This window comes from Heloderma suspectum, chromosome W (assembly GCF_057233095.1).
Source record: "Heloderma suspectum isolate Gila_16-S chromosome W, 16-S_ref, whole genome shotgun sequence".
Lineage (NCBI taxonomy): Eukaryota > Metazoa > Chordata > Lepidosauria > Squamata > Helodermatidae > Heloderma > Heloderma suspectum.
This window is the reverse complement of record NC_139475.1, coordinates 57,329,169-57,399,766: the sequence shown is the minus strand read 5'-3', so window position 1 is coordinate 57,399,766 and position 70,598 is coordinate 57,329,169. Positions and strand designations below refer to the sequence as shown.

Genomic DNA, 70,598 nt, shown 5'->3' with positions numbered 1-70,598 from the left:
CTTAAGATAGGTCTTGACTTCCTTCCACCTAAATCCCTCTTCCAAAAGAGAAAGAATGGCACTATGTGGATGTTACAAGAGCCCACAGTTTCCTCAGTGTTCTAGAAAGTCTAAATCTTGTTCATATCTGGTGGACAATCTTCTTTGAATTCTGGGGGTTCTATGGCTACTTGGATAGGAGGATTTAGTCTGACTTATCTGTTCCAGAGTCATTTCCCATTGAAAGGCACTACAGTTCATTCCTTGAAAAGTTCTGCACCTTCCACAGAATATAGGAACTTGCTTTCAGTTGAATTAGCGTATAGGACGGATATCTGCAGACCTGTCCATAGAGTAGTCACTATTGCATTTGCCTTCTCTGATGCAATCTTTGGCCAATGTGTATTCCAAAAGGTTGTGCCTAGTGTATGAGAGAATATCATCCCACCCTGCGGTTGTACTGCTTTTCTACATCCTAAATGTATAGACTGCCCCACCCCAGAACCACTGGAGAAAGGAAAATTTGAACTTACTGTAAATTTCCATTCTCAGGGGTTATGTGGTGGGAAATGTTCCCACCCATTAAAAAAGAGAGAGAACGAATATGGACATGAGAATCGGAGGCAGAAGCATGAGCCAGTAGCCTCTGGTTTGGTCTTTTTGGATGTCTCAATCATCAGCATCCAATTTAGATATTCAGAGTCCAGTGAGATCTCTTAAAGTTTCACATTCTTTAGTGTGTGCCAGTTAGTGCCCTTAAACTGTTGAATGGTTTTCTTGTGTTTTTATATATTCTGTACTTTTCACTTGTTGGGGATAAGGGGTTTTCTTCCAAGCTCTGAACTTGGTCTGGGAGCTGTGGTGGCACTGGTGGGAAGGCCTCTCCCCTTGGTGTAATTTCTTGCCAGAGCCCTGCCAGTCAGGACTCTCAGTCAGGAGGCGGCACTTCCCAAATGTATAGACTGCCCCACCCTGGAACCCTTGAGAATGGAAATGTAAGTGTCCCATTCTTACCTAGCTCTGAACAGGCTGTTCTGCTGACAGATACACAGGCTTGGTGAGCTTCAGGATGGTAAAGAAGCTGATGATCCCACAACATCAGAGCCTATTCACACACTTTTTACAATATTACTTCATTGCTAATAATGATCTACCATTCAATAAATTTGGGCCTAAACACATATCTTTCAGGTTAGATAAGATTTCAAATCATGTATTATCTAGAAAACAACTCCTAACTCAAAACTTGCTACTTAAACCTAAGTGTATAAACTTTTCTAGACATCTGTATATCTGGTTGTATAGTGTCTATACATTATATAGTATCTTTTTGCCCATTTGCTATTTGATATGTAAAAACGCTAAATACTCTTCACATGGATTATAAAATGCTACTATTTTATTACTCAAACACCCTAAACATTAAGTTTTAAAACTCTTCACCCCTCAAATAACCCTTTGAGCTTGAACAATAGACTTTAACTCAGCATTCTATTTTTAGATATTATCCAGACCAACTTGACAATTAGTTTTTGATATCAGTTACTTGGAATTCCTTGTGACTCTACTTGTTTTGCATCATTGTGTGTCTGCTCTCTAATACAATCATATCTTTACTTATTCTTTATTATGTGTCATTAAGCATTAAGCTCTCCAGTTGATGTTTTATAACAAGACATATCACTTTGAGAGAGATGGGTTAACAATTTCTCAATAGGGTTCCCAGCAATTCTAATAAAGCTATTCTTTTAATTTACTGTCCATACAATGTATGAAGAAATTTGCTAATTTTGGTATGTTCTTATCAAAAGTGGACTGAACAAAATGCTAACACATTTGCAGCAGCCAAAATCAGTAGCTACAGCTACTCCCAGCATGGAGAGGACCATGGTGTACCTTCCTGCCATGTAGTTGTTAAAGATGAGGGGGCCATCAGAAAAAAAGAGAGGTGTCATTTCATCAACACAAATATGGTTAAATTCATAGGGATTCAAAGGCAGAATATTAAGACCGAAGTACTCAAAGCCTGGATGAACTGACCTGTCAGTTTCTGTCCAGTTTAGGAAGAAATTTGTGACTTCTGGTAAGGTCTTATCCAAAAAGGAACCGAATGACATTGTCACCCACCCCTAGTGTCAGGAGGGTGTGTGTTGTGTGTGGAGGGGGGCAGGTTTGGAGGGAGCACGGGGGATGGAAGGTGATGGCCTACTCATGTGATGGCTGTTCTTTATAATTGCTCCACACCCCTCATCTTGGCAGACGATTGTAAGTACGGCAGGTCACCCCGTCTCTCGTGTTTCTCTCTCTCTCTCTCCCTCCCTCTCTCTCTCTCTCTCTTCCTGTTCATGCGCCTTGTGTCTAGTACCCCCCACCCCACCTCCAGTAACTCGAGCTGTTTTTTCTGTTGTTCTGTGGTGGCGGCCTACCTTCAACCCTGTGCCTTCTCTTCCTGCTCCCCCCCCCCAATGCCTTTGCCTCTTCTTGTTCTGCGACACCCCCATGCCCATGTTGCTGAGCTGCTTCATGCCAGCTATAACATCTTGGTGGAAAGTCTGCTCCCCTGTCAGATTTCTATTCCTGGGTTGCTTCCTGGGGGGCAGGGCTGGGATGGTTCAAGGGGGGTGGGCTGACTTCAGAGGAAGTGCATTCTCTGAGTTCAGTTTCCCTCTCTCTTGCAATCCTTTCAATCATGAAGGAGCCATTTCCTTGTGACAGAAATGATCCTTGGGGAAAGGTTGGGCTTGGAGGGTCTGGAAGGCACCAGGTTGAGGAACTTTGCTTTGGGACCCCCAGCTACTTCCATTCTGAGGCATGACCATCTGAGGGCTCGTATTGACAGTGTGCAGGATGTGTGTCCTCTGAGGCCGGTTTCCCACCATTTGAGACCCTAACCACCCACATTCCCAGGCCTGACTAGCCAAGAGCTCACATCTGCACCATTCCTTCTGCTTCCAGAGATGTTCTGTAGTGACAATATGGCTACTGCACATGCAGAAGCCCAGGTCCTTTGCCAATTTGGGGGTGGGGGGAGGAGAAGTAGGGACCCGTACCATTTTTCTTCAGGGGTAGGGGCTTTCTATCGTCGCCACCCATTTAGGCATGGTGGATGTTTGCTCAGAGATACTAACGTAGGAACTCATAACACTTCTTAGTATTTATAGAGAGCTTTAGAGCAGAGGGAGGCAACCTTTTTGGCTGTGGGCACACCTGGCAATTTGAGAAACAATTCTGGGCACCACCACAAAATGGCTGCCATGGGAGGGGTGACAAAGAACAAGTAACCTGCCCCAAAGACTGAATACAAGGCAGAGGTGAGGTCTGAACCCCAACACTAAACAACTCCTTTGAACCCACAGTTTTCAGCACCAACACAAACCTATTTCAAAGCAACCCCAGCTGCCAGTAAGAAAATGTGTAATTTTTTTAAAAGGGGGTAGGGGTAGGGCACCTTGGTGGGTGCCAAGAAAGGTGTGGGTCCCAACTCTCCTTTAGAGTGTCAAAAGTACTTACTTCATGTACATTCTCTTACAATCTTTACGCAGTCCTGCAAGGTAGGCCTCTGTTATTATCAGCTTCTTTATTGTAGAGTGTGGGTTGGCCAAAGGCTACCTGGTGAGGTCATGGCAAAGGAGAAATTTGAACCTGGGACCATGACATTCTGATTCTGGTTGAATCTCTGGGCATCTCTACACCAGCCTAAAATCCTGCATTTAAAACGGGGCTTTCTGCTTCTGTTTTAAATGCAGGATCACTACAACTCCCTTTTTCACGTGCTTCCTTCTCCTCCACCCCCTTCCCCCTCCTTCTCCCCATATCTGAGTCTTCCATTCTCTTTCATTGATCTTGCGCCTCTTCTTGCTGCTTTTACTCTTTTCACAGAGGAAACTCAAGCGGAACACAGCGGGGTAATTTCATAGTTTGCTATCTGTGATCTATTTAAAAATGGAACAGAGGGCATTTAGTGCAGGAGATGCCCTGGAGGGTCACGGCATCATGTAAAGAGCCCACAAACTTCCATGAAGGAACAATCTAAATTGCAGGATAAAAGCTCAGTGTGAAGGAGCCCTCTGAGAGGCACTCTACTAACAACTCAGGAGGTGATGAACTCTCCTTCACTGGAGGTTCTTAAGCCATTTGTCAGGGATGCTATAGCTGGAAGATTCCTTTACTGAGCAGTGGGTTGGAATATATGACCTCCATATTCCAACTCTATGATTCTATGATTAAACACATCGAGGATCTCATTTTTAAAAAAACTGCAAGTTTCCGTCCTTTACTTTATTATCATAAACTGAGCTATTTGGTAGCTGCGAACAGCTGGGGGCTAACAGGGCTAGCCCAAGACAATTTTCTGCCTGAGGCAGAACAGCAAATAGTGCCTCCCCCAAGTCAATGTGCATAGTACCCAAAGCTGGCCAAGTTATTTTGATACCAACCTGAGACAGAAAATCCCATAAGTGCCTGTTCCTGGGAGTAAAAATACCATAATGATTAACCATTTGCTGCCCTTTCACACCATCCAAAATCAACAGCCTGAGGTGACCACTTCACTTTGCCAAATGGTAGGGTACCTTCCCAGTTACAAATCTGTGGTACTGGAAAAGGGTTGTACCCTAGGGAGATAAGTCATTTCTAAGTCTGTTTCTCAGCTTGCTTCCCTGCCTGTCTGCATGTGGGGGGAGGGAGGCACCAAGGGTGTGTGTGTTAGCATCAGAACTGTAAGGGCAGGGATGGAGGGATGGGGGTGCAGCAATAAGATGCAGTATCTGGTAGAGTGAACATGAACAGATCTCTGACAATTCTAATTTTTCAGAAAGGATGAGGGAACTTTGTTTAGAAATGGCAGGATGGAATCTGGCATTCTGGGCTTCCAGTTTTAGCTGACAAAGTTGTTAAAATGTGTACATTAGGGTTACCCCTAAGGATTTCCTCATTCTCCTCTTTTATCATGCCAAAATTTAAACCCATGCTCTGTTTCACTCCGAAATTCTGGGTTAGCTAGGATAATTTCCAAAATTAATTCCAGCACTGAAGCCTGTGCTTCTTACTTTGGATTCTACAGTTTGCCGTTAAGTTTTTTGCCTCTGTGTTTCTGATGTCTGTGCACATCGCTGCACATAGCACTGCAAAAACAAACAGTAGTCTTGGGGGAGGGGGATGTCTCCACCAGTCCAGCGGTTTACTTGGAGCCGGCTGCACGCTGAAGTTGTTGGGGATAGATGACGCCGTGGCCATCCAGCAGCCACCCTGGAGTTTATCAGGGAAAAGACGGATGTCCTGAGATGGCTTAGGCCATGTTTCCACAACAACAGAAGGAGAAGTGAATGGAGGAGTACTGGATTTTTTTTAAAAAGGAATGGGCTTTGCTGTGAGCAGGGCTACCTGAGTAGGTTCTCCACAGCAGTAAAAATCACTTCGCAGAACATACTTCTGGGTGGGGGTGGAGGGTGGAGTGGACATCATCTGAATGGCGGGGGCTGCTCAACCAATAGGAGAGGTTCCCCCCCTCCTTTCCCAAAAGTCCAGATGCACCTGCATTTCAGGAGCAAGCCTCATTGAGCATAATGTGAGTTACTTCTGAGTAGACACACATATGCTTATGCTGGGAAAGGGTGTGTGTGGAGGACATAAAGAGGGAAACCAGCCCCCATTGTAACCCACAAGATCTCTATAATGAAGAGTGGAAGTAGTTACTTCCTAAGGCAATAAACCAAACAAAGGAGAATTGGAGCCTCGAGATGTCACTCTGCTGCACTTAGGGAATTGGGCTTTAAACTGTGCCATGACAATTGAGGGGTATCTCTGTAAGTTCTGATGTGGGCATTCAGAGGGCAAGCCTCATTCAGCACAAGGGGAGTTGCTTCTGAGGAGACACTAATTGGTTTGTTCAGGGGTGGGAAATACATAGGACACACCCCTTGACGGGGGCGACGGTGAAAAGCACCCCCCTGGGCAGGGCTAGCCTACCCGAGGTCAATGCGGGCACTGGAGCACACAGCAACCGTACCGGGGAGAACCCGACTCGTGGGAAAGAATCGGACTTCAAGCCGTCTCAGGACATCCGTTTTTTCCCTGATAAGCTCCGGGGCGGCTGCTGGATGGCCACGGCGTCATCTATCCCCGATGACCTCAGCGTGCAGCCGGCTCTGAGTAAATCGCTGGTGGAGACACCCCCCTTAAAGTCCAATTCATGACAGATAAAAGGAAGTCCTTCTTCACACAGCGCAGAGTTAAACTATGGAATTTGCTACCATGGGATGTAGTGATGGCCAGCAGTTTGGATGGCTTTAAAAGGGGACTGGATAAATTCCTGGAGGAGAAGGCTATCCATGGCTACTAGTCCTGATGGCTCTGTGCCACCTCCAGTACCAGAGGCAGTGAGCCTGTGTACACCAGCTGCTGGGGAACATGGGTGGGAGGGTGCTGTTGTGCTCATGACCTGCTTGTGGGTCCCTGGTCGACAGCTGGTTGGCCACTGTGTGAACAGAATGCTGGACGAGATGGGCCCTGGGTCTGATCCAGCCATAGGGCTCTTCGGTTAACACCAAAAGTAGATGCAACGGATTAACAGCCTCGTGTAGAAAAGCCCATTGTTTTGGGGTGTGCCCTCCCATCCTTAATGGGAATTGGATTCCTCTCCTATACAGACACAGGTTCCAGAAGGAGGGAGGAATCTAAGGCAGCTTTATCCAATGTGGGTCCCTCCAGATATTTAGGACTATTACAGTTCCCAGCAGCCTCATCCAGCATTGCCAATAGTCAGCAATGGTGGGAGTTTTAGGCTGGGGGGACGCAGATTGGAGAAGTATGATTTACATTTAAGGAGACCTAGGAGCCAGCATTCACGTGTTCTTCTTTCCCCACTTGAGAAGAAAACAATAGTTAGGTTTCTGCTTTCTGGTTCTTTCATTCAGAGGATTTAGGAGTGTAAGGGGGTACATCCAAGGGGTGTTTTTGTTGGAAGGGGATCTGGTGTTTCCTGGGTGTTGTGTATTCCACAATGTTGCAATCACACTGTGTGAACGAAGAAGGAACTGGAACTGGATGCAGAATTCATCATCTGAGGAATTTTGCTCTTGTTTCTTTAAAACACAAGTGTCTCTAGTGCTCAAGTATGCAAAGAAAGGGTCAAACATTCTTGAATGGGAACTTTTGGACAAAGTTGAGGAGGATATTTCATGTCACGCAAGGGCTAAAACTGCCTTCTCTCCTTTTACATTTTGGGAGGTGGGTGGGACAAAGTTTGGAGGTCTTCCCTGGTGTTTGTGCCACTCTGAGGCTGGCAACCATATTATGCTTTCCCTAGAATGCATCTTGGAAGAACACTAAGTTGTGATGTCCCAGGGCCATTCTGGGCAACCTAAAATTAGTAAAATAGCAGCCTACTGACCAGGAGGAATGTTGATGAGTTTCGAGTCTCTCCCCTACCCCAAGGTAGTCAAAACTCCCCCTTCTGTTGCCAGCGAATGGTGTCATGTAATTATGGGGCATTCCATACCAGTACAAGTGAAAGTGTATCTATAGTGGCCAGGGAACTTCTGAACTAGTGATGAGGTGCTAATAACAACTAAATATTTGAAATATGCAGTCTGGAGTGAGGCCAGCCAACTCTGTAGAATGTAAGTAATACTGTATTTAGGGCTTGTTATTAGCAACTCTGGGATCATAAGTTGTTCTTCATTTGATCTCTCACCACTCAGTTGGTGATTTGCAGCTAGATGTGTGAACTCCTCCAGTAGGAACAGGTTTCCTTTGAGGTGCTAAGAAGCCTCTTCTCTGTCTTATGCACATGCACACATTGTCACTTCTACCACTGACCACTTGATGTTACAGTTTTAAAGAGCTGAGCATGTATGTGTGAAGGGGCTATAGTATTGAAAGAGAAGGTGTCAGAATGTTCAGGATCATCTGTAAAAGTGGTTTGGAAGCAATAGGGTTCAGAACTTTATCTCATAAAATATCATTAGCCTTGTGGAATTCAGTGCCACAGAGTGTGGTGATGGCCACTAAGCTTGGATGGCTTGGGGAGTGGAAAACAAGAAGGATTAGGCAAAATCATGGAGGAAAAAGGGCTATTAATGCCAGTGTTTGATACCCAGAAAAAGGAGAGCTTCCATTTCAGAGGCAGTAGACCTCTGAGTACAATGTGGGGGAAGCCATGGAAATGAACTGGCTACTGCCACATGCAAGGGGCACGCTAGAGATGGCTTACACCAATTTCCCATTGCTTGTGGGCTTCTCAGAAGCCTCTGGCTGGCCCACTGTTTGAGCCAGAATTCTGGAATAGATGGACCTACTTTGGTCTGATTCAGCATGGTTTTTCTTGTGTTCTTCTGGTACCAAAAATGGAGCCTCCATGTTCAGAGGCAGTCTACATTTAACCACCAGACACAGGGACAAACAACAGAAGAGTGGCCCTCCAGAGGTATTTGACTGACCACTATTGGAAATAGGGTGCAGGTCTAAAATCAGGGTGGGAAAAATGCAGCCCACCAGATGTTGTTGGACTCCCAACTCCTACCATCCCTATCCATTGGCCATGCTGGTTGGGGCTGATAGGAGTTAGATCCCAGCAGCATCTGGAGGTCTGCAGGTTTCCCCACCCCTAACCTTATATGGACCTCTGGTAAGATCACCATGATTTTTTAATGTTTTGAATTTTACAGTCATGTATTTCCCAATCCCTAAAGCTGGCATGAAGAGGCCACAGGGTAGCAAGGCTAAGAAGAAGGAGACTCTCACTTATTTTTTCAAAATAATCCAGCACAGCAATTCTTATGTCTCCTGAAGACATAAGACCAATGCTTATTTTCTAAAGTAAGAAATGTCGGCTCCTTAGCCTTTCTGGAAGTCATGATCTTTGACCTGGAAGTGCTTTCCTTTCATTCTAGATTGGGGTGGGGTCAGAAGTGAGCTGAAGAGAAATAAGCTTTTCACATGGTTTAAAGTACCCCCTCAAATATCTGCTAGCCTTGAACCCCGTAAGGAGCTGTCCAGGTGGTGAATACGAAGGCCAAAAGTGCAAGCCTGGGTCAGCTAATCATGCAGGGTGCAAACTAGAGATGACTTCCACCATTTTCTTCTGTTTATGGGCTTCTCAGAAGCATTTGGCTGGACACTGAGACAGAAGTCTGGAATTACTGGGCCCACCTAGGTCTGATACAGCAGGGTTTTTCTGGTGTTCTTGTGCCTCCATCTTGAGAGTCTTGAACATAGCTCTTCTACAGGATCATGAGATTCAGACCAAATACCTTTTAATTTACAATGGGAAGTCGAGGGGTTCTTTTTTCACTTGAGTACAAACTATGAAATGATGTAAAGGATGCTTTGTCTGGGATTCTGCATCTCTCTAGTTTTCCTTCAAATGTACCAGACAGATGAACAGTCCCAAACAACTGTAAGCTTTCTTTCTATCTGTCTACAATTTGGAAATGAGATCAGAAAATTCAGAACTGCCAAACCCAAATCTGTGGATGGCATGAACTACATAGAATCGTTTTGCCAGACCCTCACTGAGAAGCTTTGATTACCAGCAGAACTCCCACATGTGGCAAAGCAGACACTTCATACAATGAAAACATTGCATGTCAAGCCTCCCCCAATTGGTGGTCACCTGAACTTCATGCCACAAGGATGTCTCAGGTTCAATATGAAAATACTCCTTCCTTTTTAGTATTTCTTTATTTCTTTCCTCCCTTTCTTCCTTTCCATTCCTCCTTTTGCACTCCAGGGCACACAGATGATCTTCAGTGCAGCCAAGGAATTGGGGCAGCTTTCAAAACTCAAGGTAAGAGATATAGCATGGGAGCCTCAGCATTTGGGGTGTGGGTAGCAGGGACCTTGGAGAAGGGTGAGTGCCGATGGGCTCATGGAAGACATGTCTGTATCACTGGCATGGGCAGTTGAAAGATGACAATAGGAAACAGCTATATTAGAGGTTGCTCCAGCTGGTCCAGGGACTACAGAAGCAGGCAAGCTCCCAGAGAGTGAGTGAACAGAGCGAGCAGCCAGGGGGAGCAAACAGGAGTTGGCCAGGGGAGTTGCAGTGGCAGAAGAGACAAAGGAGACAAAGGCGACAGAGGCTAAGAGGTAAGTGGGCTGCAGGAAGCCCAGGGCGCTGCCCTTTATCCTTCTGATTGGCTGTGAGCTCACCAGGTGCTTCTGAGAGCTCCAACTGAATTGGAGGGGTGTGGCCTGAGTACTCCCAGCAGCTGACTGGGCGGGAAGCTTCAGTCTGTTTCCCGCCTCCCAGCTGAGCACAGCAGAGCAGAGCAGAGCAGAGCAGAGCAGAGCAGAGCAAGCTGCTCCAGCTGGTCCAGGGACTACAGAAGCAAGCAAGCTCCCAGAGAGCGAGCGAACAGAGCGAGCGCACAGGGGGAGCAAACAGGAGTTGGCCAGGGGAGTTCGGCAGGGGAGGCCAAGGGGGAGGCCCCTAACATTTTTTTTATTTTTATTTTTTATTTTTTTAACTAACTTTTCCCCATTTATTTGTCTTGTAACACACACTTTCACACCAGTGGGACTCTGCTCTTAACCTCTACTGAGTAGAGGAGCAGGCACAGGCTAGTCTAGAACAATCACAAAGCTAGACACAAAAAGGGAAAGAGGCTACGGAAGGACAGGACTCTCCAGTGGTGGTGACCTGCAAGGTGTGTGCAAGGTTTGTTTTCTTGCCTGAGAACAACATGGCCTACACCTGCAACAAGTGCAAGTTGATCACGCTGCTGGAAGAGAAAGGAAGAGGACTGGAGCGGCGACTGTCGACCCTCCGGGGAATAAGAGAACATGAAGAGTTCTTGGACAGAACGGGGGAACTACAGCAGCAAAGGGAAGACCAGAAGCTTGAAGAGCAACAGCAAGCTGAGGCAGTGGGAAATGCTGAGGTGAAGAAAAATGGAGTAGAGGATACTCCTTGGAAAAGGGTGACAGTTAGGAGAAGAAGAACTAGACGCCACTCTGCACCCGTGGAAGCAGTGGAGCTGTGGAACCGATTCCAGGTACTTGCGGAGGAGACTGGAGGACAGCCTGCAGAGGAAGAATCACAGGGGAACCTGCATGAGAGTGAGCAAGAGGCTGAAGGTCAGTCAAACAGAGGCGATGAAACCCAGGCCTACAACAACAAGAAGAGAAGAGTGGTAGTAGTGGGAGACTCCTTGCTGCGTGGGATCGAGACCCAAGTATGTCGCAAAAACCCGTGGACTCGTCAGGTATGTTGTCTCCCGGGAGGATGGATTAGAGACGTGGCTGAAAGGTTGCCTGCACTCATAAAGCCCACTGACAGGTATCCCTTTCTTCTCATCCATGTGGGAACAAATGATACCGCCAAGCGGAGCTACGAAGAGATCACGTCAGACTTTGAAGCTTTGGGAAGGAAACTCAAGAACTTTGGGGCCCAGATAGTTTTCTCATCCATCCTTCCAGTAGTTAGAAGAGGGATAGAAAGGGAACGAAAAATACTCCAGGTGAATGACTGGCTACGAAGGTGGTGCCGACGAGAGAGATTTGGATTCTGGGACCACGGGCTATACTTCCTGGAAGATGGGCTGTTGGCTAGGGACGGGTTGCACCTCACAAAGGCTGGGAAGAATGTGTTTGGCCACAGCATGAAGAACTTCATCAGAAGGGCTTTAAACTGAACCCTACAGGGAAGGGAGATGTAAAGTTGGGGGTAACAATGGACGTAGGCGCATGCACTGCAACGGAGAGAACAGCTCTGATAGCACCCAATAATACTCGTCAGACACATGTAGGAAGAAAGCCAGACTATGAAGCACATGGTCTTCGATGTCTATATACTAATGCCCAGAGTATGGGAAACAGACAGAACAAACTTGAACTCTTAATACAAGAGGGAAATTGTGACCTGATAGGTATAACTGAGACTTGGTGGGATGACTCTCATGACTGGAATACAGCAATTGAAGGATATAACTTGTTCAAAAAAAACAGGAGGAACAGAAAGGGAGGTGGGGTTGCACTGTATGTGAAAAATACGTATCTCTGCACAGAAATACAGGAGGAGGAGCTTGGTAGCCCCATCGAGAGCATCTGGATCAAAATAAATGGAGCAAAGAAGAAAAGGAACCTGGTGGTCGGAGTCTAGTACCGGCCACCCAATCAAGGAGAAGATGAGGATGAAACTTTTGAAAAGCAAATAGCCAATGTTTTAAGGAAGCATGATGTAGTAGTAATGGGGGACTTCAATTTCCCCGATATTTGTTGGGAGACAAATTCTGCAAAACATGGCCCCTCCAGGAAATTCCTGACTTGTGTGGCGGATAACTTCCTCCTACAGAAAGTAAAGGAAGGAACTAGAGGATCGGCTATCCTTGACTTGATCCTAACCAACAGAGATGACTTACTTAGTGGAGAAAGTAGCAGTCACAGGAACTCTGGGGGAAAGCGACCATGTTGTACTTGAGTTCTTGGTTCTAAGGGAAGCAAAAGCTGAGTGTAGTCAAACGCGTACCCTGGATTTTAGGAAAGCTGATTTTAATAAACTCAGAACAATGATCAGGAAGGTCCCATGGCAAGCGAGGCTAACGAGAAAAGGAGTCCAAGATGGGTGGGAGCTTTTAAAAAAGGAAATTCTCAAGGCACAATCACAAACAATTCCAACAAGAAGAAAAGGTGGAAGACAACAGAAGAAGCCAATGTGGCTTCACAAAAAGCTTAGGGATGACCTGAAAACAAAAAAGGACACATATAGGAGGTGGAAAGAAGGCCAAATAACAAAGGAAGAGTACAGGCAGATAGCACAGAATTGCAGGGATGGCGTCAGGAAGGTTAAAGCTGAGAATGAGCTGAGGTTAGCAAGGGATGCTAAAAGCAACAAAAAGGCTTCCTTCAGCTACGTGCATAGTAAAAGGCAGAGGAAAGAAATGGTGGTTCAGCTATTAAATAAGGATGGCAAAACGATAACAGATGACAAAGGAAAGGCAGAGGTGCTCAATTCCTACTTTGGCTCAGTCTTCTCCCAAAAGAGGGTCTATGACCCCCCTGGCAAAGGCGAAGTCCAGGCTGAAGGGGCAGGATTGCAGCTTGAGATCGATAGGCATATGGTCAAGGAACACCAAATTACTTGGAATGAGTTCAAATCTCCAGGGCCAGATGAACTGCATCCTAGAGTAATAAAGGAACTGGCAGAAGAACTCTCAGAACTGCTGTCTATTCTCTTTGAGAAATCATGGAGGACGGGGGAAGTGCCGGATGACTGGGGGAGGGCTAACGTTGTCCCTCTCTTCAAAAAGGGTAAAAAGGAGGAACCTGGGAACTACAGACCAGTCAGTCTGACATCAATCCCTGGGAAAATTCTGGGGCAGATGATAAAGCAATCCATCTGGAAGCACCTTGAAAACAATGCCGTGATTACTCGAAGCCAACATGGATTTGTCAAAAACAAGTCCTGCCAGATGAATCTGATCTCATTTCTTGATCAGGTAACCTCCCTTGTAGACCGTGGGAATGCTGTAGACATCATATACCTCGACTTCAGCAAAGCTTTCGACAAAGTGCCCCATGATCTCCTGATGAGCAAACTAGCTCAAAGTGGGCTAGATGAAACATCGATCCGGTGGATCCACAGTTGGCTACAGAATGGGACTCAAAGAGTGCTTATCAATGGGACCTTCTCAAACTGGGGAGAGGTAACGAGTGGGGTACTGCAGGGCTCAGTCCTGGGCCCAGTGCTCTTCCACATTGTTATTAATGACTTGGAGGAGGAGGTGCAGGGAATGCTGATCCAATTTGCAGATGACACAAAATTGGGCGGGAGAGCTAATACCCTGGAAGACAGAAACAAAATTCAAAATGATCTGGATAGACTGGAGCATTAGGCAGAAAACAACAGTATGACATTTAATGGGGAGAACTGCCAAGTTCTGCACCTAGGAAAAAGAAACCAAATGCACAGTTACAAGATGGGCGATACGTGGCTCAACAACACGACAAGCGAGAAGGATCTTGGAATTGTTGTCAATCACAAGCTGAACATGAGCCAACAATGTGATGTGGCTGCAAAAAGGGCCAATCCTGTTTTGGGCTGCATTCATAGAAGCATAGCTTCCAAATCCCGGGAAGTACTAGTTTCCCTCTACTCAGCACTGGTTAGGCCTCATCTGGAGTACTGTGTCCAGTTCTGGGCACCACACTTTAAGAAGGATGCAGACAAGCTGGAGAGGGTTCAGAGGAGGGCAACAAAGATGATCAGGGGACTGGAAACAAAGTCCTGTGAAGAGAGACTGAAAGAAGTGGGCATGTTCAGCCTTGAGAAGAGGAGACTGAGGGGAGATATGATAGCACTCTTCAAGTACTTGAAAGGTTGTCACAGAGAAGAAGGCCAGGATCTCTTCTTGATCATGCCAGAGTGCAGGACACGGAATAATGGGCTCAAGTTACAGGAAGCCAGATTCCGGCTGAATATCAGGAAAAACTTCCTGACTGTAAGAGCAATACGACAATGGAACCAATTACCTGGGGAGGTGGTGGGCTCTCCCACACTGGAGGCCTTCAAGACGAGGCTGGACAGCCATCTGTCAGGGATGATCTGACTTGGATTCCTGCATTGAGCAGGGGGTTGGACTCGATGGCCTTGTAGGCCCCTTCCAACCCTACTATTCTATGATTCTATGATTCTATGACACGGGCCTCACGGTGCTGCGCATCCTCTCGCAGTGGAATAACGATGAGATGGCCAAGGAGTTTGTCAAGCTAAAGTCGGACACACGCTCAGTGGAGGAGGGAAGCAGCAGCTAAGGCCCTTCTGTCCTGTCTCCCTCCCACGATCTGCTAGAATTGCCGTCCCTTCCCATCCTAGTACTTCCCCTCTTTTATACAGCCATGTCAAAGCCATAGAGTTTTCAAATTTGTCCTTTCTCTGCCCCCCCCACCCCATTCCTCACCCCTTACTTTGGAAGCTTTGCTCCCACTGCCAAGGAACACCCACATGCCCTTCCAAACACATTCACATTGCCAAATCCCCCCCATATAAGCCACCATGGGGCAGGTGTCTTTGGAAGGAAAGGATATGCTTCTAGAAGTCCTGACAATGGTCAAAGATGGTACCATCCATTTGTTGTTGTTCAGTCGTTCAGTCGTGTCCGACTCTTCGTGACCCCATGGACCATAGCATGCCAGGCCTTCCTGTCCTGCGTTCTCTCCCGGAGCGTGCTCAAGTTCATATTCATTGCATCCGTGATGCTATCTAGCCATCTCATCCTCTGCTGTCCCCTTCTCCTTTTGCCTTCAGTCTTTCCCAGCATCAGGGTCTTTTCCAGGGAGTTTTCTCTTCGCATTAGGTGGCCAAAATATTGGAGCTTCAGCTTCAGCATCTGTCCTTCCAATGAGCACTCAGGGTTGATTTCCTTTAGGATGGACTGATTTGACCTCCTTGCAGTCCAGGGGACTCGTAAGAGTCTTCTCTAGCACCACAGATCGAAAGCATCGATTCTTCGGCGCTCAGCCTTCCTTATAGTCCAGCTCTCACAGCCATACATTACTACTGGGAAAACCATAGCTTTGATTAGACGGACCTTTGTCGGCAAGGTGATGTCTCTGCTTCTTACTATGCTGTCTAGGTTTGCCATAGCTTTCCTCCCAAGGAGCAAGCGTCTTTTAATTTCATGGCTACAGTCACCGTCTGCGGTGATCTTGGAGCCCAAGAAAGTAAAATCTGTCACTGCTTCCATTTCTTCCCCTTCTATATGCCAGGAAGTGATGGGGCCAGATGACATGATCTTAGTTTTTTTAATGTTGAGTTTCAAACCAGCTTTTCCACTCTCCTCTTTCACCCTCAACAAGAGGCTCTTGAGATCCTCTTCACTTTCTGCCATTAGGGTGGTATCGTCTGCATATCGGAGGTTGTTGATAATTCTCCCGGCAATCTTAATTCCGACCTCTGATTCATCCAACCCGGCATTTCTCATGATGTACTCTGCATATAAGTTAAATAAGCAGGGTGACAATATGCAGCCTTGTCGTACTCCTTTCCCAATTTTGAACCAATCGGTTGTTCCATCTCTGGTTCTTACTGTTGCTTCTTGACCCTTGTACAGGTTTCTCAGGAGACAGGTAAGGTGGTCTGGTACTCCCATCACTTTAAGAATTTGCCACAGTCTGTTGTGATCCACACAATCAAAGGCTTTAGTGTAGTCAATGAAGCAGAAATAGACGTTTTTCTGGAATTCTCTTGCTTTCTCCATGATCCAGCGAATGTTGGCGATTTGATCTCTAGTTCCTCTGCCTCTTCGAAACCCAGCTTGTACTTCCGGTAGTTCTCGGTTCGCATACTGCTGAAGCCTAGCTTGTAGGATTTTGAGCATCACCTTGCTGGCATGTGAAATGAGCGCAATTGTGCGGTAGTTTGAACACTCTTTGGCGTTGCCCTTCTTTGGAATTGGAATGTAAACTGACCTTTTCCAGTCTTGTGGCCACTGTTGAGTGTTCCAGATTTGTTGGCACATTGAATGCAGCACTTTAACAGCATCATCTTTTAGGATTTTAAATAGCTCGGCTGGAATACTGTCATCTCCGCTAGCTTTGTTGTTACTAATGCTTCCTAAGGCCCACTTGACTTCACTCTCGAGGATGTCCGGCTCAAGTTCAGTGACCGCACTATCATGGCTATCAGGGACATTCAGATCTTTCCTGTATAGTTCTTCTGTGTATTCTTGCCACCTCTTCTTAATCTCATCTGCTTCTGTTAGGTCCCTGCCTTCTTTGTCCTTTATCATGCCCGTCTTTGCACAAAACGTTCCCTTGAGATCTCCAATTTTCTTGAAGAGATCTCTAGTCTTTCCCATTCTGTTGTTTTCCTCGATTTCTTTGCATTGTTCATTTAAGAAGGCCTTCTTGTCTCTCCTTGCTATTCTCTGGAACTCTGCATTCAGTTGGGTATATCTTCCCCTTTCTCCCTTGCTTCCCTTCTTTCGTGAGCTACTTGTAAAGCCTCATCAGACAGCCACTTGGCTTTCTTGCATTTCTTTTTCTTTGGGACGGATTTCGTTGCTGCCTCCTGAACAATGTTACGGACCTCCGTCCATAGTTCCTCAGGCACTCTGTCTATCAGGTCTAATCCCTGAAATCTATTCCTCACCTCCACTGTATATTCATCAGGGATATGATTTAGGTCATACCTGAACGGTTTAGTGGTTTTCCCGACGTTCTTCAATTTAAGTACCATCCATACCTTAGCACAAACACCCCACCATCACTTGTTTCCTGGGGACATTTCTTGTTGCGGCACATCAGAAGTTCGCTAAACACCAGGTCAGACTATTTGTCCTTCTACCCCAGTATTCCCTGCTCCAATTGGTGGTAACTCTCTTAACTACAAACACCAGGGATTGAACCTACAACTTTCTGCATCCAATAGTCCCTGGCCAAGTAAAAATAGGGCTAGACCCCCAATCTGCAGTGCTGGAAATGAAGCAGGCCTCTGAACCCCCTCTATCCCCAGTGAATCCTGGGAATTATAGTTTGCTAAGGGTGTTCCACTAGAGAATGGCAACTCTCTAGTGGAATGCCCTCAGCAAAAGAGTAAGTGAAAATTACTCAAACCAACTTAAATCTGTAGCAAAGATCTGCCCTCTCTCCAGAAACCTTCCCATGTTCGCTTCCAAACAGCGTAAACCCAGTTTTGGAGCTGCTCTTTGAGTGTTCTCCCTTGTATCCTTTCCCAAGATACATTAGTCAGAAGTGTCTCCTTTCCTCCCTCCCTCATAACTTTACACACCATGCCCTTTTTTAAAAAAGTAATATATCTATATATTTCCATATGATTTGTCTGGGACAAAAGTGTCAGAATTCGAGTTGAATTGAGTGATTGCACAATAAAAGCCCCACCTTGAAGCACCCCAAGACAGCGTTGGGATTTACAGCATAGATTTCCATTCCTATCCCCACATCCCAACCCACTTTTGCACAAACAGACCTCACACCATCCCTTATCTACAGGGTAAGATGAGAAGAAGCCCTGTAGATGGCATCCCCCACCCTCCTGTCCAATTGCCCCTGTAAACTGGTCCTCTGGATAATTTATGTTTGGCATGTGGTTGAAATAAACAACATGGAGCTTAAATAAACAAACAATTGAAACCTAATTCTACTTGTGCAGTACACATTTTGGGATATGTTTTCATGTCGTGTGTTCTATACATACATACTTGAAGTGAATTGAACAATGGTTAAACCAACAATGGATGCATGATATTGAAATGTTTTGCACTATTTTGAAATTTTGGGGCTCTATACAAATATTTTATTTGTTGTTGTTGTTCAGTCGTTCAGTCGTGTCCGACTCTTTGTGACCCCGTGGACCACAGCACGCCAGGCCTTCCTCTCCTACGCTCTCTCCCAGAGTGTGCTCAAGTCCATATTCATTGCATCAGTGATGCTATCCAGCCATCTCATCCTCTGCCGTCCCCTTCTCCTTTTGCCTTCAGTCTCTCCCAGCATCAGGGTCTTTTCCAGGGAGTTTTCTCTCCACATTAGGTGGCCAAAATATTTGAGCTTCAGCTTCAGTCTCTGTCCTTCCAGTGAGCAGTCAGGGCTGATTTCCTTTAGGACTGACTGATTTGACCTCCTTGCAGTCCAGGGGACTCGTAAGAGTCTTCTCCAGCACCACAGTTCGAAGGCATCAATTCTTTGGCGCTCAGCCTTCCTTATAGTCCAGCTCTCACAGCCATACGTTGCTACTGGGAAAACCATAGCTTTGATTAGACGGACCTTTGTCGGCAAGGTGATGTCTCTGCTTCTTACTATGCTGTCTAGGTGTGCCATAGCTTTCCTCCCAAGGAGCAAGCGTCTTTTAATTTCATGGCTACAGTCACCGTCTGCGGTGATCTTGGAGCCCAAGAAAACTAAATCTGTGACTGCTTCCATTTCTTCCCCTTCTATATGCCAGCAAGTGATGGGGCCAGATGCCATTGTAGCAGCCATATCGGGGGTCAGACCAAGTAGCCTCATGCTTCATGTTCTTGCTGAGCTCTTGCTCTCTGAAATATATGTTTGTAAGATGACGAGACACAGGAATTTCTTATCTTGTCAACAAAGGCTAAGGTCATAGAATTGTATATCTTGTTCTCTGCTGTTCTCTTCTGTTCTCTGCTTATCATGGCTACCCTATAACCCATTTCTTGTATTATAAACAAGGGTGCTAGGTGAAGAAATGTTGAGGACTGCAACCCCACGTGGGAGGGAGAGGAGGAGCTGTTTCATATGTGTCACAATATCTATAAAAACAATGTGCTGATGTAAATCGGGGCTTCTGGCTCTTTGGAAGTGATTCCAGCCTTAAGCCCGCGTGTTAAATAAACTCTTTTTCCTTCACTCCGTGGTCTCTCTGACTCTGGGTTCTGCAACACCATGATCTTCGTTTTTTTAATGTTGAGTTTCAGACCAGCTTTTGCACTCTCCTCTTTCACCCTCCACAAGAGGCTCTTTAGATCCTCTTCGCTTTCTGCCATTAGGGTGGTATCGTCTGCATATCGGAGGTTGTTGATAATTCTCCCGGCAATCTTAATTCCGACCTCTGATTCATCCAACCCGGCGTTTCTCATGATGTACTCTGCATATAAATCAAATAAGCAGGGTGACAATATGCAGCCTTGTCGTACTCCTTTCCCAATTTTGAACCACTCAGTTGTTCCGTGTCTGGTTCTTACTGTTGCTTCTTATCCCTCGTAAAGGTTTCTCAGGAGACAGGTAAGGTGGTCTGGTACTCCCATCACTTTAAGAATTTGCCACAGTTTGTTGTGATCCACACAATCAAAGGCTTTAGCGTAGTCAGTGAAGCAGAAATAGACGTTTTTCTGGAATTCTCTTGCTTTCTCCAAGATCCAGCGAATGTTGGCGATTTGATCTCTAGTTCCTCTGCCTCTTCGAAACCCAGCTTGTACTTCCGGTAGTTCTCGGTTCGCATACTGCTGAAGCCTAGCTTGTAGGATTTTGAGCATCACCTTGCTGGCATGTGAAATGAGCGCAATTGTGCGGTAGTTTGAGCACTCTTTGGCGTTGCCCTTATTTTAAAATAAATATTTTATTAACTGACATTAAAAAAATGGGGAAAGGATGTCTCTGCTTCTGCTTGTTTATCTTCTTTACCTCTAACCACCCCTCCAAACGTATGCCAGTGTTTTATTACAGTTTTGTGCTACAAATCCTTTTTTTTTTCATGCCACTCCAAGTGTGAAAACGGGGGCTGCACCTGAATGCAATTATTTTTGTCCAAGGTCAAAGGAGCAATTTGATAAGAAATTGTTATTCATAGGTATGGATCTCTAGGTGCACATCAGATAAAAAAATAAAAATTACTAACAATGTTCACTGTCAACGATAGTCAGACTCCTACTTCCTCCCTACACAGCCATCACCTCCACCCCAGGTGAAAGTGGGAAGAAAGTTCTGAAGGCTGAAACTGTTGGAAAATCTGGTGTGACATACAGCAGAGTTGCCTTACATAGATAAAGTGTGGCAACACAGCATTTAGTATTAGAGGCAATAAACACAGGGTAGAGCCAGTTTAGAAGTTCAAATCAACTTTCTTTATTAGTGCTTTTATACACATTGTCAGAGAAGGCTATCTAACACTCTTTAACTACAAGCACCCCCTAATGCTAGGTGTGTGAGTGTAAGTGAGCAAAGGCATGAGATATGGTTACTTGTTACAGAGAGAGCCACATGGTGCTTGTTGCAGAGTCAAGAGGAGAAGGAAGAAGAAGGGGAGGGGAGCAGGAGAAAGGAACTGGTCAGACAACAAGGGGGATGAACAAGAGAAGTGGTTGTTGATGCAACATATTCTCTATTGCCCCCTAGTGTCTGGAAGCATGCAGAGTTGTTCATATTATCCAACATTCACCTTCTCAGTTCTGCATGCTCCAGAGTCTGCGAGAATTAACTTCTCTTGCAGACTAATCTTTGGTCAGTGGCTTGGTGAGTATATCTGCAGTCATGTTCCCCATGCCACAATAGCATAACTCAACAAGCCCCTGTTGTTGGAAGCTCCCAGAGAGCCAGCAGATGAGCCAGAGGTTGCTGTGGAAGCAGATAGGGATGTCAGAGAATTTCGCCACGAATCTCGGGGAAGCCGAATGCCAGCGCATTCGGCCTCCCCAAATCGGTGGCGAAACGGTCTGCCCCCCCCCGGGACGGGACTTACCTTGTGCGAATGTCCCTGTCGGCAGCGGCTCCAGCAGTGGTGTGGTGGTGGTGCGGCGGTCGCAGCTGGTCTTCTGACCGGCTGCCGCCGCCACCATTTCCAGTAAAAAAAACCACAAAAAAACAAAAAACGTGATAGGCTACGTAAACATTTACATAGCCTATCATGGCTAGATTTTAAAAAAATACTACGTAAATGTTTACGTAGCCTATCACGGCTGAGTAAAACAAAAAACACCGCGCATACGCAAATGGCGGCGCCCATGGGATCATGTGGATCATGTGTCTGTGTTTGTGGTCAGCTCAGTATACGGCAGGATGGGTTTGATCTATGACTTTTGGACTTCCCCCTGCCAGAACTCGTGCAGCGTGGAGTTGACAATGCAAAACCGGTGGCCAGGAGCTCCTTGCATGTGTGGATATGCCCTTCCCTTGATCTTGATGGGCCTCGACCATGTAGCCTGGAGTTACCAAGAAAAGATTCAAAGTACTCTCTATGGGTGTGGGTTGTTTAGGCCCTTCAAGAAGTTATCCCCCGATTGCCTGATGGGTTCATTCCAGGAATCGTTCCCTTTCCATGTCTTGTGTTGGTGCCCCGTGAAAGGATTGCCTGGGTCAGGTACCCAGGAATCCAGAGGCCCTTCCCTTGTGTTCAGAACCGTGGAGATGGCAACGGGGAAACCACGCTGATGAGGCTCTCAGTCCCGGTAGTAGCGTTTAGCTTTGGACTGTTCTGGAATTATACGGAGCCTACAGCTACTGACCCTCAGCTATATGATCTCTGAAGAGTGTAACCATGAAGCTTTTGCCGTGGGATTCCCTGCAATAAAGAAATCTCACCATTTGGGTGTCCGGTGTCAGATTGCCTGAGGGTGTGCGCTGGTGGGGTTGGGGAGCCTGACAGAATGTTGTTTGCTTCACAACTGAAGTAATACACATGGCCATCTAAAGCGGCTTCCCATTTAATTTCAGGGTCTAAAATTTAGCATTCATGTGCTCCCACCTCTGGCATGGCCATGAAGTGTTCGGGGACTTTTGCTTAGATTAACCGCAGCTTGCTGTGTCATCCAAACCTGGACAAACCATGGTTAATCTTTAACTATGGTTAGTGAAAACAAGCCAACTTCAAAGCACTGTTTATGAGGCTGGCTAGATTTCACTAACCATAGTTAAGAGTAACCACAGTTTAGGGTTTGGATAACATGCTAAACTGCAATTAATCTAAAACAGAAGCAGAAACTCATTAGAAATTGAGCATCTACTTAAATTCATATTTAGCCAATTCCTTTGTTTCTTTGGTGAGTATGATTATGCACTTCCATCTTTTTGTTGCCTTTATTTTGTTAACCTTGTTTCAAAATAAAATGAAATGTCATGATTAAGAAGCAGAAGCTTCCAATCTCTTCCTTGCAGCCCCACTGGAGGAGGAGAGGGGGAGTACACAGGTCCAGCTAAGCTCATTCTCATAATGCTAAGCTACAGGTTAGTGATATGTCCAAAGACAAGTGGATCAATATCGTTGTTGTTGTTCAGTCGTGTCCGACTCTTCGTGACCCCGTGGACCATAGCACGCCAGGCCTTCCTGTCCTGTGCTCTGTCCCGGAGCATGCTCAAGTCCATATTCATTGCATCGGTGATGCTATCTAGCCATCTCATCCTCTGCCGCCCCCTTCTCCTTTTGCCTTCAATCTTTCTCAGCATCAGGGTCTTTTCCAGGGAGTTTTCTCTCCGCATTAGGTGGCCAAAATATTTGAGCTTCAGCTTCAGTATCTGTCCTTCCAATGAGCACTCAGGGTTGATTTCCTTTAGGATGGACTGATTTGACCTCCTTGCAGTCCAGGGGACTCGTACGAGTCTTCTCCAGCACCACAGTTCGAAAGCATCCATTCTTCGGCGCTCAGCCTTCCTTATAGTCCATGGATCAATATTACAGGTAGCCAATCTGAGCCATAAGTGGCACAGGGTATTGGGACCAGAGATGTGAAGGCCCAGCATTTTTTCCCACCTCCCCTTTTGGACTCCCCACCCCTCAAATCTTTCCAATTGGGGGGACATTGTAAACTATGAAATATTCTCTTTCAGAATGAACGAAGTGCTTAAGACAAGTTTTTACTTACTAAAATGTCTAGTATGAAAATTCTTATGCAAGACAGCATTAGAGGATAATTCCCATGTATATTATAGAGTCCAACATTGTTAAAGGTTTGATATCCAAATATGATAGCAGTATTTAATACTGTGACCACATGAGATGGTTTTTGTCTAAATAATACACCATTTGTTTACTAAAAAATTTGTGGTTTCCATTTTCAACTTTTATTTCCTTCAATTCCCAGATGGCAAAAACTAATATACATATACTCAGCTAGTGCAGCGATTTGCAACTCTCTCTCTAGTGTTGGGTATTTTTGGCAACTCTGCTTGTACAAAACTAAGCAAAATACTTTTGCAGCTAAATATTCTGTGCACTTATCTGAGAGTAGACTCCACTAAACAGAGTAGATCATATGTCTGAGTAAACATGTATAGGATTATTTTATGTAAGCTGCTTTGGGAAGATTTTTACCTGAAAAGGCAGCCAACAAACATTTAAATAAAAACAAATGAAATTACTATGCAAACTTCATAAATACACCAAATAGTTAGCATGTAAAATTGCACTGAGTTGTAACTGATGCATTTTTATCATATTAAAAGAACATAATAAGTTTAGGTTTTATAAGAAAGTAAGTACTGCATATATTTCCATCTTCCCCAGAATTTGAGGGGGTTTCCCAAGGGGGGAAAATTGCTTTTTTCCACAGCTTCAAAATTTCCAGATGTTTTACACTTCTATCAGGACTTTATGGCACTGCTGAAACTAGAACGCAAAGGTACAGAGAAGTGGCCATGGCATAGTTAGGGTTACATGTAGCCAGCATGATGGTGTTTCTCCCCCCCCCCCCATTCTACACCCAGGCAATCTAAAATTCTGCAACCTGTATAAGCTTGTCCAGTTACTCTTATTTCCTACCTTTCTATCAGAATATTGTTCAAGGCAGCTAAAACAAAATTCATTACAAAACAAAATTAAAATGTATTAGAAAATTGATTCTGCCATCCACCACCACCACCACCACCACCACCACCAAGCGGGGGGTAAAATCTTAAATCCAACAGTTCATCTGGCTTCTGAAAACTTGCTCTGTACATTTCATAAATATGCTAAATAGAACAAGGTTTATATTGCCCATAAAGCTTTCATTAAGGGTTAGAAACTTGTTTTCTTTGGGTAAATTTTAAAAATCCTTTGATATAAGCAACTTTCAGTCTGCTAAATCAGGGACGTCGAACTAGATACGGTTGGGAGTGTTGTGGGAAACTTTCTTTAGTTTCCTCTGGCCCGCACCCAGGTGGGAGTAAGAAAAAAACGAGACCGAAGGAAAAGACAAAGGCGCCCCAGTAGGGTGATCTTTATTTCTGCTGCAGCAGGATTCCAAGCTAATTCAAGGCAAAGATAAAAAGAAGACAAGGATTCATAGAATCACAGAATCATAGAATAGTAGGGTTGGAAGGGGCCTACAAGGCCATTGAGTCCAACCCCCTGCTCAATGCAGGAATCCAAGTCAGAGCATCTCTGACAGGTGGCTGTCCAGCCTCGTCTTGAAGGCCTCCAGTGTGGGAGAGCCCACCACCTCCCCAGGTAATTGGTTCCATTGTCATATTGCTCTTACAGTCAGGATGTTTTTCCTGATGTTCAGCCGGAATCTGGCTTCCTGTCACTGGAGCCCATTATTCCATGTCCTGCACTCTGGGATGATCAAGAAGAGATCCTGGCCTTCTTCTCTGTGACAACCTTTCAAGTACTTGAAGAGTGCTATCAGATCTCCCCTCAATCTTCTCTTCTCAAGGCTAAACATGCCCAGTTCTTTCAGTCTCTCTTCACAGGACTTTGTTTCCAGTCCCCTGATCATCTTTGTTGCCCTCCTCTGAACCCTCTCCAGTTTGTCTGCATCCTTCTTAAAGTGTGGTGCCCAGAACTAGACACAGTACACCAGATGAGGCCTTACCAGTGCTGAGTAGAGGGGAACTAGTACTTCCCGGGATTTGGAAGCTATGCTTCTATTAATGCAGCCCAAAATAGCATTTGCCTTTTTTGCAACCACATCACATTGTTGGCTCATGTTCAGCTTGTGATCGACAACAATTCCAAGAGCCTTCTCGCTTGTCGTGTGGTTGAGCCACGTATCCCCCATCTTGTAACTGTGCGTTTGGTTTCTTTTTCCTAGGTGCAGAACTTGGCATTTATCCCTATTAAAGGTCATTCTGTTGTTTTCTGCCCAGCGCTCCAGTCTATCCAGTTCACTTTGAATTTTGTTTCTGTCTTCCAAATTTATTTATTTTATTTATTATTAAATTTATTAATCGCCCATCTGGCTGGTCACCCAGCCACTCTGGGCGATTACAACATACAATAAAAACAGTTTAAAACAATAAAATCCTACAATGAAAACATTTTCTAAAATACCCTGACCCACCCCAAATACCCTAACCCACCCCAAAGTATTAGCTCTCCCGCCCAATTTTGTGTCATCTGCAAATTGGATCAGCATTCCCTGCACCTCCTCCTCCAAGTCATTAATAACAATGTGGAAGAGCACTGGGCCCAGGACTGAGCCCTGCAGTACCCCACTCGTTACCTCTCCCCAGTTTGAGAAGGTCCCATTGATAAGCACTCCTTGAGTCCGATTCTGTAGCCAACTGTGGATCCACCGGATCGTTGTTTCATCTAGCCCACTTTGAGCTAGTTTGCTCATCAGGAGATCATGGGGCACTTTGTCGAAAGCTTTGCTGAAGTCGAGGTATATGATGTCTACAGCATTCCCACGGTCTACAAGGGAGGTTACCTGATCAAGAAATGAGATCAGATTCGTCTGGCAGGACTTGTTTTTGACAAATCCATGTTGGCTTCGAGTAATCACGGCATTGTTTTCAAGGTGCTTCCAGATGGATTGCTTTATCATCTGTTCCAGAATTTTCCCAGGGATTGATGTCAGACTGACTGGTCTGTAGTTCTCAGGTTCCTCCCTTTTACCCTTTTTGAAGAGAGGGACAACGTTAGCCCTCCCCCAGTCATCTGGCACTTCCCCCGTCCTCCATGATTTCTCAAAGAGAATAGACAGCGGTTCTGAGAGTTCTTCTGCCAGTTCCTTTATTACTCTAGGGTGCAGTTCATCTGGCCCTGGAGATTTGAACTCATTCAACGTAATTCAGTGTTCCTTGACCGTATGCCTATCGATCTCAAGCTGCAATCCTGCCCCTTCAGCCTGGACTTCGCCTTTGCCAGGGGGGTCATAGACCCTCTTTTGGGAGAAGACTGAGCCAAAGTAGGAATTGAGCACCTCTGCCTTTTCTTTGTCATCTGTTATCGTTTTGCCTTCCTTATTTAATAGCTGAACCACCATTTCTTTCCTCTGCCTTTTACTATGCACGTAGCTGAAGAAAGTCTTTTTGTTGTTTTTAGCATCCCTCGCTAACCTCAGCTCATTCTCAGCTTTAGCCTTCCTGACGCCATCCCTGCAATTCTGTGCTATCTGCCTGTACTCCTCCTTTGTTACTTGGCCTTCTTTCCACCTCCTATATGTGTCCTTTTTTGTTTTCAGGTCATCCCTAAGCTTTTTGTGAAGCCACATTGGCTTCTTCTGTTGTCTTCCACCTTTTCTTCTTGTTGGAATTGTTTGTGATTGTGCCTTGAGAATTTCCTTTTTTAAAAGCTCCCACCCATCTTGGACTCCTTTTCTCATTAGCGTTGCTTGCCATGGGACCTTCCTGATCATTGTTCTGAGTTTATTAAAATCAGCTTTCCTAAAATCCAGGGTACGCGTTTGACTACACTCAGCTTTTGCTTCCCTTAAAACCAAGAACTCAAGTACAACATGGTCACTTTCCCCCAGAGTTCCTGTAACTGCTACTTTACCTACTAAGTGATCTCTGTTGGTTAGGATCCAGTCAAGGATAGCCGATCCTCTAGTTCATTCCTCTACTTTCTGTAGGAGGAAGTTATCCACCACACAACTCAGGAATTTCCTGGAGGGGCCATGTTTTGCAGAATTTGTCTCCCAACAAATATCGGGGAAATTGAAGTCCCCCGTTACCACTACATCATGCTTCCTTAAAACATTGGCTATTTGCGTTTCAAAAGTTTCATCCTTGTCTTCTCCTTCATTGGGTGGCCGGTAGTAGACTCCGACCATCAGGTTCCTTTTCTTCTTTGCTCCATTTATTTCAACCCAGATGCTCTCGATGGGGCTACCAAGCTCATCCTCCTGTATTTCTGTGCAGAGATATGTATTTTTCACATACAGTGCAACCCCACCTCCCTTTCTGTTCCTCCTGTTCTTTTTGAACAAGTTATATCCTTCAATTGCTGTATTCCAGTCATGAGAGTCATCCCACCAAGTCTCAGTTACACCTATCAAGTCATAATTTCCCTCCTGTATTAAGAGTTCAAGTTCGTTCTGTTTGTTTCCCATACTCTGGGCATTAGTATATAGACATCGAAGACCATGTGCTTCATAGTCTGGCTTTCTTCCTCCATGTGTCTGAAGACTATTATTGGGCACTATCAGAGCTGTTCTCTCCGTTGCAGTGCATGCGCCTACATCCATTGTTACCCCCAACATTACATCTCCCTTCCCTGTAGGATTCAGTTTAAAGCCCTCCTGATTCCCTTTGTGTCGTGGCACACAGCTTTTATACAATCAAGCATTGCATCAGAAACATTCTCATTGATAATCTTTTCCCACCTTATCAGGGGTAAAGCTATAGCACTTGAATGGAATGTGCTGTGATGACTCATCTGTGGTGTATGCGATGGGCCTGCTTTAAGATAATGGTGTTGCCTAACTCATGGAATCAATCATTGTGAGATCAAGGCAGCCATGAAAATCTTAGGTCAAGCAAGGTATTTTCTCATTAGTTCCCCCCTTTGAATACAACCTATCAAAGCTTGTGTTCACCTTTTGCAATTTTTATGGCATTTTCTAACTCTTTGATTTCACGTAGTGTCATGTGGTGAGTTAGGTTCTAACTTTGTTATGCAGCACCACACCCACAGGGGAATGCACTTGATTATAAGAAGTATTCCTACAAAGGACAACATAAAGGGAAATACGGCTTTTAGCAATGCAGTTAGTATGCTAGACAGACCTGGCCACCAAGAAAAAAAGTCATCAAACCAATCTCTTGGAGGTTTTCCTGTAGGATTATTTTTGGCTATCGTTTTAGGTGTTCAGCACGGTCAACGGTATCTGCATAGGTATCTTTTACAAATACACAGCATTCTTGGCCAACTAGAGCACATATACCTCCTTGGGAGGCTAATAAGATGTCAAGAGCCATCCGATTTTGCGACGCTAGCTGTCACAATTGCTTTATTTCTTGGGCTTGACTCTCTATTATATTGGCAGTGTCATTGGCCATTTCTTCTAGAACACCTTGTAGGCAGATTACGCCACCTTTTAGGCTTGTGTGGCCTGCCCATCTGTCCCATGATAAACCATTTCGCAAATTTATGGCTCTGAGTCGTGGATGTTTCTGATCTTTTCGGTGGATGGGAGATGCCAGCATATTGTGGAAGGTGGAACTAGCCAAGTGAGGTATCAACTGCCAGACCAGCTGGTTGGCAAGGTGTAATAGGCTTTTGTTCCACAAACCCAATAGGTTCCGTACACCGCTGGTTTAGTCTGGGAGTTCCACTGTCCATATGCGAAACTTTTATCTGTTGTAGTGTACTACCCATGCCACTGGTTATGATTTAGGAAGTTTTTAGATCCTGTCATGGTGCAATTACAGAGAACGACCGTAGACTCTTGAGAAGATAGAGACTTGGAGCAGTTAATAAAGAGATCTTATTTAACTCAGGTGATCCAGGTCAGAACAAGTGCTTTTAAACCAATCACTTCTTTGTTGTTCTACTCCTGTCCCCTGGAACCCTGTCCCATGAGACTTCATGCAGGGATGGGTTTGAATAGTCATAAGGAGAAATGTAAGTCATATTAGCAGGAGTTAATGAAACAGGCACAACGGGCAAGCCTCCTTGAGACTGGAGAGGTACTTGAGTGAATATTCAGCAAGAAGTAACATTTGGCAGTAGTCGGGATTTTGTTAACTGGGAATAGGTTATTAAGGCATTTTCTTCAAAGGCACTTAGGGTTTTGATTAAACAGTCACTGAAAATAAGGAAACACAGTATAGATAGTGGAGCCATTAATAGAGTTTTTTAAACTTGGTCTTCAGGCCGAGACCCAGTACGGTCTCCGCTAGCCAAGGAATCCCTTTGTGTCGCAGCACACAGCAGCCATAAAAACCTTCGGTCAAGCAAGCTATTTTCTCATCACAAGGCTGGATGATCCAGCCTTCCACTGGCCAAATGATTTCAGGGGGCACAGCTATGCCCCCTGACATCGTTTGTCCCTAGCCGACATACCAGAACCTGGCTTAGGGGGCACTCACATGCAGCCCAGTTGTCTCGACTGAGTTGGCAGCTGGAGGAGTGGTCCAGCTGTCAGCTCAGCATCACAATTACGTTGGAAGCTGGAGGACCACTTGGCCTGCGCGGCATCCTCCCCCCTGTCAAAAGGTGCCGCACGGCCGAGTACCTGGGTTTGGGGGCAGTGCACAGTATGCAAACAGGCTCAGTTGGCACTAGAAACAGCTGCTCCCCATGGTGGATGAGTCCTCCATCAAATGCATCCCCTCCACTATCTCCAATCTGTGATTGGAGATAACAGTTGGGACAAATCCAGGGGTGGGCTTGGAAGCCAAAGCCCACCCCTTGAAGGAATCGCCAATAGCTCTGCAGGCTAGATGGGGAACCTTCATGGGCCAGAGGTTCCCCATCCATGCTGTACATCAAGAAGATAAGGCAGAGCACAAATGCTTTCTTTGGCTTATTCTGTGCCTTGTTGAATCACAGCATGCACATGCACACACAGGTAAGCGCATCCCTACCACCCCAAAATGGAGCAGGGAAAATTTCTGTAGCCCAGGAATTTGGAAAACAACAAAACTTAAAATTCACCCCAGCTTTGAAAACACCACACGCTTGCCAAGGTAAATTTGAAATTCTCCAGTCCTTTTAATACATTAACTTTACATATCAAGTTACAAGGGTTTTTGTATCATACCCCTCCCTCCCTCCCTCCCCTCCTGCCTCTTAGAAAACACACTGCATACAGAAGAATGCCACACACAGAGAAACATACCCCCCCCAAAGAACACCCAACCCAAATACTCTTAGAATTTTCATAAACATCTGGCCGGAAAGTAACACATACTGAAATACAGACTTGCAATGATACCCCATCATCTCACCAGCACCCTCTTGCTTGTTTGTTTTTACACAAAGCCAGCCAACACGGTCTTGTCAACCACCCATATGATAACTGGGGAGACAAAACACATGGACACACATAGAATACTTATTTGGAGGCAGCCAACCACCTCCTTAAGACCCTCCCCCTCCACAGAAACTGCTCCACAGAAAGCAGGAGAGGGAGATTCAAATTATTTTTTTTTTTTGGCCGAGGACACGATCTCAAGCTGGTAACCCTTAATGGAAGTAAAGCCACAGTAGGCCACTTTACATGTGACAGCCCATGGGTTAAACAAACCATGGGTTGTTGTGCATGAGCGGAAAAAGAGTGGCTGTGCTGCCTGCAATGTGCCATCCACTTCCGTTTTTAAGCAGCAAGCTATGATGGGCCCATTTGTGGGCTGCTGAGTGTGATGTGCAAAGCTGGACTGATAGGTTGTTTAGGGGAGAACAAAACATGGGTTAACCACTAGGTTGTTCAGCCCCTAAACAACCTATTGCTCTGGGTTCACATGTCATGGCCAATGATCTACGAAGGAGCCGATCATGGGTTACTGAATCAAAGTGGAAGTGGCAGGCTCTCAGGAGGCAGCACACTCTCCCTCCTGCTCCTGCATGATAACCCATGGGTTGTTTAAACCATGGGCTGTCATCACGTACAAACCAGGTCACAGGCTTGGAGGCAGGCAGTTGACAACTCTTCTTGTAAAGTGCAGGATGGGTCATGTCGAGGATCACATCACGTGGAGGATGTTGGCAGTTCCTGGCAAGGCAATTTTCCCACTTAAGTCCCCTGCCCCGAGATGAAAACACCTGGGTTTTTTAAAAGCAGAAAGGGACTTGGGTAGATCTGAAAAAACATTTCCAAGGCCACACTCCCCATTCTATGAAGATGTGGCCGCTTCCAGCCAAGAGTCACAGTGCAATACACACACCCTGCCTCTTGCATAGGGCGGGCAACTTATGGCCCTCCAGAAGTTTGGGCCTACAACCCACATTTTCCCTCGCTATGCTGGCTAGGGCTGATGGAAGTTGTAAGCCTTGGGTTTCCCCAAACACGTTACCAAGAGCAAAGCCACTGCAAGACAAGAGGCAAAAAAATGTACAGCTGGGGCAACCATTTGCATACAGAACAGATTAAGACTGGCTGCAGAAAGACAGAGAGCTTCAACTTTAAGAGCAACACACAGAACACAAGCACTCTGGTCACACTCTCACTCTCATGGTGTTCAACAAACAGGATGCACTCTGCCCTCTTCTGCAAAATAAAGAACTTTTTAAAAATCCACTTTGGATCAAATTAAAGCTCTTTAAATAAAAGCCAAAAACCTTCTGTAGCCATTTGTTTCCCTTTTTCCAAGACCAAACACAATGAGAACGAAAACATATGGCTCACAAGGGCTGAACCACTGCTTGGCTGGGCAGTCTGAGTGTCTTTCCATGTACTCCCAGTTCTCTCCCTTGCTTCTTAGTTTGGACAAACCATTGTTTGCCAGGGTATGCACAAGCCTGACATTCATATGGGATGACCATAGAATAGAATAGTAGAATAGTAGGGTTGGAAGGGGCCTACAAGGCCATCGAGTCCAACCCCCAAATCATGGCTTGGCCTGCTATGTGTGAAATGAGCTCTCATTTTTGAAAGCATAAACACTCTCCCCACATGCCTAAAAAGGCTGCCTGCCTTTACTTCTGAGACTCTTGAATGCCAGGGTCCTCAACAACTTCCAATTTTCAGCCATGATTTTGAGACGACCTTAAATATTTGCTCTCTGTTTTTTCTTTTCCTGTCTGTGACTCTGCACTTATTTACATTAGAAGGAAATTCCACCAAAATCAACAGAATTTCATCCTTCCCCCACAAGCATGCTCAGGATAAAAGTCTTAAATGTCTAGCTGTTTGGGGACAAGAAGCATCATTAATTTCTGCTACACTTTCCCACAAGGGCTGAAGGATTAAATCAAACGTACTGCAGCCCAGTGCCCTCCAGTCATGTCACACTACAACTCCCATCTGCCCCAGCCAGCAGGCCCAATGGACCTGGTGGCTGGGGCTGATGGGGGTTGTCATCCAACATATTTGGAAGGCACCCGTTTGGGGAGGTGCCTTCGGTATGTACACACACACACACACACACACACACACACACAGGTTCCCCAGATCATAGCCTCCGGTTCCATGCATGCAGTTTAGTGGTTCTCGACCCCAAAACACAGTCTTTTGGTGGGTTTTACCGTATCCGAGTGAAGAGGTTAAGGACTGAAACAGACTCCTAGGATCAAAAAGAAAAAAGTGTTAGCTCCATTCCATTCCCACCAGCTGATTACCAAGCATTTGTTCACACAACTGGATGTACCCATATCATTGTAAGGGTAGCCCATCTGGCTCGAAACAGACCATTGTCCTGTTTCCAGCAGAGGCCAGCCACATGCCTCCAGCAAACCCACAAGCAGGATGTGATGGCAAACATCTTTCTTTGCTCTTGGCCCCCAACTTCTTGTATTCAGAGGTAGACTGAATGGAGCCATCTACCACCATCCACCCTGTAGGAAGGATCCCAGAAGAGCGGGGGCAAACACCACCTCAGGGCCTACTCCAGAGGACTGCCCCCTAACAGGGCCATCTATCACCCCCTGCCCTATGGGAAGGATACTTATCTTGTGGTTCCCCCGCCCCATCTCCCGCCAGTCAAGCCCACACACGCACAACCATTTTTACAGGGGTCAGTTCTGTCCCCCATGCTGTTCACCATCTACATGAAAGAGCTGAGCGCGGTCATCCAGAGTTCTGGAGTGCGCTGTCATCAGTACGCCGATGACACGCAGCTCTATTTCTCCTTCTCACCTCCTTCTTCAGGTGAGGCTGTGGCTGTGCTGAATCAGTGCCTGGCTGCAACAACGGGCCGGGTGAGGGCCAACAAACTGAAGCTCAACCCAGCCAAGACTGGGGTGCTGTTGGTGGGTGGTTCTGCTGACCGGAGGGAGGGTGCTCACCCTGCTCTGGATGGGGTTGCACTCCCCCCGAAGGAGCAGGTCTGCAGCTTGGGGTCCTCCTGGAGCCGCCTTTGTCACCTGAGGCTCCTGGAGCCGCCTTTGTCACCAATGCGCTCTACGTGGGGCTGCCCTTGAAGATGGGTCGGAAGCTGCAGCTCATGCAAAATGCGGTGGCCAGATTGATAACGGGGACCAGAAGGTCCGAACATATAAGGCCGACTCTGGCCCGCTTGCACCAGCTGCCTGTATGCTTCCGAGCCCAATTCAAGGTGCTGGTTTTGACCTATAAAGCCCTACGCGGCTTGGGACCGCAATACCTGACGGAGCTCTGCTCCCGACACGAACCTACCCGTACACTATGCACAACATCTAAGGCCCTCCTCCAGCTGCCTACACTGAGGGAAGCCCGGAAGGCAGCAACGAGGGAGAGGGCCTTCTTGGTGGTGGCACCCAAATTATGGAATGGTCTCCATGATGAGGCCCACCTGGCGCCAATGTTGTCATCTTTTCGGCGCCAGGTTAAGACCTTTCTCTTCTCCCAGGCATTCGACAGTATATGATAAGTGTTTAATTGATCCTGGAATGTCTTATGGTTATGGTTATTTGTTTTTGAGATTGTTTGTTTGAAGTTGTTTTAGATATATGCTTCTTTTGTCTGTTCATGTGTTTTTTTTATGTAAATGGTTTTTAATATCTGTATACTGTATTTTTAATGTTTTTAATCTTTGTAAACCACCCAGAGAGCTCCAGCTATTGGGCAGTATAGAAAAGTAATAAATAATAATAAAATTAATACCTTGGTGGAGCGTGTTTTGCTGAAGACGTTCCAAAACCTGAGTGTCTCATCCCCTGCTCCCGTTACAATAGCCTCCCCATCAGGTGACATTGCCTGCAGAAGGGAAGAATGTGAACAGAAAGTGCCAGGGAATGCTTCCTGGGAGAAGGGCATTGCTGCAAGGGAGACACCCCCCCCCCCACAGTTTTCTACTACTTACACACACACACACAGTGCATACTTATAAGACAAGAGGCAGGCCACAGAGGGTTGAGGAAAATGCTCACCAGGTAGAGGACTCTGTACGAATGCCCGGTTAGCTTTGCCACCTGAGTCAAGGATGGGTATTTCCAGACAAGAATCTGGTTCTGCGAGTATCCGTGAGTGCTCACCTGCAGAGAGAAGGTCCTTCAGATCACAGCTAGGAAAAAAGAGATCTAGCATAGACGTTGTGGTGGGGGCCGGCAACGGGTGGCCCACAGGTAGGATCTGGCCCTCTTGAGAGGCCTGTCCCCTTCCAGTTGAAAGCAGGTGGGAAGGGGGCTCCGACTATGGAACTTGCTGCAGTCTACTCAAGAAGAGGGACTTGCAATGCCACCTCCTCAGAACAGCCCTCCTGTACAGGCAGTAGCTAACTAGGGGGCAGTTAAGCACCATGACCTAGGTCAGCCAAAGATTCATTTGGAAGGCTATCTTTACAGGGTTGTTGTGGGGATTACGGAATACTGAGTATTTTGAACATCTGAATTATGCTATATAAATGCTAAATCACGAGGATAAAACCATGACAGAACAGCATTTTTATTCAATGGCATTTTTACCCTGCCATCCCTGCAAGGAATTCAGGGCGTACAAGTACAGTTCTTCCACGATCCTGTTTTACCCTCACAACACCCCTGCAAGATAGATTGGGCTGAGGGAGCAGTGTTCAAATATCGAGGGGAAAAGGTAGACAGCCCTGTAATGAAATCCCCAAGTCTTAGCCCCTTCCAGCCCAATGATAGCCAAATTATGTCCCACTTCCCCTCCAACACTGCTGGAGTCAACCCATCCAGCTGTGCTTGAATTACTGGAGCGTGTGTATCCAGTTCCCTTAACCTTTGTGATGCCCCACCTTAGTTTGCTTGCAGCATCTGGCTGGCCACTGTGGAAAACAGGATGCTGGGCTAGAGAGTCATTCATTCATTCATATATATATATATATATATTATTTATTTAAACTATTTCTTGGCTGCCTTTCAGGGCAGAAGCCTTCCCAAGACGGCTCACAGAAATAAAATATACATTTGTACCCCGCCTTTCTATTAAAAAATGGCACTCAAGGTGGCTGTTGATCTGTTCCAGGTGGCCTACTCTTTCTGTTTAAGAGCAGGAGTAGGCAACCTGGTGCCCTCCATGAGTTTTGGACTACAACTCCCATCAGTCCTGGCCAGCATGGCCAATGGTCAGGGATTACAGACAGGAGTTGTAGGCCAGTCAGAAGCCACAAGGAAGGTAAGGGGGGCATCACAAAAGGTTAAGGGAACTGGGTCCCCTCTTCCTCCCCCTTGGAATTCAAGCAGCACTGGTGGGGTTAACTAGTCCAAAGTCACCCAAAGGGCTTGTCACCTAACAAGGATTTGAACTTGGGTCTCTGTGAAAGTTTGAGGCCTACAAAGGAAAAGGTCAGGCCTAGAGCCTGGAGTTTTTTGTTGGGAGGGGGTATCCCTGAGAAGAGTAGTTTCATTTCCCTGGTTAAGTTTCATTTTCCTTTCTCTGGTTGGTTTCATTTTCCTGGGTTAGGTTTCATTTCTCCAGGCCTGAAGCAATATTTTCGGTTTTGAGGAAGGAGGGTATATAAAGAGCAGCGTCGGGGAGCTCAGAAACTGAAGAGGGAGCAGGAAGAAGCAGCCTGGAGAAGTCTAAGGACAGCTAGGGTAAAGGAACTTGCGTTTTTGCAACCTTTATTTTCTTTTAAAGCCTTTTGTATCACTCAGCTCTTTTGTGCAAATACCTTTAGTTGTGATTTGCTTGCTTTAATTTACCAGTAAACTGTTGTGGCTAAGCCCTGTGTCTAGAGTGTCAGTCACCCCATGTCTACAGCCTAAACCCCACGCTATTGGAAAGGGGAAGGTAAAAGAAGGCAGGTGGGACTTTTAAGGAGGCAAGAGATCCTTAAGGAGTTGCTCAGAGGGTCCAGGTCATAAGGGGAACCCTGACAGTCTCCCAAGTTCAATACATTCTCCATTCTACCACCCTAGTGCTCTGCTGAAAAAACCCACCACCACTACACAGGGGCCCATCTTTGAGGCAGGGTAGCCTAATTTGCTCCTGCCAGAAGTCCTTACCAGCTCATTGGCGTGCCTAGACCAGGCAAGGTTGCACACCTGCGACCCAGTGTCAATGCACTGCAAAGACTGTCCGGTTAATGTGTTCCAGAAACGTATGCAGCGATCCGCTGTACCGCCCCCAGAGGCCAGCAGCCCGTGCTGGTGGGGGGACCAAGCAATAGCTTTGACTGCCGCGAGGTGGTCCGTGTACTGCTGGACGGGGCTGAGGCTGGAGTGGTTCCAGACGAGGAGCTGGGGAGGCAGGACAGACTTGTGAGCACCTGGCTTTCAGAGCAGAGGAGCTGCGGTAGAAGCAGGTGGGCCAAATGAGTCACCACTCCAGAATGCCCCTCTCTAACATTGTGAGTTGTGGGCCAGTCCAACTCCCGTATTTGGAGGGGAGGTGGCTGGTGGCTGGAAAGAGAACCTCGTCAGTTGCAGCAGCGTCCCCACCATTCCCATGTGTGGAATGCTCTGCCCAGGCAAGCTAGCCTGACATCTTATTTGATGCCTTTCCAACACCAGGTGAAAAATCCTGTTTACCCAGGATTTCGGATCTGGTTTTAACTATGCTGGATTTTTTATTGCTTTATTCTAATGGCTGCAATTTACTGTGTTTAAAATTGATATTTATCCTGCTTTTCAATTAAGAACAATTCAAGGCAGCTTTGAATTGTTCACTAATTTTACAGATTGTTTGATATTAGCATAGGCCATCCTCCGGAGTGGAAACACTGGATGGTGTCCTATACCACAACTGCACCTCCACTAGTTCTTTTGCACTAGTGGAACAGACCGTTAGCACAACAGGAACCAGCTGTTCCTAAAATGAGCACTGAAATAAGCAGCAGTGCTCATTTCCCGAACAGAACAGGCCACCAGAGCTCCCTTCCATGAGTTCCTCTGACCTGCCCCATTCCAGAAATATGGAAACTCTACTCAGTGGTGAATTTCTGTTCTCATCAAGTGAAGGAGGCCGGCCAGTACAGGGAAGGCCCCGCCTCCCGGGCTGGGAAGGCAATCTCCAACTTGAGCTTCTGGAGCAGGCAGGGCCTCCCCCCCACACTCACCAGTTGAGTCTTCGAAGTTATTGAAAGTCCTCGGAGGCCCTCCATCCTGATGGTCTTTGATTGTGAACCTTGACTGATGATCGGGCAAAGGAAGCAACAGTGGTGAGGCCTGCCTAGCCTAAGAGTCGCCTAGAAAGAGGCCTCTTTCTCGATGAGAACAAAAGTTCACCGCTGAGTAAAGAATTTGTTTCTCCCCTCGAGTGCAGGAGGCCAGACAGTATGGGGATGTGACAAGGCAGTTCATCCCTGGGTGGGTCAACATACCCTTAGGCTGACCCCCTGCTAGGGTTGTAGAACCTGCTGGAGGACCCTCCTGCAGAGGAAAAAGGTTGATCTTGTAGTGACGTGTGAATGTATGCACAGATGACCCCGTGGCTGCCCTGCAGATCTCCTCAAGTGGAGCCCTCCCCAAGAAGGCTGCTGATGTGGCCATCCCCCTAACCGAGTGGGCCAGGATTCCCTCTGGGACTGTTGGGCCGCTGGCGCCGTAAGCCTGTGCAATGCACTCGCATAGCCAGCGTGCCAGAGAGGCTATCGACACCTTCTTGCTCAAGGAGAATGGTTTGAAGGACACGAATAGGGCGCTGTGGGGCCTGGTCCTATCTAAATAGAACTTGAGGGCCCGCCTGGCATCCAGAGTGTGCCACTCCCTCTCCTGGGGTTTGGAAGGGTGAGGGCAGAAGGATGGGATGACCAGTTCCTGGGCTCTGTGGAAGTCAGAGTTGATCTTGGGGATGACGGATGGGTCTGGGCGGAGGACCACCTTGTCCCTGTGAAAAATACAAAGCTCCTTTTCCACCAAAAAAGCCGCCAGTTCAGAGACCCTTCTGGCGGATGTGATGGCAGCCCCTAGGGGATCGAATGGGGCTTTGGACAGTGCCTTGAAAATAGCGTTGAGGCTCCATGTGGGGAACCTCCTCACAGGATTGATCAATGAAGCTGCCCTAAGGAACCTCTTAATGTGGGGGTGAGAACCTAGCCCCCACCCCAGCTGCCCTAGTATGGACCCCAAGGTGGAAACCTGTTGTCGTAAGGTATTTCTTTGACCTCTAGCAGTTTCCGCTTAACCTCCAGGCAGTTAGTTTCAGGAAACCAGGTGTGTGATCAGCCCTTGGGTCAGCCGATTGTGCCGGGGTGGCAGGATCAGGTTTGGCCATGGATAGGTTTTCAAGGTCGGCATACCACAGTCTCCTTGGCCAATTGGGCGCTAACAGGATTAGATCCACCCGCTGGTCCCTCAGCTTCTGGATCACCTTCAGGATGAGGAGCGGGGGGGGGGCATAAAGAAGACCCCCGGGCCAACTGCTGGTCCGGGCGTCTGTGAACTTGGCACCTCTCATGACATAGCGGGTGGCGAATCTGGGGAGCTTGGCATTCTGCTGGGATGCAAAGAGGTCGAAGCAGCGCTGGCCTAACCAGCTCATCAGCCAACTAAACATATCCAGATGGAGGGACCACTCCCCTGGGTCTAGGGACATCCTTCTGAGCCAGTCAGCTGGGACGTTCAGCACACATTTTAGGTGCTCTGCCTTGATGGCACGGAGGTGTTTCTGGGCCTACCTGAATAGCATCACGGTCTCCTTCTGAAGGAATTTGGACTGAGTCCCTCCTTGTTTGTTCACAAACACCTCCATCATTATTATTATTATTATTATTAAATTTACTAATCGCCCATCTGGCTGGTCACCTAGCCATGCTGTCCGTTCTGAGTAGGACATCCTACAACTCTGTGGGGCTAGGTGCCTCAATGCCAGGAGGATGGCCCTCAGTTCCAGTAGGTTGATGCTGAGGTGGGATTCCTCCTTGGTCCACAGGCCCTGGGTGTGGTGATCCCTGCAGAGAGTGCCCCATCTTGTGAGGCAAGCATCCGTGGTTAGGGTGGTAAATATCAGAGTCTGGATGGAGACACCCTCCGCAAGGCTGCGTGAGTGTGACCACCAGGCCAGGGAGCAAGACACTCCTGCTGGTATTGCCACTGCTGGGTTGAGGATGGATGCCATTTCCATCTGGCAGGCCAGGAGGAATGACCGTAGGGGCCTTGCGTGGAATCTTGCCCACTGGACGGACTCCTGGCATGAAACCATCATGCCCAGCAGCTTTGCTAGTTCTCTGAGACAGGACTTCTTTTCAGTCTGGATCTGGGCCGCCAGCCTGCTTACTCTTTCAACCCTAAGATCCCTGGAGTTCATCGTCAACAAGGGGAAGTGCTCCCTGACACCCTCACAGTCCCTACTCCACCTGGGGGGGGGGGTGACCCTGGATACAACCAAGGACATCATGACCCTATCTTCAGACAGGCAAACTGCATGACACTGGTGTCCTGTATGCACCGTTCCCGTGATGGTGAGCAGATCAGGACATTGTCCAAAAAGAGGTGTAGATAAGGATGTACGAAAGTCACTTACCTTTCCGCGGATTATGTTCATGGGGGGGGGAGGCGTTCCATCCCTCCCCCCGGAATCCTCGACGGGGGAGGAGGCGATCCGTTCCTCCCCCCCGGAATCCTCGACGGCTGGCTGTGCTCTGTGGCGGCTCCGTGGAGCAGCCGGCCAGGCCCAGGCCAGAGCCATCCGCAGCCGGATTTCCGGCCGTGGAGGGCTCTGGGTAAAAACAAACAAACCTGCATACGCAAATGGCGGCGGCTATGGCCGCTGCCATTTGTGTGCCTTATTTTTGGCCATCTTAGTCTACGTAAATATTTACGTAGACTATTACGGCGAAAATAAAGGGGAACGCAAATAGCGCCCACTACGCTATTTGCGTCCCTTTTTGAGTCGCCGTTTTAGCCTACGTAAATATTTACGTAGGGTAAAACGGCGAATCAAAAAGGGATGCAAATAGCGCCCACTACGCCATTTGCGTTCCTTTATTTTCGCCGTAATAGTCTACGTAAATATTTACGTAGACTAAGACGGCAAAAAATAAGGAACGCAAATGGCGGCAGCCGTAGCCGCCGCCATTTGCGTACGCGGGTTGTTGTTTTTTTGTTTAACCTAGCCGTGATAGGCTACGTAAATCTTTACGTAGCCTATCACGTCCCTGTAAAAAAAAAACAAAAAGCCCTCCAGACTGCAAATAGCGGCGGCGGCAGCCAGTCAGAAGACCAGCAGCCAGAGCCGCCACCGCCTGGAACATCTGCCCCAGGTAAGTCTCGTCCCGGGGGGGATCCGCCGTTCCACCACAGATTTCAGGGGACCGAATGCACTGGCACTTGGCCTCACCAAGGTCCGTGGCGGAATTCTCTGACATCCCTAAGTGTAGATAGATTCCCTTTGACCTCAGGTGGGCCACTAGGGCCAGGAGGATCTTTGTGAACACTCTCGGAGCCATGGCTAGGCCAAAGGGAAGAGCCTTGGATTGGAATTGCTTTGTTCCGCAGGTGAAGCACAGGAACTTGCTGTGAGATGGATGGATGGGGATGTGTACATAGGCCTCTGCAAGATCCACCCAAGTTAGGAAGTCCCCTCTCCGAAGGCTCTCCTTTATGGACTTGAGCATCTCCATTCGGAACGTCTGCTTTTTCAGGCAGTGGTTGAGCCTCTAAGTCCAGAATGGGTCTGGTCCCCGTTCGTCTTCGGGACTGTGAAGAAGAGGAAGAAGATGCCCCGTTCCCTCTCTTTCCGAGGCACCTTCTCTATGGCTTTGATCTGACGGAGGCGTTATATTGCTGCAAAAGTCCTCAAATGCCCAGCTCGGTCCTTCTGATAGGGGAAGCTGAAGAAACGCTCCATGCGTGGCCTCTAGAACTCTATGGAGTAACCCTCTTCCACCGTTTCCAGAACCCAACCGTCCGAGCAGAGTTGTCTCCAGGCATTTGAAGAGTCCTGCAGCCGCCCCCCACTGCGGGGGGACGGGACAGTGAGATGGTGAGTCATGTACTGTACTGGGAGTCTTGCCTTGCCAGGGGGGTCCTCTGTGGATGCCCGGTTTGGCCCTGGTGTTGTGTTGTCATTTAGGCTTTCCCTCTCTAGGTACGAAGGTGGGGGGGAAGGATGATCTGAAGGGACGAAAGGGCTTGGGCTTCACCTGAAAGCGCTTTGCCTCTTTATTTGCTGGGTTCGATAAGGCTTTTTTCTTGTCCTTAGTCTCCACCAACAGCTTGTCCAAGGCCTTCCCAAACAGGAGCTTTCCTGAGAAAGGAACACCTGCCAGGTTGGATGTGGTTTTGGTATCCACCCCTGCCCCCCCGTTGCGCAGCCAGATGTTTCTTCTTGCCATGACGTTGGCTGCGGTGGCCTTTGCCCCCAGCTGGAAGGCATCTAGCGACGCATCAGCTAGGAACACCGCTGCCAGCGCCATGTCCTGCACAGCTTCATGGGTCCCCTTCCCTAGGTCTCTGCCCTGGAGCAGACCATTTGCCATCATGAAGATGCCCCTAGCAACGATGGTTGATGTGGTCACCGCCCGCACAGACGTGGCTGAGGCCTCGAAGCCTCCACAGAGAGCTGCCTTGGACCTTCAATCGTGCTGGTCCAAGGGGAGCTCATCTTGCTCTGTGGTCAGGAGGGCCTTGGAATTAAGAGCTGCAATGGGTTTCTCTACTGTCAGGGTGACCAGATCCTGCATGGCAACCTCTTGGAGGCAGTAGAATCTCTCACAGTGACGATGGAGTATCTTAGATCTGGTTGGTTTAGACCACTCCTTGTGCAGTATCTCTTCCAGGCTTAGTGGGAGTGGCACATTCGTGGAGGGGGGAGATGCTACGGAAAAGCCGCTGTCACCCCCGCCCTCTTTGCCTGGCCCTGGAGAGGACCTGTGGTTTCTTCCTGGTCCATAAGCTCCAGGATGTTGAGGCATTTCAAGAGCATTTTGGAAAAAGCCTCTGAAGGGAAGAGATGGCCTTGTGGGGGCTTTTCCTTGGACTTGTCTCCCTCTGAGGGGTCTCCCCCCTCAGATTCTGACCAGCTTGCTTTAGGGGAAGGGGATCTGGAACTTTGGGAGTCAGAGCAGTAGGCAGGGGATGAATAAGGGGATCTGACCTTCCGTCTCTCCTTTCCATGTCTCCTCGCCTTCCTTCTTTGGCTAGATGGTGATAAGATCTTGCTGCGTGGGACAGAAACCCAAGTATGTCGCGAAGACCCGTGGACTCGCCAGGTATGTTGTCTCCCAGGAGGACGGATTAGAGACGTGACTGAAAGGTTGCCTGCACTCATAAAGCCCACCGACAGGTATCCCTGTCTTCTCATCCATGTGGGAACAAATGATACTGCCAAGCAGGGCTACGAAGAAATCATGTCAGACTTTGAAGCTTTGGGAAGGACACTCCAGAACTTTGGGGGCCAGATAGTTTTCTCATCCATCCTTCCAGTAGTTAGAAGAGGGATAGAAAGGGAACGAAAAATACTGCGGGTGAATGACTGGCTATGAAGGTGGTGCCGACAAGAGAGATTTGGATTCTGGGACCACGGCCTATACTTCCTGGAAGATGGGCTGTTGGCAAGGGATGGGTTGCACCTCACAAGGGCTGGGAAGAATGTGTTTGGCCACAGCATGAAGAACTTCATCAGGAGGGCTTTAAACTGAATGCTACGGGGAAGGGAGACGTAAAGTTGGGGGTAACAATGGACGAAGGTTCATGCACCGCAACGGAGAGAACAGCTCTAAGAGCGCCCAATAATAGTCTTCAGACACATGGAGGAAGAAAGCCAGACCATGAAGCACATGGTCTTCGATGTCTATATACTAATGCCCAGAGTACGGGAAACAAACAGAACGAACTTGAACTCTTAATACAAGAGAGAAATTGTGACTTGATAGGTATAACTGAGACTTGGTGGGATGACTCTCATGACTGGAATACAGCAATTGAAGGATATAACTTGTTCATAAAGAACAGGAGGAACAGAAAGGGAGGTGGGGTTGCACTGTATGTGAAAAATACATATCTCTGCACAGAAATACAGGAGGATGAGCTTGGTAGCCCCATCAAGAGCATCTGGGTTAAAATACATGGGGCAAAGAATAAAAGGAACCTGTTGGTCGGAGTCTACTACCGGCCACCCAATCAAGGAGAAGACGAGGATGAAACTTTTGAAAAGAAAATAGCCAAGAAAGCATGATGTAGTAGTAATGGGGGACTTCAATTTCCCCAATATTTGTTGGGAGACAACTTCTGCAAAACATGGCCCCTCCAGGAAATTCCTGACTTGTGTTGCTGATAACTTCCTCCTACAGAAAGTAGAAGAAGGAACTAGAGGATCGGCTATCCTTGACTTGATCCTAACCAACAAAGATGACTTAGTGGGTAAAATAGCAGTTACAGGAACTCTGGGGAAAAGTGACCATGTTATACTTGAGTTCTTGGTTCTAAGGGAAGCAAAAGCTGAGTGTAGCCAAACCCATACCCTGGATTTTAGGAAAGCTGATTTTAATAAACTCACAACAACGATAAGTAAGGTCCCATGGCAAACAAGAAGTGGAAAGAGAGCAAAGCAACAAAGGAAGAGTACAGGCAGGTAGCACAGAATTGCAGGGATCGCCCCAGGAAGGCTAAAGCCGAGAACGACCTGAGGTTAGCAAGGGAGGCTAAAAGCAACAAAAAGGCTTTCTTCAGCTACGTGCATAGTAAAAGACAGAAGACAGAAATGGTGGTTCAGCTATTAAATAAGGATGGCAAAATGATAATAGATGACAAAGAAAAGGCAGAAGTGCTCAATTCTTCCTTTGGCTCAGTCTTCTCCCAAAAGAGGGTCTATGACCCCCCGGCAAAGACCAAGTACAGGCTGATGGAGCTTGAGATCGATAGGCATATGGTCAAGGAACCCCTAATTACTTTGAATGAGTTCAAATGTACAGGGTCGGACGAACAGCACCCTAGAGTAATAAAGGAACTGGCAGAAGAACTCTCGGAACCACTGTCTATTCTCTTTGAGAAATCAAGGAGGACGGGTGAAGTGACATCAATCCCTGGGAAAATTCTGGAGCAGATGATAAAGCAATCCATCTGGAAGCACCTTGAAAAAAATACCGTGATTACTCAAAGCCAACATGGATTTGTCAAGAACAAATCCTGCCAGACAAATCTGATCTCATTTTTGGATCAAGTCACCTCCCTTGTGGACTGTGGGAATGCTGTGGACATCATATACCTCGACTTCAGCAAAGCCTTCGACAAAGTGCCCCATGATATCCTGATGAGCAAACTAGCTCCGAGTGGGCTAGATGAAACAACGATCCAGTGGATCCACAGTTGGCTACAGGATCAGACTCAAAGAGTGCTTATCAATGGGATCTTCTCAAACTGGGAAGAGGGAAAAAGCAGGGTACAGCAGGGCTCAGTCCTGGGCCCAGTGCTCTTCCACATTGTTATTAATGACTTGGAGGAGGAGGAGGTGCAGGGAATGCTGATCAAATTTGCAGATGACACAAAATTGGATGGGACAGCTAATCCTCTGGAAGACAGAAACAAAATTCAAAGTGATCTTGACAGACTGGCGCTCTGGGCAGAAAGTAACAGAATGACATTTAATAGGGAGAAATGCCAAGTTCTGCACCTCGGAAAAAGAAACCAAATGCACAGTTACAAGATGGGGGATACGTGACTCAACAACACGACAAGCGAGAAGGATCTTGGAACTGTTGTCGATCACGAGCTGAATATGAGCCAACAATGTGATGTGGCTGCAAAAAAGGCAAATGCTCTTTTGGGCTGCATTCATAGAAACATAGCTTCCAAATCCCGGGAAGTACTAGTTCCCCTCTACTCAGCACTGGTAAGGCCTCATCTGGAGTACTGTGTCCAGTTCTGGGCACCACACTTGAAGAAGGATGCAGACAAACTGGAGAGAGTTCAGAGGAGGGCAACAAAGATGATCAGGGGACTGGAAACAAAGCCCTATGAGGAGAGACCGAAAGAACTGGGCATGTTTAGCCCTGAGAAGAGCAGACTGAGGGGAGATAGGATAGCACTCTTCAAGTACTTGAAAGTTTGTCACAGAGAGGAAGGCCAGGATCTCTTCTCGATCATCCCAGACTGCAGGACACGGAACAATGGGCTCCAGTTCCAGGAAGCCAGATTCCGGCTGAACATCAGGAAAAACTTACTGACTGTCAGAGCAATATGACAATGGAACCAATGACCTAGGGAGGCGGTGGGCTCTCCCACACTGGAGGCGTTCAAGACGAGGCTGGACAGCCACCTGTCAGGGATGCTCTGACCTGGATTCCTGCATTGAGCAGGGGGTTGGACTCCATGGCCTTATAGGCCCCTTCCAACCCTACTATTCTATGATTCCATGATCTGGTGTGCTTCCTCCCAGAATAGCCCCTGCTTGAGGTGGATCAGGATCTGCTGGAGGCATCCCTCCTCATCCCATTTTCCTGCTTCACATGGAGTGGGCGTAGAGGTGTGGCTGCGCCTCCTTTTGGAGCGTGATCTGCTGCGCTGGATGTCTATGGAGTCGTAGCTGGATGAGCATGAGCACGCGTGTTGCCTACCTCGAGCCCTTTCCCTGGATGAGCTCCTGTAGGAACGCTCTCTGTGTCCAGTCCCTTCCTGGGGGAGGCCTTGCGTCTGATTTGACGAATGGCCTCCTCTAGAAGTTCCAGCATAGATCTTTCCCCATACTAGGTCTGTGTTGGAGGCTGGCCCTCAGGTTTGGGCCTATGGCTGGGCTCCAAGCCCCCTCCCTTTCCTCCAGGGGCTCCTGTGATGGGGAACACGGAGGACTAAAGTTCCCCATTTTCCTGCCCTTTCTGAGTCTCCCAATGGGGGCATGGGCCTTGCAAGGCTTGTGCCTGGCGGGGAGGGGAGAGGAGGCCCTGCGAAAGACCTTGCCGCTGCCAGGACTCACCCTCCCAGTCCATTCATGTTCCTTGTCTTGGGGGGGGGGGGGCAATGGAAGCTGCCACTGACCCTCATGGGGTCCGTCGACCAGTGAGGTCCCACTCTGCTGCACCCACGTGGATGCTGGTGGGGAGGGGGCCGGTGCGGTGACTGCCTTGAGCCACGGCTGTGAGTTTCCTCCGCTCCTGCAGGGAAGGAACCAGAGTGTTGGGCCTTTTCCGGCACCTGTGTGGTGGCGGGTGAGAAGTCCGGGCGGGGGGGTCTGGATCCTTTGCCCCTCCACGAGCCAGCCCTCTGTATGCCAGAGGAGTGGTTGCCTCCCCCTCGTCGTAACGAAAGGTCGCTCCTTTCTCCTGCAATGAGCAGGGGGTTGGACTGGATGGCCTTGTAGGCCCCTTCCAACGCTACTATTCTATGATTCTATTCTATGATTCCTCTTCCTTCTTGTTGCTGCTGCTGTCACGCGTGAGAGCCTTGGAGAACCTGCCTCCCAACACAAGGCAGGAAGGCAAACTGGTGAGCATGGGGGGAGGCCCCACCTCCTCTGGAAGCTCAAATTGGAGACTGCCTTCCCAGTCCCGGAGGCAGGGCCTTCCCCGTACTGGCTGGCCTCCTGCACTTGATGGGAGAACTGCTGATCGTTTCTGGTTTTTCAGGATCTGCTAGTTATTGTTGTGCTAGTAGTCTGTTCCACTAGTGTGGGGTCAGGATAGGATACCACCCACTGAAGGATGGAGTACAACAGAATAAAACAAAGCACACACATAAGATTAGGCACTAGGCTAAACATGGCTCCATTATTAATGGAATTAATGCTCTTCTTGCTCTTTGCTTTACTCCAGCATTTTCTGTACTTTTTTCTAGAGGCTCCGAGTTTCTCTATCGTGGGTTATTTATTTCATTTAGATTAGTATTTGCAAGCTACTTTTCCACCCCACACTGCCCTCAAAGCAGCATACAACACTAAACACTAGAAATAAAAATTAAAACAATATCCTAATACCTCTCCTAAGAGCAACAGAATGCACAAACATGCCATCCGCAACAGAGTCAGCAACCTAAAACAATACTGACAGTCTGCTCGAAGGTTCAAGAAGGGGCCTGAGGTGTCTCCTGGTTGAGACAGTTCCACAGCCTGGGCACCGCAAACAAGAAAGCCCAATCGCCCATTCCTACCCGCCGCACTTCTGATGGCAGTGGATGCAGAGGAAGATCTCAATGGAAGAAAAGGAGCACACAGTTCTTGAGATTTTATGTAGATATTGTTTTAAACAACAACCTGTCAGCTACCTTGGGTGCCATGCAGTCAAAAGGCAGGGTAGAAATATTTTTAAATAAACAAGATGAAAACAAGGCACACACAAACCTGCTTCAAGTCAGCACTAATTCTTTGCCCCTGCTGCCATCCCCGTTCAGGCTACCCACGCACCTTACAGTAAGGGTGTAGAACCTCAGGCCAGGGGAACAAATCCAGCCCACCTGGGAGTCCCAATCCTGCCCTCTGGGGTATGCCAGGTGTCCCAATCAGTTTCGCCTAAACACTTGGTGTTTTCCTGGCTTTTGCTCAGGGGTTTTCCCCCATTCTAGAAGGTCGAAATGTCTCTCCCAATGCTTAAGTTACTGGCAGGAAGAGCTGCAAGCTAAAATATGCTGGTATTTTTGGCCCTGCCCATCACTGGAATGTGACCCCTCAGAAGGGCCCTTGGGTTGAAAGAGGTCCAACACCCCTTCTTTAAAGTATCACACATGCACAGCACTAAGGAGAGGTGGCATCCTGTACAGCCACTGTACCTTGTTGTCATTCCCCCCAGATGCCAGAAGCTGGTGGTCTGTAGACCATTTCAGCCCGCACACCTCCTGCCTGTGGCCTTGGAGGCGCCGCTCAGACTGCAAGGGAGGGGTCCGGACGTCTCGCTGAAGGATCATCCGGTCCCGACTGCCAGAAGACAGCTGGTCCGCGTTCCACGCCAGAGCACCTGAAAACAATGAGTTCAACACACATTCCCGTGTGTGTAAAAATAACCCTCCTATGAGAAAGAATCCTACAGAAGTGCCTCTACTGTCACCGTTGGCTGAGCTACTGTGACAGCAGCCTTCTCCCATCTGCCGCCGCCCAGATGTGTTGGACTATAACTCCCAACATACCCCAGTCAGGGTTGGAGAAGGCTGGCTGAGAGGGAAGCCACAAGTTCTGTGAAGGAATTGATGTTAGTTTGATGGGTGGAAGGATTCACAGAGGGCTTTTTAAGGATGGCGTTCTGCTTGGTAAAACAATTCCCTTCCCAGTTAGGAGGGTGGGGTATATGTGTGCAGTGGTGGGAAGATATGTGGTATCCAGTCTGTGATGACAGCCAGCTCCATAGTTAGCAAAAAGTGAAATCTCAGCAAATAGGAGTGGCCGATGACCACAACACCGCGCAAGGATAATTACCAGGGGAGGTCTTCAGTGACTATGAAGATACCAAAATGGAACTACTAGACAGACGCTTGAAAGGCTGAGAACCCCTGCTCTTCAGAACCAACAATGATCAGCTAGACTGTGCATCTGTCACACCTCCTTGAACACGCTCTAGAAGCCTAGGTGGAACTTTTGCAACTCCATACATCCTACAACCTTAATCACATAGGAAGCTGCCTTGTACCAGCTCAGACTCTTTGTCAATCTAGCCCAATAACATCTAATCTGATCAACCTGCAAGCAGCTCTCCAGGGTCTCAGGCAGAGAAGGGTCTTTTCCCTGATCCTTTGAACTAGAGGTATCAGGGATTGGACCTGGGACCTTCTGCATACAGAGCAGAAGCTCTACCGCTCAGCTATGGCCCCTCTCCCTTGTCTTTTTCATGCTTGCTGTCATTATAATCACAATTCTTTGTGGTTCTCTTTTACTCATTGGGTGGACATATGTTTCTGCACAGAATCCACCCTTTCTCCCTGATATAGACTAAAGTTTCAGGTTGCTGTGTGGGTCTAGTAGGGGAAAAAATCCAAAAGCAATGGTAGTGCTAATTGGTAGTAGTGCTTTTCTCTCTCTTTTTTTAAACAAAACATAGGTCCAACTAAAATGTCACAAAATAATGAGCAAGCTTTTGAGTGCTCAACATCCAGCCTGACAGGAGTCAACAACTTGATTATTTTAGTAGGTCCTAATTAAAAATAAATAAAAAGAACCAACAAAATTGCCAGGAGTTAAACACAAAATAATTCAAATTCTAACAGCCCTGGAATAGAACTATTTTCACATGACAACTAAAAACTAATAAAGATGGAGGACAGGAGAACCCCCTGGGGGAACGCATTCAACTACCACAGGGGTTTCCACAGAGGTGGCCCTTTCTCAGGTCACCATAGGCTGCTCTTCCAACAGAAGCAGGGCTGCCATAGATTACCTCAGCATGTGAACAAGTTCATAAACAGGAAAATACGGCCTATGCAGTATCCCAGACAGTTTAACCTAGTATGATGGGACTTAGAAGTTCCCCAGCAAAAGCACAAACACTGACCAATATGTGCCTGTAATGCCAGCATAAGAACAACCCATTACCACTTGAAGAAAAACTAGTATCCAAGATGGAAGAGGGCCCATGAAATACCTAGGTACAAGACAGTTTAAGGCTACAATTTACACTACTGTTGCTTTTGCATTTCCACCCTCTTAGCATTTCATGGCAAACAGCAATCTGTCCATCTCACTCAGTTTTCCTTACCCACTCTAGCTGTATGACCCTCCAGCATAGAAAGCTTCTTTCCTGCTGCAGCATCCCAGATCTGTACGAAACCTTTGTGGGTCCCGACTGCAACCAAATTGCCCTAAACAGAAACAGGACGCAAAGTAGAGTTCACAGATAAAGATGCAGTCACAGCTGCAGCATCTGGAACTGACCTTCATCTCTGGAATCCACAGCACCACTCCAGGTAACTCTGAATATTACCTTGTTGTTGTTGTTGTTGTTCAGTCGTTCAGTCGTGTCCGACTCTTCGTGACCCCACGGACCATAGCACGCCAGGCCTTCCTGTCCTGCGCAGTCTCCCGGAGTGTGCTCAGGTTCATATTCATTGCATCGGTGATGCTATCTAGCCATCTCATCCTCTGCCGTCCCCTTCTCCTTTTGCCTTCAGTCTTTCCCAGCATCAGGGTCTTTTCCAGAGAGTTTTCTCTTCGCATTAGGTGGCCAAAATATTTGAGCTTCAGCTTCAGCATCTGTCCTTCCAATGAGCACTCAGGGTTGATTTCCTTTAGGATGGACTGATTTGACCTCCTTGCAGTCCAGGGGACTCGTAAGAGTCTTCTCCAGCACCACAGTTCGAAAGCATCAATTCTTCAGCGCTCAGCCTTCCTTATAGTCCAGCTCTCACAGCCATACATTACTACTGGGAAAACCATAGCTTTGATTAGACGGACCTTTGTTGGCAAGGTGATGTCTCTGCTTCTCACTATGCTGTCTAGGTTTACCATAGCTTTCCTCCCAAGGAGCAAGCGTCTTTTAATTTCATGGCTACAGTCACCGTCTGCGGTGATCTTGGAGCCCAAGAAAGTAAAATCTGTCACTTCTTCCATTTCTTCCCCTTCTATATGCCAGGAAGTGATAGGGCCAGATGCCATGATCTTCGTTTTTTTAATGTTGAGTTTCAAACCAGCTTTTCCACTCTCCTCTTTCACCCTCAACAAGAGGCTCTTGAGATCCTCTTCACTTTCTGCCATTAGGGTGGTATCGTCTGCATATCGGAGGTTGTTGATAATTCTCCCAGCAATCTTAATTCCGACCTGTGATTCATCCAACCCGGCATTTCTCATGATGTACTCTGCATATAAGTTAAATAAGCAGGGTGACAATATGCAGCCTTGTCGTACTCCTTTCCCAATTTTGAACCACTCAGTTGTTCCATGTCCGGTTCTTACTGTTGCTTCTTGACCCTCGTACAGGTTTCTCAGGAGACAGGTAAGGTGGTCTGGTACTCCCATCACTTTCAGAATTTGCCACAGTTTGTTGTGATCCACACAATCAAAGGCTTTAGCGTAGTCAATGAAGCAGAAATAGACGTTTTTCTGGAATTCTCTTGCTTTCTCCATGATGCAGCGAATGTTGGCGATTTGATCTCTAGTTCCTCTGCCTCTTCGAAACCCAGCTTGTACTTCTGGTAGTTCTCGGTTCGCATACTGCTGAAGCCTAGCTTGTAGGATTTTGAGCATCACCTTGCTGGCATGTGAAATGAGCGCAATTGTGCGGTAGTTTGAACACTCTTTGGCGTTGCCCTTCTTTGGAATTGGAAAGTAAACTGACCTTTTCCAGTCTTGTGGCCATTGTTGAATGTTCCAAATTTGTTGGCATATTGAGTGCAGCACTTTAACAGCATCATCTTTTAGAATCTTAAATAGCTCAGCTGGAATACTGTCATCTCCACTAGCTTTGTTGTTACTAATGCTTCCTAAGGCCCACTTGACTTCACTCTCGAGGATGTCCGGCTCAAGTTCAGTGACCGCACTATCATGGCTATCAAGGACATTACTATCATGGCTATCAAGGACATTAAGATCTTTCCTGTATAGTTCTTCTGTGTATTCTTTCCACCTCTTCTTAATCTCATCTGCTTCTGTGAGGTCCCTGCCTTCTTTGTCCTTTATCATGCTCGTCTTTGCACAAAACGTTCCCTTGAGATCTCCAATTTTCTTGAAGAGATCTCTAGTCTTTCCCATTCTGTTGTTTTCCTCCATTTCCTTGCATTGTTCATTTAAGAAGGCCTTCTTGTCTCTCCTTGCTATTCTCTGGAACTCTGCATTCAGTTGGATATATCTTCCCCTTTCTCCCTTGCTTTTTGCTTCCCTTCTTTCCTCAGCTACTTGTAAAGCCTCATCAGACAGCCACTTGGCTTTCTTGCATTTCTTTTTCTTTGGGATGGATTGAGTTGCTGCCTCCTGAACAATGTTACGGACCTCCGTCCATAGTTCCTCAGGCACTCTGTCTATCAGGTCTAATCCCTGAAATCTATTCCTCACCTCCACTGTATATTCATAAGGGATATGATTTAGGTCATACCTGAATGGTTTAGTGGTTTTCCCTACGTTCTTCAATTTCAGCCGAAATTTTGCAAGAAGCAGCTCATGATCTGAGCCACAGTCAGCTCCAGGTCTTGTTTTGACTGACTGTATAGAGCTTCTCCATCTTCTCCATCAAATCTGATTTTGATATTGACCATCTGGTGATGTCCATGTGTAGCGTCGTCTCTTGCGCTGTTGGAAAAGAGTGTTTGCTATGATCAGCGTGTTCTCTTGGCAAAACTCTATTAGCTTTTGTCCTGCTTCATTTTGTACACCAAGGCCATGCCTGCCTGTTATCCCGGTGATTTCTTGACTTCCTACTTTAGCATTCCAGTCCCCTATGATGAAGAGGACATCTTTTTTTGGTGTTAGTTCTAGAAGGTGTTGGAGGTCTTCATAGAACCGATCAACCTCAGTTTCTTCGGCATCAGTGGTTGGGGCATAGACTTGAATTACTGTGATGTTGAATGGTTTGCCTTGGATTCGTACTGAGATCATTCTATCATTTTTGAGATTGTACCCTAGGACTGCTTTTCCCACCCTTTTGTTGACTATGAGTGCTACTCCATTTCTTCTAAGGGATTCTTGCCCATAGTAGTAGATAGGATGGTCACCTGAATTAAATTCGCCCATTCCTGTCCATTTTAGTTCGCTGATTCCCAAGATGTCGATGTTCAATCTTGCCATCTCATGTTTGACCACCTCCAGCTTACCTTGATTCATTGATCTAACATTCCAGGTTCCTAAACAATATTGTTCTTAACAGCATTGGACTTTCTTTTCACCACCAGACACATCCACAGCTGAGTGTCCTTTCGGCTTTGGCCCAGCTGCTTCACTCTTTCTGGCGCTACTTGGAAATACCCTCTGCTCTTCCCCAGTAGTATATTGGACACCTTCCGACCTGAGGGGCTCACTGAACAGTTAAGGTCTTATAGAACATTTGACAGGAATGTGTTTACTCTACGTAACGTTTATGCAGGTCACCAGATCCCGCATTTCTTGCCATAGCGTTTTTGTATGTTCAAAATAAAGAAAAAATAATACATGGTATTTCTTTTAGAACAAATTGAGCATGCACAGAGAGTGCGCTTGTGCCAGGTTAGGCTGTTAGTCCACCTGGCCCAGTATCCTCTACTCTAGGAGGAGCATCTGTGATAATATCCTTTAACAGGAGATTAAATTTAACTGGGATTGAGGCTGGGACCTTTTGCTGCCAAAGCAGGTGCTCTACCACTGAGCTATGGTCCCAAGGGCAATATACTGAGTCAGCCCACTGGTCCATCTGGCAGGGGTGTCCAGGGGCAGCGAGAAGACTTTCCCAGCCCTGTTACACAAGATCATTCCAACTGGAAATGCTGGGGACTGAAGCTGGGACCTTCTGCATGCAAAAACTATATTTGGGGACGAATATATCTGGACCCTCTCCAAATATAATTGTTTTTGCATACCCCACCTTTCACCCCTGAAGGCACACTTTCCCCTGAAGCTTTGATTTTTTTAAAAAAAGAACGCAATTACTTGGTCTCTCGTTTAGCATAAATTTAGCCATGAGGAACACAAAGGAATATGAAGGGCACTGAAAATGTTGCTAAGCTCCTTCTTTGACTGGTGAGTTTTCAGCAGCACATGCTTTCAAGCATACTGTGACAATCATGAGTACAAGCTGTTTGCCTTTTTGTTGTTGTATTAATTTAAAGAAAGAACAGAACTTTGGTCACTGACTGTGAAGGTTCCTTCCAGTTTGGTGTGAAAGAGGCATCCAACAATGGGGAAGTGACACATCATTGCTGTAGTTGCGATCCAAGGCTCCTCCTCCCTCCAGCATCAACATAGCACAATGCCTCTACTCAGCACTTCAACAGGCCATGGAGGACCTCAAGGTGCCACTTATATATGTCCCCGTGGCAGCTCTCCTTTCTGGGGCCATCATGCTTAAGGGTAGGGAAAAGAAGGGAAAAGGTATATGCAGAAAGGAAGAAAAGATAGGAATCCTTGTTCCTCTCTGAGGAGTGTGGCAGCAGAGCTTCATCGACCAGTGAGCCAGGGAAGGCTGTAATAGTGAAATCAGCAATTAAGGTGCGGTTTGGATGCCTCTGTCACACCAAACCAGAAGGAAACTTTGCGGTAAGCGACCAATGTTCCATTCCCAGTCTGGTGCAAGGAGGCATTCAACACTGGGACATAGCTAAGGGTCATAGTTAAAAGTAATTAGGGTGGGTAATTTGAAGGCTGAATCGTAACCCAGGGGAACCACCTGTTGTAGTACCCTCCTGCCAAAGAATACCTATGCAGATGTGCAGGCATCAATCTTGTCATGTGTAATGCTGGGACCTCCAACCTGGTGACTGCAGGTACAAATGTGCCCATGGACATCTCTCTTTGCACCCGCCAAGCTCCCTGCCTATTCTGATTTTTATTTAATTCTTTCTTTAATTAAAACAAAACAAAACCCCTAAACAGGAGCCTGGCATGCTGCAAAGTGAAGTGCTGCCCTCTAGAGCCATCTTTATTTGGGTTCAAGACAGTGGTTTTGCATTTTGGAGCTCAGACCCCACCTCTTCCTTGTAATTAGGTTCTTGGGCAGATGACTTTTCTTTTAGTCTTATTAGTTTTGCCTTCTGGGAAACAAATGTTTTGTGACCAGCCGAATGGTAGCCGTTTTATGAATGGGCAAGCCCCCCTACAGCAGCCATTTTGTGACAGCACCCATAACACTCACAATTCCAAATGTGCCCACTGACCCAGAAAGACTGGGGACCCCTGCCTAACCTCACCCCTGCTCCAAAGTGATGGGGAAGGGGTGCGGCCACAAGACTATCATCTGCAGTCCAGCATTATGAAAGTGATTCTCCACTGGCCCATTCAGAAGAGATGACTTAGGAGGAGGAGGAGGAGGACGGAGAAAAGTCAGACCAGGGCCCAGTAGAGGACGCATTCTGACACCAGATTTTTTAGCAACAAGGATTTCCCCCCCATGACAAAAGCCATTGCTACTTTAGCCTTATGAGCAACAACTCCAGAGAAACCTCAACCAACATCCAGAGCAGCAGCAGTGTTTCTAGAACCAAATCCAGCTAACAGGGAAGTGCCTTTTCCTTCTTTTATTAAGCTTATGAAAGTGGAGTGGCCATACCACTCCAAAGTAAAAGCAGCATCAACACAGGGTGAGGCTAGAAGAAAAGTAACTTGTGCAAGAACTTACGTACAAGGTAGAGCTGGAGTCTGAGCTACAAACACAAAACCACTCATTTGAACCAAATTTTTTGCTCCACAACCCATTTCGTAGAAGACAAAGTGATTGGCCTCAGAGACAAGTAACTTTGCCAAGAAATTCAGTACAAGGCAGAGGTGGAGTCTGACCTCCAAATGAAAGGTAACACTTTTGCCCCCACAAAATACCCATGAAACAGAAGGGATTCTCAAGGACAAGCACACACAAAAAACTGAGGCAAAGCACACACCATGCCAACCTCCCCCACCCCACAAACCCAGGGAAAATACACATCACACACATAAGGCACAAAAACAAACACACCAGCTTGCACACACACCAGACACACTCACCACACACACTCACCACAGCCTACAGTCACCACACTGGGGACCTCAGGGTTGGTGTGCTTATGGCCCAGCTTGACTTATTAGCCCTGTTCAGACGCACATTGATGAAGGGTGGTTAGGCTAACCATGGTGCATGGTGGTTACTACTAACCACAGCGAGCGCTACTGCCAAACGTGCAGATAACCACATTCCGCAATGTGGTTCGACTAACCATTCTCTAACCACCCTCCCTCCTGCAGGAACCTGCAGTCCTCCAGATGGGTGCCCATGCATCCCAGCGGCCTTTGTGCTGCCAACCATTTTGGTGCTTGGAGCTGCCAGCCATTTTGGTACTCAGCCAGCTACTCCTTCTTTGGCCACTCTTGCCACGGAGCTCTATGACAGCTGTCAATTAACAACAGCGGCTGTTCAGGCATCACGTTAAGCCATGGTAGAGCCCACTAACCATCTTGCAGAGAGTGGTTAGTGAACGTAGTTAGTCCATAGTTAATAAACCACCATGGTTGGGACAGACACCTGTTCAGACATCACGCTAAGCCAACATAGTTAGCTCAAAACTCCTAACCATCACGGCTTAGCATGCTGTCTGAGCAGGGCCATTATGTCTTCTATCTAGGCCTGGGAACAAGCAATGCAGAGGCATCCGAAGATGGCACCCCCTCTAACCCTTTCCCAGGGTTTCCGTGCTTTGTCCTCTTCTTCCTGCTTCTGCTGGAGCTGGCCACTGAGAACCACCTGTTTAATCTGGCTCTCCAAAGGAGATATCAATTTGTTATTTTTTCAGCAACTGAAAAACTTGGCAGTGGGGGGAAATGCAATCAAGTTCTGTGCCTAAACTAGAGATGGGAGAATCAGCAAGGCCGGAGCTTGTCGAGGTTCTCTGATTTATACCTCTTGAGTTTTTCTTTCCTTTTTTCCCCCAATGGGAAAAGTCACTTTTTAAAGAGAGTGTACCTGTACAGACTAACATGTGAAAATGTGTATTTCCCCTGCAAAAATCCTTTTAAAGTAGACAATTTTCTAGTGAACATATTGATCGACATATTGATTGAGCTCTCTGAGCACGAGGAGCCCCAGTGACAAAGCATCAGCAAACAAGCGAGTTCAGCAACTGTGCGAGGGAAAGGTAAGTGAAATTACTTAATTACCTATTAAAGTACCTCAGGTAACAATTTAAAATTGATAAATAGCAGCTGAAGCCAAAACAAGGGCACAGCTAAATCCCAGAGGGTTAACCCCTTACAAACTTATGAGAGAGAGAGCTAAATACCAGGGGGGAATCTGGCTAGAACTTACAGGCCTTGCACTGAGTGGTTGAAAAGAACCTCAGTTGCATATTTTAAACTAACCCCAAGCTTAGAAAGGGGGAATAACAGTCTGGTTAAAGCAGGAAAAAGTGCAGGCTAGCTTCAGATTAGGCTCAGGCTTTAGGCCTTAAAGAGCAGTTCACCCAATAAAGCAAGTTTAAGGGTTCAGCATATCATTTAGGTTTTAAAAAACACACAGAAAAAGGATCCAGACCTTCCCAAATCACTTACCCTTTGTCTGCTGTCCCCTCCAACGACCCATTGAATAGAGGATCTCCCCTCAGTAGGTCTCCCATTCACTATTGTTAGTAGTCCTCCTTCCTAAATAGGAATCGCCATTCCCTGGGGGGCCAACCGACCTACATTCCCAGCCATGGAAAGCCAGCGCTGATCAGGAGTTCACACACCGCCTCCCTTGCTTTTTAAACTACGCCTTCCAATCGTTTCACGGCAGCAGCAATTGGGCCTATCTATATAAGGAGGCACGCTCGCGAGGGAGCCAGCTCTCTGAGCACAAGGAGCCTCAGTGACAAAGTGTCAACAAACAAGCGAGTTAAGCAACTGTGAGAGTTTAGCAACAGGGCAAGGAAGCCAGGGCAGTGGACTCCTTCCTCCCTATTCTGTACTCACAGTAAGTAACTGTAAATAAATAACTATAAATAATTTCCCCCACCTTTTCGTAGCAAACAACTAAGTTTTCCAGGGAAGACACACCCACATAAATAAAACAGTTATGATGGTAGAGAGCCAGCAGGGGGTGGGGGCTATCCGTCGTATTGCACTGGGTGCCACATGTATGACTCCCTGCCTGCTGGACGGAAGTCGTGGGTGCGTACTCGGTGTAAGGACCTCCTGGCTCTCAGGGAACAAGTGCGTTCCCGCGAGGCCAAGGTTGCTGACCTGGAGAAGCTAAGAAAGGCAGAGGGGTTGGTGGATGAGACCTTCAGGGACCCATTAGCTGTGTCCCACTCCCAGGGCGACAGCTCCTCTGCTGTCACGGAGAATGCGGGTCTCGGGGAAGGAGGGCGTTGTTCTCAGGAAGAGGGAAATGGTCCCTTAGAAGGGACCCATTCCTCGGAAGACAAACAAACATCCTCTCGCACTGAGGATGTGCCTCCGGAGGCAGGGGGGCTTGTGGTAGTGGGAGATGCGATCATTAGACACATAGACAGCTGGGTCTGTGATGGGTGTGTAGCCCGCATGGTGAATGGCCTGCCTGCTGCGACGGTTGCAGATATCACGCGCCGTCTAGATAGCCTAGCAGATAGTGCTGGGGTGGAGTCGGCGGTCGAGGTCCATGTTGGTACCAGCGATGTGGGGACATGTAGCCGTGAGGTCCTGGAAGCCAAACTTAGGTTGCTAGGTAGGCGGTTGAAATCCAGGGCCACCAAGGTGGCTTTCTCGGAAATGCTACCTGTTCCATGCACAGGGCCAGCTAGACAGGCGGAGCTGAGGAGTCTCAATGCCTGGATGAGATGGTGGTGCCGGGAGGAGGGGTTCAGATTTCTTAGGCACTGGGGAACGTTTGGAGACAAGCCGGGCCTGTACAAGAGGGACGGGCTCCACTTGAACCCAAATGGAACCAGACTGCTGGCGCTAAACATAGAAAGGGGGGCAGAGCAGCTTTTAAATTCAACCACGGGAGAAAGCCGACAGGAGCTGAGAAGCATCCGGTTCACGTTATAAATCATCGCAAAGGGATGAAGATGAAGATGTCTTTGATTGCCCAAATGTAGAAGGGGAAGAAATAGGCCAGGAGCACATGGTAGAACATAATAGCCAATCAAAGGGGCCAACGCCCCATTGCAAAAGAGGCACACACCAGAGGCCTCTGGGGAGGGACACCATATAGGTGTTTCTACGCAAATGCTAGACGTCTCCGAGCCAAAATGGAGAGTTGGTGTGCTTGGTTTTAAAGGAAAACCTGGATATAGTGGGCACTGCAGAAACCTGGTGGAGCGGAGAGAACCAGTGGGATACAGTCATCCCTGGATATAAACTCTGTAGGAAGGACAGGGAAGGGCGTACTGGGGGAGGTGTTGCCCTGTACGTCAGAGAGGGCACAGTGTCGAGCGGACCAGAGCACCTAAACAGGGTAGGCTCTTCCAGAGAAGCGCTGTGGGCGCCAATACCAGGCTCCAAAACTACTTTAGTGCTGGGAACGTGCTATCGTCCCCCAGACCAGAATGCTCAGAGTGACCTTGAGATGGAAAACGAAATCAGGGGGGCCGCCAAACGAGGAAGTGCTGTAAGGATGGGCGGCTTCAATTACCCCCACATTGATTGGATAAATGCATGTTCCAGCCATGACAAAGAGGTTAAATTTCTCAATGCCCTAAACAACTGTGCCCTAGAACAGTTGGTCATAGAACTGACCGGAGGGGAGGCCAACGTGGATTTAATCCTAAATGGTGTCGCCCGGGACCTAGTACGAAATGTAATTGCTGTCGAACCACTCGGAAACAGTGATCGCAGTTCTATCAGATTTGATATCTATTTAAGTGGGAAATTGCCCAGGAAGTCCAACACAGTCACATTTGCCTTCAAAAGTGGAAACTTCTCTGAAATGAGGGAACTGGTCAAAAGGAAGTCAAAAGGGGCAGTCAAGAGGATTCAATCCCTTCAGAATGCTTGGAGTGTACTCAAAACCACAATAACGGAAGCCCAGCTAAAATGCATACCACAGGTTAGGAGAGGCAGCACCAGGTCCAAGAGGCCGCCGGCATGGTTCACAAGCAGCGTTAGAGAAAAGAGAGCTTCCTTCAGAAAATGGGAGTCTTGCCCAAGTGAGGAAAACGAAAGGGAGCACAAGCTGGCACAAAGGTGACGCAAGCAGACAGTAAGAGATGCAAAAGAGCATTCTGAAGAGCATATCGCTAACAACATCAAGGCCAACAGTAAAGAATCCTTTAAATATACCAGAAGCAGGAAACCAGCCAGGGAGGCCATTGGACCGCTGGATGACAATGGAGAGAAAGGAGGACTGAAGGAGGGCAAGGAAACTGCAGAGGGGCTGAATGAATCCTTTTCATCTGTCTTCACTGCAGAAGATACAGCGCAGATACCTGTGCCTGAACAGATGTTTTCAGGAAGGGAGTCTGAGGAACTGAGGCAAAGAGTGGCGACAAAAGATGAAGCTCTCAACCTTATTGATAAACTGGAAGCAAATAAATCACCGGGCCCAGATGGTACCCATCCTGGAGTTCTCAAAGAACTCAAATATGAAGTTGCTGATCTTCTAACCAAAATATGCAACATGCCCCTAAGATCAGCCTCTATACCAGAGGACTGAAGATGGCCAAAGTAACACCAATTTTCAAAAAGGGATTCAGGGGGAATCTGGGAAATTACAGGCCGGTTAGCTTAACGTCCGTTCTGGGTACACTGGTTGAAGGCATTATTAAAGATAAAATTAGTGACCATATAGAAGGACAAGCCCTGCTGAAAAAGAATCAACACGGCTTCCACAAAGTTAAGTCCTGTCTCACTAACCTTTTGGAGTTCTTTGAGAGTGTCAATAAACATGTACACAGGGGTGATCCAGTAGACATTGTTTACTTGGACTTCCAAAAGGCTTTTAACAGAATCCCTCACCAAAGACTCCTGAGCAAACTTAGCAGTCCTGGAATAAGAGGACAGGTCCTCCTATGGATCAGTAACTGGTTCAAGAACAGAAAGCAGAGAGTAGGAATCAATGGTAAATCCTCCCCATGGAGGGGTGTAAATAGTGGGGTCCCACAGGGATCTGTATTAGGACCAATGCTTTTCAGTCTGTTCATAAATGATCTGGAATTAGGAGTGAGCAGTGAAGCGGCCAAGTTTGCCAATGACACCGAATTATTTAGGGTGGTTAAAACAAAAAGGGATCATGAAGAGCTCCAAAAGGACCTCTCTAAACTGGGAGAATGGGCATCTAAATGGCAAATATGGTGCAACGTAAGCAAATGCAAAGTTATGCATGTTGGGGCAAAAAATCCCAACTTCAGTATAGCCTGATGGGATCTGGGCTAGCAGTGATCGACCAGGAAAGAGATCCTGGAGTTGTGGTGGATAGCTCAATGAAGATGTCAACCCAGTGTGCGGCCCCTGTACAAAAGGCAAACTCCATGTCAGGCATAATTAGAAAAGGAATTGAGAATAAAACTGCCAATATCATGCTGCCCCTATACAAATCTATGGTGCCACCACACTTGGAATACTGTATCCAGTTCTGGTCACACCTAAAAAAAAGCTATTGTAGAGCTGGAAAAAGCGCAGAAAAGGGCAACTAAAATGATCAAGGGGCTGGAGCAACTCCCCTATGAAAGAAGCTTACAACAGCCGGGATTGTGTAGCTTAGAAAAAAGGAGGGACAGGGAGACATGAGAGAGGTCTATGAAATTATGCTTGGTGTGGAGAATGTGGACAGGGAGACATTTTCCCCCCTCTCTCAAAATACTAGAACCTAGGGTCATCCTATGAAGCTGATTGGTGGGAGATTCAGGATAGATAAAAGGAAGGACTTCTTCACACAGCACATCAACTATGGAACTCGCTACCACAGGATTTAGTGATGACCACAAATTTGGATGGCTTTAAAAGGGGGTTGGACAAATTCCTGGAGGAAAAGGCTATCAATGGCTACTAGTCTTGATGGCTATGTGCTACCTCTAGTACCAGAGGCAGAGAGCCTATGTACACCAGTTGCTGGGGAACATGGGTGGGAGGGTGCTGTTGTGCTTGTATCCTGCTTGGGGTTTCCTGGTCGACAGCTGGTTCGCCACTGTGTGAACAGGCTACTGGACCAGATGGACCCTTGGTCTGATCCAGCAGGGCTCTTCTTATATTCTTATGATCACAAAGCTCAGTAATGTGCAAACTTCGGCTGAGAAATGCGCTCCCATTCAAGGTTGTGAACAGGGCAAGTTTTGATACCTTATGACCCGAAGCAAAATTCTCATACATTCCTTACCTGAACTGCCTTTAGGCTTGAGCAAGGGAGCCATAGTCCCACCATCTACCTACTCACTACCAGGCCAGGTTTAAGGTTCTAGTACTAGCGTACAAGGCCTTAAATAACTTGGGACCAGGATACCTGAGAGAGTGCCTTCTCCCTTATCAACCTGCCTGGTCAGTGAGGTCATCAGAAGGCATGTTCCTGGTGGTTGCACATGGACCCATGCAGTCCACCAGGAAAAGAGCCTTCAGTGTGGTGGCCCCCTTCCTATGGAATTCCCTGCCTTTGGAGGTCAGGGAAGGAGATCTAGATTCAAAGAAGATCGAGGTAAAAGTAGGTATAAAGTTGTAGAGGTTGCGCTGCTAAGGAGCTTGAGCTGCTAGACTGTAGAGGAAGAGACAGCACAGGAGAGAAAGCTCTGTCTTGGGCAAAATGTCGGGACAACCTAAAGGAGCCATGGATCAGAACTACTAGGCAAAAGGTATGTCACGTAATCCCTGCCTTTCCTGAGCAGCGCAGAGATGTAACCTTCTCACACCAAACTGGGAAACCTCATCTTATGGCTGGCATTGCACTGTGGACTTTTCCTGTGCTTGGGCTTGGGCACCAAGCGCACTTGTGTTACCAAAAAGAGTCGGTTCAACCATTACAGCATGGCCTACAATGTTTGGGCATGTGTCTCAAATAGCAGGATACTGACCCGCTCCGACCATCCCACAGAGGTAACTGAATCGCCTTCCACAGAGAGGTCGCAGAGCCGAGTCACCTTGAGAGAAAAAAAGGGAGAGACCAGAGAAACAGGAATCAGCAAGGGAGTCCTACAATGGCACTGATGAAAGGGCACTCAATATTAATTCGGAAACCTCCCCCACATAACCTCGCATACAGCATGAATTCATTGAAAATGGGAGATATTTTAAGAAGAAATTAATATCTCTCTCCCCGCCCCCTTACCTGGCTGGTGCAGGCACTCCAGAGATAGACGCAGGTTCCAAGGCCAACACTGAGGACATTGAGAGATGACCAATTCACCAGATTCAAGTAAAAGTCGTCCTGCAGTTCTGGGGCATCCAGAACTTTAAACGGGATCTTGGAGATCTTCCTTGTTAGCTTTCGAGGGGATCGTAGCAACTTTTGGCTGTTGTATGGGGGTGGGGGGGAGAAGGAGAGGTGAAAAGGGAAAAGCTGTTCTTTCCACAAACATATCCTTGAACTTGGTAATATCACTTCCTACAGATACAGAGAAAGTGAAAATTATCTTTAAAAAGGTGCATTGCCCAAGACTGGGGACAGGGACGGGGGATGACAACAAAATAAGAGGAAAGAGCACCTCCAAAAACCCAAATACGAATCATATTTTTTATTTATTTTATTTCTATACCACCCAATAGCCGAAGCTCTATCATATGTTTCTGTTTTAGTTTCTTCTCCCTCCAGTTGCCAAGCAAATAGGAATAGGAAAAAGATGAGGAGTGAACCCCCTGTTTTCTGTTCCCTCAGGTCAACGGGAGGGAGGTAGAACAGGGAGGGGGAGTCACAGCATCACTCAAGGGGGCAGATTTCACTCCAGCCCCACCCTCTCCATCTTACAAGCACTGGCAGAACTGGAATTCCAATTAGCCTCCCAGTTCCTAATCTGAGGTATGAAAATAGCTCCCAAGAACCCTCGCCCCATATTCACACACCCATACACCACCAGAAGGGTAGCCAACCTTTTGTTGCTGACCGGGGAGAGATAATATGGAGACACCTCATTGCTGTCATCTGAGCTGGAGCGTTTCGTGGTGAGGGAGTACTAGACAGACAATGAGGAGCAAAGTAGCACCCCCAAATTAGCAGCTAAATTAGTATCATCCCCAAATCCAGAAATTATGTGTTGAACCACTTGCCCCTCCTCCAAGGGGTCAGCCAGAAAAAACCAGCAAACCCCACCCCACCCCACCGTCCAGCCATCATCTCGGTGACAAGATCCATCCAGTCTGTCTTCCCACCTATGTAATCCCTAACTCCTGCTGTCCAAAGCAAGGCAGGAGAGGCATTGGGGGGGGGATTGTTCCCTCCGCGCCTCTCCTGCCCTGCTGTCTTCCGCTGGACAGCCGCTTTCGGCTGTCTAGCCGTGGGGGGCTGACCGGGAGAGGAGGCTGCGCTCCGCTCTCCCCGCCCCGGAACGCCCCCAGCCCCGCCCCTTTTCAGTCACTCTGCTCCTCTTGCAAGCACGGAGGATGGGGCTTCTCCGCGCTGCCTCCAAGGCAGCGCGAATGTGGGGGGAGGTTGTTTTTCCAGGAACTGACCTTGGAGTGCAGGCTCCGAGGTCAGTTCCCGGAAAAGAGTATATCCTATGGCCCACTAGACAGTGTCTAGTGGCCATAGGATTGCTCCCTTAACTGCTTAGGTCTTGAATTGCCTGGGGCCAGAATTAATACCTTAAAGAAGCATCTTCTTCCAGCCTGCTTGACAGCTTCACTCCTCTTCTGAAGGCCCTGCCTTGTATTCTCCCAATGTCAGAAATATGGCAGATGATTCTCAAAGATAAACCTGTCTTCAGCTTTCAGACACAACAGCTGAATAGGCTCTAGGTCCGCCTGATTTTCCTGATATATGTTCCTACTACTTGGGGGGGGGGGGGGATTATCTCTGCCGTTGTATGATTTTTTTGGTCTATTGTGTTTTTTTTAATATTCTTGTTCCTTTTTATTGTCTATTGCTTTCATTTTTATTTTAATTGTACAATTTTAAAAATTGTATTCTATTGTTTTATAGACAGTCAGAATATAAATCATAACAATAAATATTACTGTGAAGAGGCTCTTCTTCTCAGGCGTGGAGGGCTGCAGCCTCCTGTCTTCTGCCTGGGGGTCTTGCACTTTCTCAATTCCAGCTCCCAAGAGCTCGTTCTTTAGCAGGGCTGAATAAGCTAGTCCATCTGCATGGACAAGAAAAGTGGAGCAATGTGAAGAAGGCTTATTAAAGGTGTCTACTTTTTAAAAACAGTAGTAGTAAATTACAAATGAGAAAACATGACATAATATAAATACAGAATATACACTTATATGGTAACAAATTAATTGGGATAGAGGCAAAATTTCATAGAAAGTTAGTAAGACATAGAATTAGTAATGATAATAAAATATAAGGTACTGTTAGTAATACAATAATCTAGTCATGAAACATGCCATTTTTAAAAACTTTAAATGCGTAATGTTATTAAGAATATTAGGTCGCAAGCCTATGGGGATAGGTGGCCACCTCCAAACTCAGAGGCAACTGCCTATCCAATGAAGGACAGGAGAAGCACAGAGGGGATCGTTCACTCCACGCTTCTCCTGCCCTGCATTTGCAGCTAGACAGCTGATTTCGGCTAGACAGGAAGGCAGAGTGGAGGAGGAAGCTGGCAGACAACACATAGGATGTGTCATACTGGCATTTCCACCTTCCCCACCCCGGAACGCCCCGTTTTGGCTGCTCCACACTCCTCTTTCGAGCGCAGAGCACAGGGCTGTTCCGCGCTGCCTGTGAGGCAGTGTGGAAGGGTGAGGGGGAAGGTTGGTTCCCAGAAAACCACATATTCTATGGCCATCTAGCCGCTAACTAGTGGTCATAGGATTGCTCCCTTAACATCTTACCAAAATTAGTTAATAAAGATTCTTGGGCTGCAATCCTTCACATTTACCTTGGATTAAGTCTCACTGAACTCAATGGGGCTTACTTCTAAGTAGAAATGTATACAATTGCACTGTTAAGGATCTAACAACATATTCTTCAAGCCAACCAGTAGACAAAGAATATCATTTGGAAAATTGTATGTAATACCTGTAAAACCAATATTTCCTACACAATATTTTACAGAAGAGTGCTTATCCTAATAGTTGATAAATTGATTCCACCTCTGGTAGAACTTATTAATCTTCCTGCCCCTCTGGAAACAAGGTGTCTGGCAAATAATAGTAAGACCCTGCTTAGCCATCTCCAGATGATAAACACTAGGAGACCTTCCTCCAAGACAGCACCCTCCAGGAAACTAGAAGCACTATGGCCTAACACAAAACAAGAGATGCCCTGATGCAACCTACCAGAATTCACCCTGAGAGAATGTAGACACACACAAAAAGAGGCAGGAGTTGATGTCTACCTTTGCCATTGTCCGAGGTGGCATCTTTTGCTTTTCGATTTTGACTTAGAGACTTTTCATTTTCCTGGAAGCACAGATAACAGGGACAGATACATCTGTTTTCAGAAATCCCAACCTGTTCTGGGCACCTTTTCTGCTTTAGTTCATCTGCCAAAAGCAAGGTGGGCAACTTCTGGAGGTTATTTTCGCCCCCTGACCCGATGTCAGGGTGGACACTGAGCCCATAGAATCCCAGAGTAGTTCTGATTCTGAGGAAGAGCAGTCGCTCTTCTTTCCCAGGGCCCACAGCTGACGGAGATTCCTCCCACCAGCATTCCTAGCTTAGATAGCAGTCCAGGGAGTGACAGAGCGCGGGAGGCAGACTTGATGGACGTGCGACGCCGACGCAGAGAGCGGCGCCAAATGGAGGGCGCAGAAAGGAGGCGTAGTGCCTGGTTGGCGCGCAAACAACGGCTGCGCCCAGAGGATCCAAGGGAAAAGGGGAGGGACTCTCCCTAGTCCTTAAGTTCAGGGGTCTGCCAGTAATTCCCTTTCAAACGGGGACCAACTGTTCCAACTTAGGGCATAGGTACTCTGCTCCTGTCTAGTTGCTAACGGTAGAGTTGTTAAGTTGTAAAAGAGGAATAAAGCTTTGAAAAGAATCCATTTGTCTGTGTCTGGACTTGGCTACTGGATTAGACTGAGAGAGGCCTCCAAGGAGCCCTTGACACCCTCTACTGCGGGCTGCATTCCACAGGGCTCCCTTCCCAATATTTGGATTGGGAAGACTGTTTCCCTCTGGCACACTTTTCTAGGGATTGTTATCTGAATCAACAAGGGAAATACTAGCTCAGGCTTGTCTACCATCAGAACCTGGCTGCCTATTCGCTTCCGGGCCAGGTTTAAGGTTCTAGTACTAGTGTACAAAGCCCTAAACAACTTGGGACCAGGATACCTGAGAGCGCCTCCTCCCTTAGCAACCTGCCCGGTCACTGAGGTCATCAGAGGGCATATTCCTGGTGGCTCCACATGGACCCATGCCCTGGCTGGAGCCCCCCAGGAAAAGAGCCTTCAGTGTGGTGGCCCCCTTCCTGTGGAACTTCCTACCCCTGGAGTTCAGGCAGGTGGCAATACGGTGGTGCTTCCGATGCTGCCTGAAAAACAGCACTGTTCCAGGAGGCATTCCTTAACTGACCAGCCACGGTTTTATTGGCATTCTATTTTTAAAAAGCATAATTTTATTCTGGTGTTTTAATCTTTTTATCCCTTTACTATTTTACCTTTAATGTTCACCGCTCTTACATTTGTTTTAGATATGGAGCAGTGTATAAATAATGTAAATGAATAAAATAAATAAAAATAATCTTATTAAACAGCAGCCCCTGGGATAAGCCCAGGGCAAACTGTACACATGCTGCTAACTCAGGGACTAGTTATATCTATACATATAAATATATAAAATAGGGAATCTCTATAACAGAAAGGGATACTTTGGATCATACAGAAACTGATCATTACCACCTTAAGCTTACTTTAGGCTTTAATATTGCTGGATCTCAGCCAGTTTATCTTCAGAATTGTAATGGAAAGCTCTTTGGGATTAAGAGAGCAATCCTATGGTTCCTGGGCAAGCATCCCAGGGACCATACAATGGCTCGGAAAACCCTTTCTGAAGCCGGAGACAGTGCTCCGACCTTGGAAGGGGGAGTCGGAGATCCGACCTCTGCCCCCGCCCTCTTGCAGCTGGCATGGAGCGAACCACACTGGCGGCCTCTCCATTCTCAGAAAATCAGCCTTGGAGATGGGGAAAAGGGAGCGTTCATTAGCCTGTCTAGGGAAAGTAAAGGATATCAGAGGAGAGGGAGGCAAAGTTCACCTCCACTGCTTCTCCTGCCCTGCTGGCTTCAGCCCAGCAGAGCACAGGAATCTCAGAAGCCACCAAGCAATTGCACCCTAAGATTGAGATTACCTTTCCCATTCTTTGACTAGTCTTATGAGGTCTAAGGAATCGATATGACTCCGTTCTTACTAACTCTTAGGAAAATATTCCCCGTCAATTATGTACCAGTAGATATTCTGAAAACTTCTTTAACTACCCCTGGGACTCCATATTAGAACCCTGGCTCAACATTTTCGTGCTTTGACGAACTGCCAGGTCGCTAAAAAAAATCTGGCTACACTTCCTAGACAACATTCTAAATTGAAAACGGAAGTAGCCACTCTGCATCTTATTAAATTTAGATCCTTCTATGAATGCCTTATCCTTTTTGGAAATTAGAATACAGTGGAACCCAGTGGGAGGCCTTGAGTTCAGCTACCACTGAAATCGGTGAGTGTACTTTGGGGGACATTGCTGCCCATGGTTTGACCAAGATAAAAGGGATTGAGGCTCAGATTCCTATAGTTCTTTGACACTTCTGTCTCCCTTTGTAGACCAAGGAGTTCTCCCCAGTTGGGATCCTGTAATTTCATCTATGGTCAAATGTTTGATTGGTCTGATAATGCCAAACAAGGCTTTTGCCCACAGAATGGTTTAAAACTTATACCAACTGGTGGGACCCTGTCCTTTCTAAATTATTCACCCACATTAATTCAACAGACTTAGTTCCTCCAGGATGGAACTTGTCTGTGGTTTACCCTATTTTTAAAAAAGATAATCCCTTTCTTCCTCAGAATTATAGACCATTTAGTCTGTTGGATATGCCTTCCAAAATATATACTACCTTTCTTCTTAACAGGTTACAGGGGTGAGTCTATTTTAAGAGTATTTGGTACAAACAGCAAGATGGCTTTAGGAACTCCTATTCCCCTATTGATCATTGCTACAAGATCTTGTATGGAAGAAAGCACCTCTGCCCTTCTAATATGCTACCAAACTTTGGATGAAGGAGTCTGTCTCCAGGCATCTTTCCTCCCTCTCCCCCCTACAAGCCATGTTGTCTTTCTGCAATGCTCACGTTTATCCTGTGGAAGCTGATGCTCCAATTTGCCCCAGCTCGGGAGGGAATGAACCTGTCACCGTGTTTACTGGGGGAGGAGACGGGGGAGTTTGAAGGCGTCAGAGTTCTCCTCATATCTGCAACCTGGAATTTTGAAAGTGGGGGGAAGCGGCCGTCACAAACACGTATTGATGACGAATGACGTATCAGGGTGGTGGGGGGAGCATGTTTTTTTCCACTTGGACAGTTTTTACTTATGCTTAGTGATGTGCAGAAACAAACACCAAGTTCTGTAGCCAGAGAAGAAAAGCTGGATTCTAGAACCTGTATAATAGGATGTCCGTTGGGCACATTTGAATAGTTTTTTTATTTTGCAGAATTTATCTTTCATGTGATAATTTATATAGCACCATTAACATGATGTTTTACAGAGAAAGGATGCAATCCTATATACACTGACTTACTTCTGTGTATATGTGTGTATGATTGTGCAAAAAGATGAGCAAGGGTCCCTTAACAGACTGAATGTCAACAGGTGAGAGAAAACAGCAGGGCTGTGTAACAGGGGTTTCTCTTACATCTCATACTGCACGTTTAATAGTATTGTTCCGTTAAGCAGCTCACCATTCGTGTGCAATTTTTTGGTCCTACATGAACTATTTTGTTCTAAAAACCCAATTACAGATTCACATTTCCCAGGCAGAGCAAAACCACTCTCCCACTGGTTGAGGTGATCATGACATCAGCGCTGCTCAACCCCACTGCTCTCTCTGTAGATAGGATTGACAGAGCCTGAAGCTTGTTTATTTTGCACTGATTCATTAAAATGAGTGCATTTGTTAAAGGAAATCCAGGAAATCTACCATTTGTAGATTCCTGCATGATAGCATCTTTCTTCACTGGCAAGGCAGATTACATAGGAGTGGAGAGGAGGGGAGGGGAGACTGCAAAGGCAGTATTAGAGCTGGTTTTGTAACTCAAGTTCACCCCACCCCTGCCCGAAATCACCCTCTTATATGCTGCCAGTATAAGGGGAAAATATTTTTGGATTTGTCTCCCTCTTTTAAAAAATGAGCAACTGCACAGAGAAGAGGGGGCAAACAGGGGCTGGTCAATACCCCCACCCTTTTTGTCTTTAACTCTGGAAATAGCTGAGAAGGGCTTCTGCCATGACTGCTGAAATCTGGCCCCCACCCAACCCTTGAAGGAGAAATGTCTGGAAAATACAGAGCTGTCATTATACTTGGTGTGCTATGGTCCATGGGGTCACGAAGAGTCGGACACGACTG

The 70,598-nt window shown here is 47.0% G+C and overlaps 3 protein-coding genes across 9 annotated transcripts; 1 reads left to right on the top strand and 2 right to left on the bottom strand.

The window, feature by feature from the left end:
* Positions 1 to 32,636: 32,636 nt before the first annotated feature.
* Positions 32,637 to 50,306, bottom strand: LOC146334053 (fizzy-related protein homolog). The gene is made up of 7 exons (XM_084824911.1): positions 50,301 to 50,306; positions 50,125 to 50,227; positions 48,212 to 48,396; positions 36,584 to 36,817; positions 34,544 to 34,648; positions 34,278 to 34,370; positions 32,637 to 32,760 (listed from the first exon to the last, which is right to left on the bottom strand). The coding sequence occupies exons 1-7, from the start codon at positions 50,304 to 50,306 to the stop codon at positions 32,719 to 32,721; spliced, it is 768 nt and encodes a 255-aa protein (XP_084681037.1). The 3' UTR covers positions 32,637 to 32,718.
* On the top strand, positions 36,092 to 62,001 carry LOC146334052 (uncharacterized). Of its 7 annotated transcripts, none has more exons than XM_084825178.1 (5): positions 36,092 to 36,172; positions 41,015 to 41,501; positions 42,662 to 42,729; positions 50,134 to 50,332; positions 56,636 to 62,001. In XM_084825178.1, the coding sequence occupies exon 5, from the start codon at positions 58,119 to 58,121 to the stop codon at positions 59,010 to 59,012; it is 894 nt and encodes a 297-aa protein (XP_084681304.1). In that variant the 5' UTR covers positions 36,092 to 36,172; positions 41,015 to 41,501; positions 42,662 to 42,729; positions 50,134 to 50,332; positions 56,636 to 58,118; the 3' UTR covers positions 59,013 to 62,001. The 7 variants fall into 7 exon arrangements, with proteins under 7 accessions (XP_084681304.1, XP_084681305.1, XP_084681306.1 ...); XM_084825179.1 differs by having other exon boundaries at positions 48,232 to 50,332; XM_084825182.1 differs by having other exon boundaries at positions 36,102 to 36,172; positions 41,415 to 41,501.
* A 760-nt stretch (positions 62,002 to 62,761) lies between these two features.
* Positions 62,762 to 69,444, bottom strand: LOC146334051 (fizzy-related protein homolog). The gene is made up of 6 exons (XM_084824908.1): positions 69,328 to 69,444; positions 66,392 to 66,455; positions 65,058 to 65,185; positions 63,975 to 64,057; positions 63,217 to 63,400; positions 62,762 to 63,028 (listed from the first exon to the last, which is right to left on the bottom strand). The coding sequence occupies exons 1-6, from the start codon at positions 69,442 to 69,444 to the stop codon at positions 62,921 to 62,923; spliced, it is 684 nt and encodes a 227-aa protein (XP_084681034.1). The 3' UTR covers positions 62,762 to 62,920.
* Between the last annotated feature and the right edge of the window lie 1,154 nt (positions 69,445 to 70,598).

Bases quoted from the DNA above. Each gene is read 5' to 3' on its own strand.
- LOC146334053 (XM_084824911.1), bottom strand. The intron at 48,397-50,124 runs GTAAGGAAAACT...CATTGTTTTCAG, and splicing joins GGGTCATACAGCTAGAGTGG to GTGCTCTGGCGTGGAACGCG. The intron at 32,761-34,277 runs GTATTAATTTTA...TTTTGATCCTAG, and splicing joins GCAAAACACGCTCCACCAAG to GAGTCTGTTTCAGTCCTTAA.
- LOC146334052 (XM_084825180.1), top strand. From the start codon at position 58,119: ATGTATGACTCCCTGCCTGCTGGACGGAAGTCGTGGGTGCGTACTCGG.
- LOC146334051 (XM_084824908.1), bottom strand. From the start codon at position 69,444: ATGAGGAGAACTCTGACGCCTTCAAACTCCCCCGTCTCCTCCCCCAGT. The intron at 66,456-69,327 runs GTGAGCATTGCA...CTGTGCTTCCAG, and splicing joins TCAGCTTCCACAGGATAAAC to GAAAATGAAAAGTCTCTAAG. The intron at 63,029-63,216 runs GTAAGGGGGCGG...TTTTCTCTCAAG, and splicing joins GGAGTGCCTGCACCAGCCAG to GTGACTCGGCTCTGCGACCT.